Source organism: Lactuca sativa, chromosome 6, assembly GCF_002870075.4.
Source record: "Lactuca sativa cultivar Salinas chromosome 6, Lsat_Salinas_v11, whole genome shotgun sequence".
NCBI lineage: Eukaryota > Viridiplantae > Streptophyta > Magnoliopsida > Asterales > Asteraceae > Lactuca > Lactuca sativa.
The window spans coordinates 18,541,260-18,613,348 of record NC_056628.2 but is presented as its reverse complement, the minus strand read 5'-3'; the positions used below and the strand labels follow the sequence as shown (position 1 = coordinate 18,613,348).

Below are 72,089 nucleotides of genomic sequence, written 5' to 3'. Positions count from 1 at the left end.
ATATAGAAGGGTGCGAGACCTCCCGGGTAACTTTGAAAATTTGTCAATTTTAACCCCTAAACCCATATTTTCTTCATCTTAACATCCCGCAAAGCCCCGATATCGATTGTAAAGCCCGAAATACTCCAGGAAGTGCCCGAGAAGCCCGAAAAATTTATCTTTTCGATTTCGAATCCCGACTTTTACAAAGCCCGGTTTCTCAATAAAACTCCCGGTTTTATTAAAAACGATCGTTTTAGGAAACGAATAGCTGCCCGATTATCATCAAACCATGTGAGTGTATAGTCACTTTCATTTTACACATATATATGAAGTATTTACGTTATAATACGTGCTATGTGTAGATATATTAATTGTTTATTTGAGGTGACTGTTGAGTTAACGTTTTATACAAGTTTTAAACTGTATAAGTATTTTTATCTACAAATATGTTGGATAGAACATGAGTAGATAGTGATGTGTGATAAAAATAAAATTGAGGAGAGGCCTCGATGAGTTTTGAGATCCAGTCATCTAGCGGAGTTTGGATGACGACCACGGACTTTCTAGACAGTCTAGTGGGAAACATTAGCAGGTCCGCAACCTGTAGGTGTTAATGAACTGAGAGTGTTCATTCGCTGTACTCCATCCCCCTCATGGTTGCCTTTAGGACATGTATGGCTGGGGAAACCCCTTAGCAGTAGTGTCCATCCCGATGATATTCTTTAGGCTAGGTCCCTTGTGATAAGTGTTTAGGGACATAAAGTAAGGATAACGGGAACGGGTAATCAGGGTTATTATTGATTGATGGACTTAGTAAGTTTATTATTATTGTGGGTTAAAAACCCTATATGCTCACTAGGCTCCCAAGCCTGACCGACTCAGCTTTTTATGTTACAGGTAGTGGACCCGGAGCATAGTCGGAGGACAGTGAGGGATTTTTGGATTATAGGCCAGTAGTTGTAAATAACTGTTGAAAGGCTTATAATGTCTTGTTTATGCTTTTGATCTGTATCGGAACATGACATCCCGGGGTTTTGATGTGAAATGAAACTATTAAAGAAAGTTTTGATAAACTTTTATCATGTTTTGTTTTGGGAACAAATTCCGCAACATCTTTTAAAAAGGTTTCTCTGATTTTATTATAAAAAGCATAAATTAAATCGGTCTTTTCTGGCCGAGAAATTAGGGGATGTCACATAAAGCATGCACATCCCAATCCTGAAACTCTGTTAAGAGCTTATTCCGTTAAGTTTTTACATCCAAAACTCGTATCCAAGCCCAAAATGATGTTATAAGTCATAAAGTTTCCAACTTTATGACTTCGCATGGATATAAAGTGCTTAATATCCAAAACCCTAAGTTCTTAACCCAATAATACATCACAACTCTTGCATGAAAGGGATAGAAGGGCCAATATCACATTTTTATAATACATAATAGCTTTATAATAGATAAAGTTGCCAAATTTATCCATTAGAATGGTCCTAAGAAACAAGATTTAGTCTTTAAGTCTCAAAGGGATCCAAAAGTTCATCTTTTTTCAACTTAACCCATTAAGTACAAGTCTCCAACTTTCAGATCTGAATCAAAATGATGTTTAGATGGATAAAGTTTCCAACTTAATCCATAAAAAAGTCAAAAACTTTCAATATCTTAAATTTATGCACTAAAATTACCAAAAGCTCATAACATCCAAAATTATTTAGATTTAACAAATGCATCATCAAGATTCAAACTTTATACCTCTAGAAGATAGATCAAGGTGAACAAAGTCCAGATCTACAAGATCCGATGGAACCAACACTTCTCCAAGAAGTTCCTTCTTCTCCAAGGTGCACCATACATACTCCAAAGTACTCAAAAACACCTTCTTTTAGCACACAAGGCTCAACTAGGGTTTGGGTTGTTGGATTAGTGTCTAAGGCTGCAACTATATTAGGCAAGTATTTGACCCGGTTGTGTATGGTCCTTTTGGGTTGCCTTCACCATAGCAATTTGATAGGATGATTTATTAAGAGAGAGTAAATATTATTAATATATTATGAGAATAATATAAAGAATAATATATTGTTATTTGATTAATATAAGTCATAGAATTAATTAGAATTAATTTGGTGACTTAAAGAGGTTAATTAAATAAAGGGGTATAAACTGTCAATTGTTTGATAGTTAAGCTTTAGACTATAAATCCTTATAGATATATAGTGGACGGATTCTAGAAGCTAGGATAGCTTCAAAATTGTCCATGACTTATCTAAGGAAAGGATTTGGATAGCCTTAAGAGAAGATTATCCAATTAGGGTTTAGATTGTAACCCTTAAGGAGTCTACAAGTATAAATAGACCCCATGGCAAAGGGAAATCAGCACCTCTCCTAAAGTAAGAGAACCCTGGCCGATTTCCTCCCCTCTCCTCTCTCCTAAATCATATTCCTGGCTATTGGTGTTTGTAAGCCATTAGAGGAGTGACATTTGTGACTCTAGAAGCTCCAAGACCACAAGATCAACAAGGAACTCAAAGGTATGGTTCTAGATCTGTTTCAATGTTATTATTTAACCTAATTAGCCATTAGAAGTCTTGGATTCAAAGCATGTTTAATTAGAAAGCCTAGATCCGAGCATTTGGGTTTTGCATGCGCACATTGGAAAGTTCTTATGGCTAAAACCCATCAAGGGTTTCATGGAAGGTGTGTTGGAGGGTTGGAGGCTGAGAATTGAGTGGGTTTGGGGGAGTTAAGGAGCTTAAATAGGGCTCAAACCACGAAAATATGGTTTGGGCACTGATTGCGTATGCCCAACATATTTCTGGTATACCCAGCGTACTCAGGGTGCCTCTGTACGCCCAACGTACTCAGCATAACCCAAAACTGACTAAACTTCTAACGGGCGTAACTTCTTTGTTCTAACTCCGATTTTGACGTTCTTTATATCCACAGAAAGGTAACGAGAAGCTCTACACTTCTATCAAATCGTACTTGCCTTTAAACTTTCCGAACAAAAATCCAAAAATCATAAAATCCCGAATTGACACTTTATGGAAATACCCCTTGGTGCCAAAACACATACCAAACTCCCGAATCATCCAAATTACATTACCCACACCAAAATGGGTCTAAATATCTTTTATCAAGGGCCCTAAGCCTGCTGATACTCGGTCTTCGGGTCACAACCCCCAAATAAGAAACGATTCGGAACAGGGCGTTACAACTTTCCCCACTTAAATTAGAATCCGTCCTCGAGATCACTCCTTACCACCTTCCTGAGAACCAACGTTCCTAACAAAACCTTCTACTGCTGAACAAATCATTAAACCCATAATTTTCGATCCAATATGATACTTCTAGAATTCGGAAGACCCATAACTTGTCTGACCTCACATAGGTAGAAACATTCTGAAACACAATCACAAGGGTCTCCTCCTATCATCAGAATTGAAACATCCTTTTGACCCCGAACCTTCCAACTGATAACCTGACATACAAATTCCTAAATCCATAACTTGTTGGGATACATATTTTGCACTTATACACTAATGATTCACTATACGAATCTCAACCAAGAGCCAACTCAGTACATAACCCATAACCCGAGATCCAAGGATTTACACTTGTGTTTTACCCGAACTCTTTTGATTCACGGAAACCATTCCCTAAACCGAGATATAAAATCCCCAAACCACCGCTGAGACTCCCAATCTTGCACCTGGTCATGTCACCAGGTTCCTGAGAGTCCAACAGATAAGGCTATTCTAGCCTAGGGGTGTTCGTTTGGATTGATCGGTTTAATCCGATCCGATCAAGTGAATCCAAATTAATTTCGGTTTTCAAAACTTAGATCCAAATAGTACAAACTAAAATCAAATCGGATCCGATCCAACCAAATTATAATTCGGTTGGATCGGTTTTTTACAATTCGGTTTTCAAAAATCAAGACATTTCAACAAATATATAACTTTAATATTAACTTACTTTATAATATAAACTAAAAAAATATTGTTTCATTAGTTGTGAATTAAAACTTATAAATAACTATCAAGAAAAATATATTGTAGCGTACTACTTTATAGACAATATTTTTTTATAAGAAGCGCATATTAAAGTATTATAATAAATGAAAATTTTAATATACTAAAAGAATAATTTAGTAAATTTATAAATTATTAAAGATATATATTAGAAACAACAAAATAATAAATTGGAATTCGGTTTTTTGGACTATTCGGTTTTTATTTTATAAACCAAACCAATTCGAAATCCAAAATAATAATTCGGTTTTGCTAAAAACTAATCCAAAAATCCGAATATATGAACCGAATAATCCGATCCAAATTGTTCAATTGGACAATTTGGTTTTATTCAAATAATGAACAACCCTATTCTAGCCTATGCACCACTCTATGCCACTCCCTAGCCATATAATCATCCTACTAAAACCATAATCCAATTCCTTGACCTGACCGGTCTCTACCAGGTGTCACCTGTATTGCCATAGTCATATAGGCGTTGCCTACGGGTCTCACCCAACGAGAGATACACATGCCTAACCCGTCTTGGACCCCAATGGTCCTATTCCCATAACAGAGATATGATCTCCAACCCCACTGTTCGCCTTGCCCAAGGCACGAGCTGATCCTCCTTTATACTCACGAAAATCCTAACGATGGTATACCTCAATCTAGTGAGTGCTACGATCCTATCATAGACTTGCAACACTTCCATACTATCCGCTAATCCGGTGAGTGATATGACCACCCCACAGTCTTACGACACGTCTATCCCGCCATGGTCACTGCCCATGGTCTTACCACACAAAATCCTTTCACAAAAGACGCTGCTATCAATGCAAAATACGACGAAATCATGGCCACACACGACCCTATAATAGGATAAATGATCGTATTCTTGATCAATTTCAATGGCCATAACCCAAAAGAACCATGCATATAATTCGAACCAAGTGCTCCAATGCTATCTTGTCCAATCGCATACATCCCTCTCGACATCACATATAATGAATTACCCCAATGTACATCCATAGAGAACCTATAATATCATCCAAAAAAGGAGAGAAATACCAGAGTTCTATCGAACGGGAAACCTCAATCACTAACATAAGATATCCTCATAAATGATCGAAATAAGATCTCATACCTTGGTTGAGATTGAACAAATTCCACCAATATGCAACTCGATCATGAAGACTTCCAAGGTGATCCTGAATGTTACTAAAACCTGAGCCGACTATGAACCTAAATTCCATACCACCTTCATCGAGAGTAAACATACCCAGAGACCAAAGGAATATAGAACATAGTAAACTTGATGATAGGTTGACACATCCATTCAACTCCAACTGTCACCACTTGAAACTTTCGAAGAATCTCCGCTAAATGAAGAAAGAAACGATCAATGATTGAGAATGCATTGAAATTAGGACTAATGAACCAAAACCCGCACTAAGCTTAACATAACCAACTCGGAAACTGATTCCCTGATCGACCTCTGAACAAGCTAGACTCTAATTAGAAATCCATGCAACGAGCTGAAAAATTCCCTCTGCAACCAATACTCAACCTGAGTGGTCCCAACGACTCCTCATCCGTTCTTTGGCGCCCCACAAGCAACCAATAGCTGCAACGAGCTCCTTGACCAACCACTTCCTGATGAGGGACAACTCATGTATCTCCTGAACACATACTTCCGATCGCCAGCTACAATATACCCCTGCCTTTACCAAATCCTAAACCGGGATCCCATATACTCGCACCGTAGATCCCTAGGAACCATTCTCTTAATACTACGAACCTGAACAAATCGATGATCCTCCAAGCAGAATACCCAGTTCTCCCCCACTTAGGGTTCGAACTACCACCTACTGATGTTGACACCAAACCATAACTCAAATCGGCTTAACCACGTACAACCATCCATGACCTTGGAATGAATAACATACGCATGATGATCTTCCAAATAAGGATCAAACAAATTCCAAGAGAATTCCTGAATTTCAGCTGAAGATCTCTGAAATTTCCCCAATCATGGCTACTTTAACATTAAGGATTCCTTGTAAGAGCATAAGCCAAAACTAACTTACGATCTAAAAGATGCCCTCCTAGCCTACAATCCTAACCACCAATCCAGTACCTGTCCTGCATATAACCCAAGAAAACGGACCCTTTATCACATCACAAACATCCATAACACATCAATGCAGCCGCACACTCCTGTGTTTCCATACTGTCACCTAATACCGCAACCAACATATCGCATGCTGGGTTACATACTAACTATGAAAGTCGCAAGCTTGCTCACTCCTTCTCCGAACTCGGAGAACTGAAAGGGCATCACCCCTGCCACATATGGCGGCATTCCATGCCATCAGTCAACCACTCAACTTTCCGCTGTAATCACCCAGCCGATCATAACAATCGTTTCCTTCTTAAGTCTCATGACTCAATGCACAACCTCGAGCAACATCCTCAGGACCAACAAACTCATCCAGGTCTGTGCCATTCAACGCAAACCAATATCACCACTAGGGCCCAAAACAATTTCTAGACCCATCCTCATGTCTACGCAACCCTACCACAAGATCGATAGATACAGAAGTGCTGCAACGAATCATGGTATCAAACCATGCCATCTTCCCCAACCAGCCCTTAGGATCCCCGAAACTCTCCTTGATTTGAGTATAGATCTTGTGCTTCCAGTAGTATGGGCCCAATACTACCTTCCACACCTATCCATACTTTCCTCAAGAATCATCCCGGGTCCTCTAAGACCTACTCATAATAATACCCCCGATGCCTGCTCAACAATGAACAATCGTTCTAAGATACCTCCTAGGTTTCACTAGGATCGAGGAACCCCTATTAATGTCAGCTAACCACTTCATGTATACAATTACATGCAACAAAGCTTAATAATCTTCGACTAAAGGACTCAACCTTACAATGGTTGGACTCAGAGAAGAGCTGCACGATAGGTTCAAGTCCTTCATTCTAAGATTATTTAACCTTCATAGCATGTAATTTAATATATTCATTTAATGGTTAACTCACATCAATATGGGTCCCACATAGCACAAATCATGCAACATTTGAGCAGAGGAGCCGACTTGCACTAAGAAATAAAATCAGACAGATCCTCATACGAAATTCTCGATCTTTATCTCCCATCATCTCGGATACACCTTCGTCTTGTGCTCCCTCTCTCGAGAGTGGCTAATCATTCATCATGCTGACCCGCTATGAACCACACCTGCTCATGAAACTTCCACCAACCCTGTAGCCACACGTGCATGCTAATCATACATAACGCTGGATCCCATAAACAGTCGAATACTTGACTCTACTCTAAGCTGTAAATCAGAAAAGGACAAGAAGTAAAGATAAATCAAACATTCTCAGGCTATAGAATCTTTGTCATGTACAACTATGATGCACACACTAAGTGACCACAATAATGATGTCAATTTAATATAATAAAGAAACCTAGAGTATTAGGCATCATGTAATTAGGTAATTCTATCATGCAATTCCTAAAGATCCTTAGCCAATATCTAGCATATGGTTCTAAAATATCACAATATCAAATAACAGTATGGTAATCTTGATGGGTTTTAGCCATAAGAACTTTCCTATGTGCGCATGCAAAACCCCAATGCTTGGATCTAGGCTTTCTAATAAACATGCTTTGAATCCAAGTCTTCTAATGACTAATTAGGTTAAATAACAACATTGAAACAGATCTAGAATCATACCTTTGAGTTCCTTGTTGATCTTGAGGTCTTGGAGCTTTTAGAGTCATAAATGTCACTCCTCTAATGGCTTACAAACACCAATAGCAAGAAGAATGATTTAGGAGAGAGGAGAGGGAAGGAATTCAACCAGGGTTCTCTTACTTTAGGAGATGTATCGAATTCCCTATGCTATAGGGTCTATTTATACTTGTAGACTCCTTAAGGGTTACAACCCAAACCCAAATTAGATAACTTAGACTTTAAGTTAATCCATATCCTTTCCTTGATAACCCTTTGGACGATTTTGGCTTATCCAAGCCCTAGAAATCGTCCAATCCTATATCAATAAGGATTTACAGTCTAAAGTTTAACTATCAAACAATTGACAGTTTATACCCCTTTATTTAATTAATCTCTTTAACTCACCAAATTAATTCTAATTAATTCTATGACTTATATTAATCAAATAACAAATATATTATTCATTATATTATTCCCATAATATATAATATTTACTCTCTCTTAATAAATCATCCTATCAAGCTGCTATGGTGAAGGCAACCCAAAAGGACCATGCACAACCGGATCAAATACTTGCCTAATATTGTTGCAGCCTTAGACACTATTCCAACAGTCTCCCACTTGGATAAGTCTAGTAACTATATTTACAGGTACAATTCGGTTTGCAATCGTAGCTCTCAAAGACGCTGTCAACTCTGATCTAATCAATCTTGTCCTTTAGATAAGGGAACGTACAGTCCTCTGTTAGATATCATGCTGACAATCCTATGGAATGGTTAGTCAAGCATTTAGGTTTCTCGATCTCTGATTTATTTGAAATAGAACTTAACCGAACACATCAATTTAGTTCTGACCGGGCCCGACACATAAGTCAAATCAAATCATCGAGCGGCCGAGATATCGCTTTTACCTTCTTAGATAAAAGTTACAGATAAGCTTCGACTTATATGCATTTACTTATTCATTAACCAACTATACACAACAATACGTTTTATAACACCAAGTTATTGATGCGTTTTCGTATTATCAATGTACAATCAATTAACAAATAATAAACCGTATATCTAGGTTTTAAGACTATATGATATTATCGTCTTGTGATCACCTTTTATATCGTATTCCATAAGGTCATTCCAGCAAGCGCGGGTTTATTCCAATGCTCAAAACTAGTTCATAAGCACTCATGAACGTTGCAACAATCCTTTGCTATGTCTAACACCATTTAGACATTCTACACACCAATTCATGACAATCTTCATTCATATCTACTCCCAACATATGAACGATTGTGGACCATTTGAACAATTCGATTATTCCTAATAAACTCAATTATTCTGGAAGTCAAAACATGCAAAGTGAAACAATAGCTAAACAATTAACATAAGATAGTAACATTACACATAAATAAAACTCCTTTATTTAATCATCAAATGTCAATTACATTTATCTATTACACGTTTCTAATACTATCTAATCTATGCTAATATCATCCTTCAGCCCAATACTCCTAGCATGCTGCAAGTGCTTAACCCTACTCAGTCCCTTCGTAAGCGGATCTGCTGGGTTATCTTCTGATGATATCCTCTTTACTCCGAGTTGTCCTTCTTCTACACGATGTCTAATGAAGTGATACTTTCTGTCGATATGTCTTGATCTACCATGATCCCTCGGTTCCTTGGTCAAGGCAACCGCGCCTTCGTTATCACAGAAAATCTCCATTGGCTCATTTATGGCAGGTACAACTCCAAGATCACCGATGAAGTTCTTTAGCCATATTGCCTCCTTCGACGCTTCGCTCGCTGCAATGTACTCTGATTCGCACGTTGAATCAGCTACGGTTTCCTGCTTGGAACTCTTCCATGTCACTGCTCCTCCATTTAGGGTAAAGACCCAGCCCGACTGCGAACGGTAGTTGTCCCTGTCGGTCTGAAAACTGGCGTCACTATACCCTCGCACCTTCAAGTCATCACTCCCTCCGAGGACTAAGAACCATTCCTTCGTCCTCCGAAGGTACTTAAGGATATTCTTCACCGCAATCCAATGTGCTCTGCCAGGATTCCCTTGATATCTGCTAACCATGCTCAAAGCGATGGCTACATCAGGGTGAGTACAAGTCATAGCGTACATGATTGAGCCAACTGCGGAAGCGTATGGTACTCGGCTCATTTCTGCTATTTCAGCTTCGGTACTCGGACTTTGAGTCTTACTCAACTTGGCATTACTTTGTATTGGTAATTCTCCCTTCTTCGAGTTTTCCATACTAAAACGTTTTAGTACCTTCTCCAAGTAAGTATTCTGACTAAGTCCAATTAGTCTCTTACTTCTTTCTCTTACTATCCTTATTCCCAAATTGTAAGAAGCCTCTCCGAGGTCCTTCATAGCGAAGCACTTCCCGAGCCAGGACTTAACCTCCTGCAGAGTCGGGATGTCGTTTCCTATGAGTAATATGTCATCGACATATAGAACGAGGAAGCTTACTATACTCCCACTGGCTTTGACATATACACAAGATTCGTCTTCGCTTCGTACAAATCCAAACTCTTTGACTTTCTCATCGAAGCAAAGATTCCATCTGCGAGACGCTTGCTTAAGTCCATAAATGGACTTCTCAAGCTTACACACTCTATTCGGATGCTTCGGATCCACAAACCCCTCTGGCTGAGCCATGTAAAGATCCTCAGCCAACTTTCCGTTAAGGAAAGCGGTCTTGACATCCATTTGCCAAATCTCATAATCATGAAATGCGGCAATTGCTAGCATCACTCTAATAGATTTAATTTTCGCAACTGGTGAGAAGGTCTCATCATAGTCAACTCCGGGAGTTTGAGTAAAGCCCTTCGCGACCAATCGCGCTTTATATGTGTGTACGTTCCCATCCACGTCGGTCTTCTTCTTGAAGATCCATTTGCACCCAACGGTCTTACGTCCGGGCACGTAATCAACCAAATTCCAAACTTGGTTATCATACATGGATTGGATCTCGCTATCCATTGCCTCTTTCCATTTCACAGACTCCGGGCCTGCCATGGCTTCCTTATAGCTGTTAGGCTCATCAAGGTTTATTAGTGTACCGTCACTAATATACGTGTCCCCCTCGGTAGTAATATGAAAGCCATAAAACTGGGGATGAACTTTAACTCTATCGAAACGTCTAAGGGGTAAGGATTCGTCAATCGGTTCAACCGGAGTTTCCTCCTCGGGTTGAATGCCAGCGGTAGAGGTTCCTTCATCTATCGACTCTTGAATCTCTTCAAGTTCGATTTGCCTCCCACTGTCTCCTTGGCTTATGAGTTCTCATTCTCGGAAAACTCCTCTCCTTGCAACGAAGACAACATTGTCCTTCGGTCTATAGAAGAGATATCCAAAGGATGTCTGCGGGTAGCCGATGAAAATACATCGCTCACTTCGAGGTTCAAGCTTTTCGTGAGTATCTCGTCTTACGAAAGCCTCGCAACCCCAAACCTTGATATGTGCCAACGAGGGAGCTTTCCCTGTCCACATCTCGTGAGGTGTTTTGGCAACCTTCTTAGTAGGGACTCGGTTAAGGATATGGGCGACAGTCTCTAAGGCATACCACCAAAAAGAGATTGGTAGTGAAGGACGACTCATCATAGAGCGAACCATATCCAATAAGGTTCGATTACGCCTTTCTGCCACACCATTTAACTGCGGTGTCCTAGGAGGCGTCAATTGTGAAACTATTCCACACTCCTTGAGATAATCATGGAATTCAAGACTTAGGTACTCTCCTCCTCGATCGGATCGAAGCATCTTGATTTTCCTGCCCAATTGATTCTCCACTTCATTTTTGAACTCTTTGAACTTTTCAAAGGTGTCTGACTTTTGCTTGATTAAGTAGATATACCCATATCTACTATAGTCATCGGTAAAAGTCACATAGAAGCGGTTCCCATCCTTCGTGGTTGATCTAAACGGTCCACATACATCGGTATGTATTAGGTCCAATAGACCCTCACCCCTTTCACATGTACTCGTGAAGGGTGACTTAGTCATTTTTCCAAGCAAACAAGACTCGCATGTGTCATCTTCCCTAAGGTCAAATGACTCCAACACTCCATCCTTTTGGAGTTGGGCTATGCGTTTCTTGTTGACATGTCCAAGTCGACAATGCCACAAGGATGCTTTATCCATACTAGTGGAACAATCAATATTCAAAACATCATTTCCTAAGTTATCAACAATCATAACGGTTTCATATATTCCATTACATGGTATAGCTTCAAAGTAAAAGACACCATTTAGATAAGCCAAAATAGAACCATTCTCATTATTAAAAGAAAATCTAAATCCTTGTCTATATAAACCATGAAATGAAATGATGTTTCTAGCCATTTCTGGCGAATAGCAACAATTGTTCAAATCTAAAACCAAACTATTTCTAAGCACTAAAGAATACACTCCAATCTTGGTCACAGGCGACGATCTTCTGTTCCCCATGATTAGATTGATCCTTCCTTGCTCCACATCCCTACTTCTTCTTAGTCCCTGCACATTAGAACAAATGTGATAACCACAACCGGTATCAAGAACCCAAGAAATAGCATGATTAGAATCGTTAGATTTGATTGTGTATATACCTGCGAAAGATGGCTTGATCTTTCCCTCTTTGATTGCTTGCAGGTAATCTGGGCAGCTTCTCTTCCAATGTCCTATCTTGTGGCAGTGGTGGCACTCTGCCTCCTTTGGGTTAGAGCAGGGCTTAGCGGGATCAACTTTGGTCCCACTAGAAGAGGCACCATCTCGGGCTTTCACCTTGCGATAGTTCTTCGATGAAGCTTTCCTCTTCTTTCCCTTTCCTTGACCAATAGCCAAGACAGGAGCAGCGGACGGATTGGGAGTAGGTGCAACAGACTTGTCCTTGAAGTTGCTCTCAGCAACCCTCAAGAGACCTTGGAGCTTGCTTAGGGTGACCTCTTCTTTGTTCATGTGGTAGGTCATCCTAAATTGGTTGTACATCGGAGGCAAAGAGTGAAGCACCATGTCGATCGCCAAGTCTTCACCGAAGTCAACATTTAACTTGCGAAGGCGGTCGACAGACCTTTGCATCTTTTGCAGGTGCACGGTAAGAGATTCTCCATTACCCATCTTAGCGGAAATCATGTTGGTGAAAATCTCATAACGCTCTTGTCTCGCGTTTTGGTGGTATCTCTCCAATAAGTCTTGGTGCATCTCGTACGGGTACATGTCCTCGTAGGACTTTTGGAATTCGGAGTTCATGGTGGCGATCATGATGCAATGTACCTTCGTTGCATCTCGCTCATGAGTTTCAAAAGCAGTGATTTCGGCGGGAGTAGCAACTTCGGGGTTGATTTTCTCGAGCTTCTCATCGAGGACATACTCCTTATCCTCATAGTGAGCAATGGTGCGAATGTATCTTATCCATTCGCTAAAGTTCGTTCCATCGAAGGTGACCTTTTGGCAAAGGCTCATCAACATGAAAGAAGTAGCAGCAGCGTTGTTTGCGTTCGACATCTACGATTAGAAAAGGACAAAGATAGATTAGAATAAGAATCCCTAATTATCACCCAATAAGAAAAATTAGGGCTAGGATCCAACAATAACATTTACATACTAGAAAAGGGATGCCGTAATCTGACATGCAAATAAATTGAAGGTAAGTGAATGACGATTCACTAATTCTCCATCACAAAACTTAAACTATTAGTCCTAAGTGTTTTTGAGAATTCCTAGGTTCGGATGAGATTCATTGAAACTATTCAATGGCATGTTTAAATCTCGATATGCCCCTCTTGTTTGTAACTGGGATGCCGAGGATCACAAAGCGGGTGTGAATTACCATGCAAATTCACATGGCGCCTTCTTTGTAACGATCACCTATTCGATGTGCCGGTAAACCACACACGCTCCATCGAACTATGATAAACAATGAATCACCCTTTGCCACCTTCGCTTAGAACCAATTAGTGTGCCGGTAAGCCACACACGCTCCACTAACATCTTAGCAAGGTGCAAAGTGTAATTTCATGGGATTGCATCAATTCACTTTTCCTAAAGTAACTAGGATTGGGAAATTTTAAAAATATGTGTAGTTACTTTATATTTCTTATTATACTTTTAATGAGAGGATGAGGTTGCCCTATCCTACCCGTTCGGCTAAAGACCCTCCACCAATCAAGCAAGCGGTGGGTGTGAGTGTACACCCATTAAGCGCCATTTTATAGGCCGCAACCTTATACCCACCTTATAGATCGGCTTCGTGAATGAGGCCTACTAACGATAAGACTAGCATTTAGTTATACATATATATATATATATATATATATATATATATATATATATATATATATATATATATATATTATTCTAGTAATATCATATTAGTATAGGGTTGTATTTTAAAACTTTTAAAATCTAGGGTTTGAAATTTAAGTTGTCTAAATTAAAACTTTTAATCACAAATATAAATTTCAAAACTTGAGGGTAAGTTTTAAACATTTAAAACATGGAGGATCAAATAACAAATAATTCCAATTAACAATTAATATCCTAATTATCTATATTTGATTTTATTCAAGATTTCTTTGAAAGATAATTACCAAAATAATTAAAATAATTAATTAATTATCATATAAGGAAATTAATTATTTTATTAGTTGATAAATACCTTTAACTAGATCAAGATAATAGTCATATATATCAAAAAATCGGATTTAGATTGATCTATTATGATTAAGGTAAGTTTCCATAAGATAATTATGAAAAAATCCCGAATCTGGCCATTCCTGACACCTGGACTCGCCGAGTGCACAAAGGGACTCGCCGAGTCAGGCCTACTCGCCGAGTCCACCTTGGAACTCGTCGAGTCCATGACTCAGAAACCTAAAAAACGAATTTTGCAGGTTCGTTTCAGTTAATCAAGCAACAATTTAAAGAAAACCAAACCTGGCTTTGATACCACTGATGGGTTTTAGCCATAAGAACTTTCCTATGTGCGCATGCAAAACCCTAATGCTTGGATCTAGGCTTTCTAATAAGCATGCTTTGAATCCAAGTCTTCTAATGACTAATTAGGTTAAATAACAACATTGAAACAGATCTAGAATCATACCTTTGAGTTCTTTGTTGATCTTGAGGTCTTGGAGCTTTTAGAGTCACAAATGTCACTCCTCTAATGGCTTACAAACACCAATAGCAAGAAGAATGATTTAGGAGAGAGGAGAGGGAAGGAATTCGGCCAGGGTTCTCTTACTTTAGGAGATGTATCGAATTCCCTATGCTATAGGGTCTATTTATACTTGTAGACTCCTTAAGGGTTACAACCCAAACCCAAATTAGATAACTTAGTCTTTAAGTTAATCCATATCCTTTCCTTGATAACCCTTTGGACGATTTTGGCTTATCCTAGCCCTAGAAATCGTCCAATCCTATATCAATAAGGATTTACAGTCTAAAGTTTAACTATCAAACAGTTGACAGTTTATACCCCTTTATTTAATTAATCTCTTTAAGTCACCAAATTAATTCTAATTAATTCTATGACTTATATTAATCAAATAACAAATATATTATTCATTATATTATTCCCATAATATATAATATTTACTCTCTCTTAATAAATCATCCTATCAAGTTGCTATGGTGAAGGCAACCCAAAAGGACCATGCACAACCGGATCAAATACTTGCCTAATATAGTTGCAGCCTTAGACACTATCCCAACAAATCTGGGGTCTACTTACTGGCTCCGACTGATCGTACACATCGCATCCTTTACTGATTATTTTGAAAAAAATTTTGAAAATCATATTTTTAAAACTTTTTTATTTCCTTAGTTTGAGACTAGATTCACACGGGTGTTCCTCCAATTCACTCAAACCAAGGCTCTGATACCAACTTGTAATAGCCCAAAAATTTCAACAAATTTAAACCTTTCAAAAGTGACCCATTTATTAATAAAAGTGTTTACAAACTATTATTTACAAAACGTTATTTAAAATCAGAGTCTCCCAAGATCCAATCAGTTATAAAACCAAGGATGTGTACAGTCACGCCTTTGCCCTTCCACCGTCCACTAAGGTACCTATATCATAAACCAAATTGTAAGCACGAAGCTTAGTGTGTTCCCTCAAAATACCACCACACAAACAGATAACCTAGAAAACAATAACATGCATAAAGAGCCTTCAACCTGAATGGAACGCCCCATCGGCCTACATGTCCATATGGTACGATCACAGAGCCTTCAGCCTGACTGGAACTCCCCACCGGCCTACAGTCTATTTGGTACGCTCACAGAACCTTCAGCTTGACTGGTACGCCTCATCGGTCCTTTAGCTTATCTGGAACGTTCTTCGGGCCTTCCCCCTGACTGTTACACCCTTCAGGCCTGTAGTTTATCCGGGATGCCTTGGGTCTCTTGGCCTTCAGCACATAGCAGGACCGCCTCAACCTAACCACACACAACATGTCATCATATACATATACAAAAAACATATACGCTTAGTAAACCATAACAACATATTGATATAAACATTAACGGGTTTGTTGACCGACATCACAAAGCAATATAGTCTTAACCCACCCACACCACAACGACATATACACAACTAAACATTTAACCAGTCAATAGACAATCAAGCAGATTTTACAGATCACTAAGCATAGCATCATCCTAATACAAGGATATAGATCTAACAAATCACTACAACATACCAACATGAGAAAAACCATGATATAATCCAATAGACCGACCTTGGAGCCTTCGACCCAAAAGTACAGTGAGGAAGACTCACCTCGAAAACTGAGCAAAAGCGGATGAGGTCCCGACTCCGAATCCCAACACTCAAACCAACACTTACTCCAACCAAAAGACCAAACACAATCAAACTCTCCAAAATACCCTCAAGATCCAAGTTGGTCTAAGTCAAAGTCAATTGGTCAAGGTACGAAATGCAATATCTCTTCCCAGCGGAGTACACCCTGCGTACCAAGAGAGTACGCCCAACGTACTCTGATGTTGACCAAAAGCATGATGCTGACCGTGTGCGTGCAACGTACCACCAGGTACACCCAACACACGCAACCCAGTCCCAAAACTCCATTAAGAGCTTATTCCATTAAGTTCTTAGATCCAAAACTCATATCCACCCCAAAATGATGTCCTAAGTCATAAAGTTTCCAACTTTATGTCTTCGCATGGCTATAAAGTGCTTAATGTCCAAAACCCTAAGTTCTTAATCGGAGAAAACATCACAACTCTTGCATGAAAGGGATAGAAGAGCCAAGATCACATTTTTATAGTTCATAAAAGCTTTATAATGGATAAACTTTCCAAATCTATCCATTAGAATGGTCCCAACAAACAAGATCTTGTCTTTAAGTCTCAAAGGGACCCAAAAGCTCATCCTTTTCAACTTAATCCATTAAGTACAAGTCTCCAACTTTCATATCTGAATCAAAATGATGTTTAGATGGATAAAGTTTCCAACTTATCCATAACAAGGTCACAAACTTTCAAGATCTAAACTTTATGCACTAAAAGGACCAAAAGCTCATAACATCTAAAACTAGTTAGATCTAATAAATGCATTATCAAGATTCAAACTTTATACCTTTAGAAGATAGATCAAGGTGAACAAAGTCCATATCTACAAGCTCCAATGCAACCAACACTTCTCCAAGAAGTTCCTTCTTCTCCAAGATGCACCATGCATACTCCAAATCACTCAAAAACACCTTATTTTAGCACACAAGGCTCAACTAGGGTTAGGGTTTCGTGGAAGGGGTGTTGAAGGGGTGGAGGCTGAGAATGGAGTGGGTTTGGGGGAGTTGCGGAGCTTAAATAGGTCTCAAACCACGAAAATAGGGTTTCGGCATAGATTGCGTATGCCTAACATATTTTTGGTACGTGCATCGTACTCAGGGTGCCTCAGTATGCCCATGGTACACCCCTCTATAAGCCTAACGTACTCAACATAGCATAAAACTGAAAAAACTTCAAACGGACATAACTTCTTCGTTCTAACTCTGATTTTGATGTTCTTTATATCCATGGAAAGGTAACGAGAAGCTCTAAAATTCTATCAACTCATCCTTGCCTTAAAACTTTCTGAACAAAAATCCAAAATTCATAAAATCCCAAACTGACACTTTACCGAAATACCTCTTGGCGCCAAAACACAGACCGAACTCCCAGATCATCCAAATTACATTACCCACACCTAAATGGGTCTAAATTACTTTTCTAAAATGTAACACCCAAATTTTGGAAAGCCAAGAAAAGAAAGAAAACCCCAATTTTAAGGGGAGACTCGGCGAGTCCAAGGAGGGACTCGGCGAGTCCGAGCGGGATCCGGGTTGAGGTGTAAGCGACCAACTCGGCGAGTCGGCCAAGGTGACTCGGTGAGTCTGGTCTGAGCAAGGAAAACCCTAAATCCGGGACTTGGAGCTTATTTAAACGTCTCATTCTCTCCCCTAGGGTTCCTTTACTGCCTCTCTACCACATAACACTAAACCCTAGCCGCCATAATCATTTTGGAGCAAGATCTACCCTTAGTGAAGCTTTTGAAGCTTGGAGAAGGAAGGAAGGCCTTGGAGGTGCAAGAAGGGACTGTAGATCCGGGATTGAGCAGACATTTCAGACCAATTGTAGGTAATAAGCTGTTGCTTGGACTCCCTTTGCACCTAGATCTATTCTTATGTGTGAGTTTTGGACAGTTTTGGTATGATATGTAACCATTTCGAGTTAGAGGTCCATATTTGAGGTTGCTACCTCAGATCCATGCTTGTTTTGGTCTAGAATCCCCTAAAGTATCAGCCCTTGGTATGTTGAAGATGTATGTTTTCCATAAACCCTAGTTTAATGTGTTTTGAGCCTAGATCTCTTAATCTACACGTAAAGTTTGCCACTTTACGTAGGGGATAGGCCTTAGAAGTATGGATCTATAAGCTGGAAGCCCTGTTTGGCTCGAAAAGTCACTGCATGGATTAAGGACTGAATAGACTCGGTGAGTCCTTCGAGTGGACTCGGCGAGTAGCTTGAAGATGAGGAGGAACTTGACGAGTGGGATGAACAGCTCGTCGAGTCGGATGAAGTTAGGCATGAACTCGGTGAGTCGGAAGAACAACTCGATGAGTTGGTTGAAGATTGTCTTGGAATCGGCGAGTCTATTCTTGGACTCGGCAAGTCAGGTCGCGAAACCCCAAACCCTTCGAGTTGAAACTCGAATCAATGAGTCGGGTGGAGACTCAGCGAGTTAGACAGGCCAGGACTCGGGAATAGTTGACTCGGCGAGTCGACTCGCGAATAGAAAGATCCTGAGCATATGAACTCGGCGACTTATTAGGTGGACTCGGCGAGTAGGGTTGACCTGGAAGGTTGACTTTGACCAGGATTTAGACCTTGACCAGAGTTGACCTAGTTGACCTTTGGAGGTCAGTTAGACTAAGTGTGATATTGACATTGGTAGCTCGAGGAGCTAGTGGAGCAGCAGTTCGGAGTCAGAGGTCAGGTAGCAGTCAAAAGGATTAGCAGCACCAGTTCAACAGTCTCAGGTGAGTTTCCTTCCAGTAGGAACGGGTCTAAGGCCACAATGCCGGCCCGTTTAGCTAATAGTAGTTTCCAGATTTTGATCTGATGCAGTAGTTAGTATGTTTGATGCCTTCGTGGCTCAGATAGGATTTATGTGTTATGTGTTCCGGGCTACGGCCCGATGTAGTATGCAGTATATGTGTGTTCATATGTTTATGCTATGTTCTGTTTAGTTAGCCCGGACATCGGTCCGATGCAGGGGGCAAGGCCCCAGTTAGTCCGGACTTCGGTCCGATGCAGCGGACAAGGTCCCAGTCAGTTAGTCCGGACTTCGGTCCGATGCAGGGGACAAGGTCCCAGTCAGTTAGCCCGGACTTCGGTCCGATGCAGGGGGCAAGGCCCCAGTTAGCCCGGACTTCGGTCCGATGCAGGGGACAAGGTCCCAGTCAGTTAGCCCGGACTTCGGTCCGATGCAGGGGGCAAGGCCCCAGTTAGTCCGGACTTCGGTTCGATGCAGGGGACAAGGTCCCAGTCAGTTTCCGGACTTCGGTCCGATGCAGGGGGCAGGACCCCAGTTAGTCCGGACCTCGGTCCGATGCAGTGGGCAAGGCCCATTATGTGCTTTATATGTTATTGCATGGTATGTGGTAGATTGGGGGAGCTCACTAAGCTTCGTGCTTACGGTTTTCAGTTTTGGTTTCAGGTACTCAGTTTTTCAAAGGAGGAGCTCGGGAAGATTGCAGTGCACACACCATAGTCAGTTAACCTGGGGATGTTTGACTCTGATAATGATAATATGTTTTGAATTAATACTCGAAAATTATGTTATAACTTATGATACAGTTTTTATAAATATGATTTAGTAATGTTTTAACGAAATTTTTAGTCGTGATTTTTTGGGTCGTTACAAGTTGGTATCAGAGCCTTGGTTTGAGGGATTCAGATATACTTGAGAGTGTGTCTGGACTCAAACTAAGGAAGTGGTATAGAGTTTTCAAAAGAAAAACCATGGTTACAAAAGGATTTTGAGAAAAGAAAACGATTTTGTAAGAGTATAAAGAAAAGAGTTTTAGAAAAAGCAAAAAGAGTTTTGAAAAGAGAAAAGGGTGTGGTGCATGCAATCAGCCGAGCTCAAGTAAGTACTCCCAAATTACCCATACAAGTTATGTTATGATTATCAGTTTCAGTTTCAGCTTCAGTAGAACAGCATGCTAGAATAGGACTAAGGATCTAGGATGATGCCTTATGTGCCTGCTTTATGTGTTTCATCTTGATAAGAATTTCATGCTAGTAATGAGTAGACAGTAGTAGGATAGCCTGTGTAGGTTATACCTGATAGTATGAGCTTAGCATTGTATGCTAGTACAGTTTCTTGTTATGAGAATAGTTTTGCCTGAGTATGTTTCCTTTATTCAAATGCTGCTTGCTTTGTGCTTTGTGGGACTCTGAGTGATGGGAGTTAGCCATTAGGTGAATACGTTACATCACATGTGATCAGGGTTGAATAATCTCAGAGTGCTGGATTTGGCCCTATTGTGCAGCTCTCGTCTGAGTCCAACCGTTGTAGGGACGAGACTTTTACTCGAAGGATTATCCGATCCTCATTGCATGTGATGGTATTCAGGTGGTGGCTAATTGGCATTACAAGGAGGCCTTCAGCAGCTGAGGACTGTTTTGAGTGGAGTCAGAGATTTCCCTAGGGCAAGCCTAGGATAAGAGTAGCAGAGACCAGTGGCAGTAGAGTGACTTGGTGGAGTTGAGGTAACTCTTGAGGAAAGTACGGATAGATGTGGAAGGTAGTATGGGCCCGTACTATTGAAAGCATAGGATCCGTACTCGATTCAAGAGGGGCCAAGGCAAAAACCAGGGAACTAGTAGAGTGTGTGAGAGATCCCTCAGCAGTAGTGTATAAATTGATCAGGAATTGTTATATTTTCAGCATGGTCATATTGCGCGAGCTACCAGTTAGTAGTTCAGGCATCGAGGAGGGATCTGGCTCGGGCTTTGGAGCCGGGCAGCTTGATGATCAGATGTGGGATTTTATTTCCGCAGAGATCATGTGCAACATCATTGATCAGACTCTAGTGATTTTCGGTTCGGTTAGAGAGGCCATTGCGGAGCTCATGGACAGTCATCTTGAGGCCTTTAAGGCCGGGATAGTTTCAGGACGGATTGTGGCTCGTCTAGATCTTGATTCTTGTAAAGTTCGGGGATCCATCAGGGAAGGAGATCCCATTTCTAGTTTTTACCATCAGGGGACAGGAGTGAGTGGGGAACCCTGTCTCCAAGAGAGACCTTTGCATGATTGGATAGTTGAGGAGGTTACGCGAGCCATTCGTGAGGATCTGTCCGACATGGTTGTGAGGATCACTGATAGATTGATCGCGAGGCTCCAGGATCAGACAACTGTTGTTCAGTCAACGGGCATTGCCGATGGGGTAACGCAGGAGCGAGAGTCGGGCAGGGAGTCGGAACGGAAGAGGAAAATGGATGAGGCTCAGGTAGCCACAGGTTCGGGTAAGAGGCCCAAGGGTTCGGATTTGAGGATGAGGAACTATCAGAGCCGCAGTCAATGCGAGAAGTGCGAAAGGACACACATGGGTGTGTGCAGGCGTAGAAGTGGTGGCGATACTGGATGTTTCAAGTGCGGCCAGATCGGTCATTTTAGCAGAGACTGTGTTCTTACCATCGCCCAGGCCACAATGCCGGCCCGTTTAGCTAATAGTAGTTTCCGGATTTTGATCTGATGCACTAGTTAGTATGTTTGATGCCTTCGTGGCTCAGATAGGATTTATGTGTTATGTGTTCCGGGCTACGGCCCGATGTAGTATGCAGTATATGTGTGTTCATATGTTTATGCTATGTTCTGTTTAGTTAGCCCGGACTTCGGTCCGATGCAGGGGGCAAGGCCCCAGTTAGTCCGGACTTCGGTCCGATGCAGGGGACAAGGTCCCAGTCAGTTAGTCCGGACTTCGGTCCGATGCAGGGGACAAGGTCCCGGTCAGTTAGCCCGAACTTCGGTCCGATGCAGGGGGCAAGGCCCCAGTTAGTCCGGACTTCGGTCCGATGCAGGGGACAAGGTCCCAGTCAGTTAGCCCGGACTTCGGTCCGATGCAGGGGGCAAGGCCCCAGTTAGTCCAGACTTCGGTTCGATGCAGGGGACAAGGTCCCAGTCAGTTTCCGGACTTCGGTCCGATGCAGGGGGCAGGGCCCCAGTTAGTCCGGACCTCGGTCCGATGCAGTGGGCAAGGCCCATTATGTGCTTTATATGTTATTGCATGGTATGTGGTAGATTGGGGGAGCTCACTAAGCTTCGTGCTTACGGTTTTCAGTTTTGGTTTCAGGTACTCAGTTTTTCAAAGGAGGAGCTCGGGAAGATTGTAGTGCACACACCATAGTCAGTTAACTTGGGGATGTTTGACTCTGATAATGATAATATGTTTTGAATTAATACTCGAAAATTATGTTATAACTTATGATACAATTTTTATAAATATGATTTAGTAATGTTTTAACAAAATTTTTAGTCGTGATTTTTGGGTCGTTACATAAAAGGCCCCAAGAATGATGATACTCGATCTTAGGGTCACCATCCATACATAAGAAACCATTCAGTACGGGGAGTTACATGATGAGATACCGTTCATAATCCAATTAGAAAGTTGAAAGTGTATTCATCGATTACTGCTCATTCATTTAAGCCCAAATCTAGTTCCTGACTGATATATCTGATGTGTTGAATTTATTTCTTCCTGAAATTCTTGTTGTACACTATGAATCTTGCAATCGTATCTCAAAAAGCAAGTGATACTGCAATCAATTTCTTATTAATTTCATCTGTTAGTTTGGTCTATTCTTCAATTCTAGTGTTGAAATTTTACATCAACGATCAAGCATTTTTAAATCCACATCTATGATTCAAGTTTTCATCTGATTAGTCATCAATTTATTCAATTGTTCATCGTCATTTAGAGTTCAAACTCTTTCCTATTAAATCAATAACTGATTCGATCTCAAGCTATTTGTTCTTGATTTGATAATGAGACTTGTTACTCAAATCACCGACTCAATCATTATGTGCATGGTGCAAAATTGATTCGGTTTGAGGAATGGAAGAACATAAAATACTAATATTTGAGTTTTGTTCTTTGAGAAACTCAAGAGTAAATTAAGAACTGATAAAAATGGTGAAAGGATTTGAAATTTCGTGTTTGGTCTAAAAATTGAATTGAGAAAATCGATTTTAGTGTTTGTCGACAATTGCAATTGAAAGTCAAAGCTAAAAGTCAAAATAAGATTTTCGACTATGGTTTAGTGAATTGAGACTCAATTTTTTTTATTAGAGGTATAGTCGAAATCGAATCTGTGATTGAAATTGATTTTGGAGTTGAGTTGGTTGAAGTAATCAAAGCAAGAAGTTGCGATTGAAAATGGATTTTGAATGGTTCAATCTTTAAGAAGAAATGTCAAAATCGCTACCTGTGAATCGAAACTTGGAATCAAATGGTTGAATGATTGAAGTGATTGAATTTGGTAATCAAAGGACAAGATCGTATTTGGGTTCGAAATTTTAGAGTTACAAATTTGATGGTTGAAGAACGAAAGTTTGATAATGATTGGTATTATGAATCAAAAGTGATATGGGTTTGAGTCGAATGGCTAGATATTGTATGATGTCAAAAGTTTTGACTATGAAGGGTCGAATTGATTTTATAATCGAAAGTGAGGTTTCGACTGTGAATTGTTGAAATTGAGTTTGATAGTCGGAAGTGATGTCTCGACTGTGATTGGCTTAATATTGAGATTAACAGTTGAAAATTGGAGTATGCGAAAGGTGTGGTTAAAGGATTGGTATCGAAAGTTCAAAGGATTAGAGTCGAAACTTGGATTTATTTTCGAGTCGAAAGTGAGGTTTCGCCTTTTGGTGTTGCGTTTATTTGTTCTTGCTATTTGGAACTAAATTAGGGGAGAAGATAACATAATGTTTCACATTTAGTACCTGAATCTTCAGAAAAATTACATTTTTTACCTATAAACTAAAATGGTTCCATATTTTGGAGATTTTTTGCTAGATTTCAAGAGTGTTATTTTTGCAAAATGTTTTTCAGCAACATGAACAAATTTTGATCATTTTTTGGTCCAAGGCAATCCAAGAAGATCAATTTTCAACTAGAAGTGAAAATTTTGTCGATTTTTTGGATTTGAAGTGAAACATTTATGCCATGTGTCAAAGGGGAGGATTGTATTGCATATTCCACATTAGGCCCTTTCTCATTCCTATTTGGGTTTTATAATCATATTTCGATTATAAAAATGGGAGAGATTTTAATATGGTAATTCGAAGTCGAAAGTTTTGGATTTTCCAGATTAGGCAAATTTGAAGACCGATGTGACCTTGAAGGGGAGTAGATCATGAAGTGATTCGAATTGGAAATTCTGAAGTGATTTGGGTTTTTCCCGGTTTCTTGAAGGGGTTAGACATAATGAAGATTTTTGGGGTGTGTTTCTATGCTCAAAGTTGGGTAATTGATTCGTGGAGTTTTGGATTCTCCAAATTACCTTTTGATGCTTTGGATTGTAATGTCTCACATTCTAGAATCTGGATTAGAAATCATTGAAGACTTGAAGATTTGATGGTCATTTCTACATTTGTCATGCTTGAGGTTTCATTCGAAAAGTTGTTCTTTTTGGAGATTGAAGCCGAGTCATCCATTCCTACATTTGAGGGGGAGAATGTTGGGTACAAAGTTCTCCATCAGATGACTTATGAAGGCTTGGCTTCAGAAGACCCACTTGCATATGTGGCTACTAAAGCCAAAGAGATAGATATATAGATAGATAGATACATACATACATACATATATATACATATATATATATATATATATATATATATATATATATATATATATATATATATATATATAGAGAGAGAGAGAGAAAGACTAGTTGTAGCACCTTTATAAATAGTGGTTTACATATCACTATTAGAGTATGCTTGAGAGATGTAACATTGAAAGTGTGAGTGTGTGTTAATTATGTAGATTTAGATCAGATCCTTTTTTGTAACACCTTTCATAATCAAATACATCTCTTAAACACCCAAATCATTATGTTCATTGTGTTCTTTATAATTCTGCATGTCAAATCAAATGCTAATAACACTACATTTCCAAAACCCTAAAGTATATCGGGCTGCCAACTTGTATTACTGCAGGTGGATTAAGTATATTGTTTATGGTATGCATACAAATAAGCCTACCCTCTTCTTATATTATCATGTCATGTAAAATAATACAAAGAATCAACACCGTCATCAATTTTGCCCTATCCCATGTCCATAATCACGTACCAAAAAATCGTTTGCTGCGATATGATCTCGGTTGATCAACTTTCTATGCTTCTTCTCGACATTTGAAGTTTTGCCTCTCTAACGTAACATGTCTTGTGCTGCGGACAACAATATGTGCAAAATCAACTCGTCATCAAAATCATCATCATCAGACGAAGAAGAAATTGAACCTAAAAAGTTATCTATTTTATTGAAAGTATGTGTTCGCTAGATGTAAAAATTTGTGTAAAGTGTACGTATATATAAAGAGATTTTAATTTTAATTTGAATGATATTTTATTCCTTGCAAACGGCTATATTAACGGTTAAAAATGAAACTTGATTGCTATTGGTTGTCTTGGCCCATCTTCGCAGCTCCATCAGACACTGGGATGATGTTCATGCATGACTTAACTGTCCACGTAGACTCTCACACGTGAGTTTGGTTCCCATTCTGAAGTTTTGGCAACCTAAGAGTAGTGGGGCAACCCATTTTATTTGATAATACTATACCTTTTGATTTAATGATTAAAAATGTAAAAAGATAAAGTTAAAGTAGTTTTTTTATTTAATAGAGACCAAATTCATAATAAAACTATGCCAAAAGGACTGAATCAACTGTTTTTTAAAAGTTAGGACGTTAACTACATAAAATTACAAACTAGGTGAACCATTTTTGCAAATTTGTAAAGTATTAAAAAAACGAGAATAAGTGAATGTAGACGTTTGCTTTTGGAATTTAAAAAGATGCACCGTCATATATGAGAAGGACCCCACGAAATCTAGAAAGAAAAATTATACTAAGTTTCGCTTTGACTACATATAATAATAACATCTTTAAAATTTATTTTTAAAAACCCCAACGCTTTGCAGGTAGGTATTAAGTATTAACAATCATTGGCATACCAATAACATACTTACCAGGAACGCATGTATAAGCCCATCCATAATACCCCTAATAATCATTCTAATAATCATTATAATGATGTGTGACATATCATCATTATATCAGTATGAAAAATCTGTTCGCTCCATATTAATTTTTAATTCAAAAATACAATAGAAATAAAACATACATAATAGATTTTTTTTAAACTAGTTTTTCAATCAATAAAAAAAACAACACATTAAATTAAAAAACTACACCACTTAAAAGAAAAGCTAGAATTATAAAAACCAACAAATATAAAAATTCAAAACATAAAAAAACTAATATTCGCTCATGTTTCATTGGTACAAATGCTCCGCGACATCTTCTTGAAGATTGAAATATGTTTCACTGTTATGAATGTTAACGTGTGCTAAAAATTCAATCATTCCATATACAAACTCTTCAATTGAGATAACTATGTCGTCTGGATCATACGTGCATATCACTCTACCTTCATTTTCAATACGCATATTATGCATTATAATACATGCATTTACCATTTGTTTAATTCTATCATTATCCCAGAGTCGTATAACGTATTTGATTACATGCCATGTCTGGTTGATGACTCCAAATGCCCTCTCGATATTCTTCCTAGTTGATTCCTGCTTTTTTGTGAACAACTTTGCCTTTTTACTTTGCGGAACCGACTATGCCTTCATGAATGTAGAATGTATATCCCATCACAAAGCTAGTAACCATATTTGTACGAATCCCTTCACCATGAACGACATATCAGGTGCTTTGCCGGTCTAAATATCGTTGAAAGTAGGGGACTAGCCATGAACATTAATGTCGTTGTTAGACCCCACAACTCCAAAGAACGAATGCCATATCCACAAAGCCTGAGATGCAACAACTTCTAGTATTATACTTGGCTCACATATATCACTTCGAGTAAATTAACCCCGCCACGCATCTAGACTTTTTTCCCGCACGACATGTGTACAATCAAGGCTACCAATCATTCCCGGAAATCCATGCCTCTCTTCATGAGCCAAATATAATCTCTGAATATCATTTACATTAGGCTTACACAAATATTCTTGGTGAAAAACCTCATACATGCATGCGTAAAACCAATCTACATAATCAATTGCGTTCCTCTTGGATACCTTCAAATACTCGTCGAATGCATCAAGGCTATACCGTATCCCAAATATCTATGTGCATCAACATATTTATGTATACTACTAAAACCCATTCTTCTTCTAGCATCGAGTTTTTGTTTAAAATAATCATAACGGGACTCTAAAAGCATTACTAATACGAAAATACAACCTTATTTAGACAAAGACGACGCTTGAATGAGTCATCATTATAAAGACAATTATCGGCAAAGTAATCACGTACCAATAAGTCATGTGCGGCTTGACGATCTCGATTGACAACCGCTCTTGAATGCGAAACATCAAAACTTTCTTCATCATGTATGTGTTGCACAACATTGAATAACGTTGAGTTGAATTCTACGTCGTCATCCGAATCAAAATTCTTAAATAAATCCATAAGTATTTTTTTTAAGAGAGTGTAAAAGAGATGAACGGCTTGGGCGTAAAGGTTTATGCAAATTGTTGTGTTTATATAGGTAATGTTTATATATTAAAAAAAATTAATAATTTTAAAATTTTTGACCGTTGAACGACTACAAATGAAGAATGAAGCTCGTTGGTCGTCCTCACTCATTCTAGCCAACACGAACCACTACAACCACGAGCCACGAAGAGGCACCGGGCTGGTGTGCACGATCGTGGTTCGTGGCTAGCTAGACCACAGATGCCTTCGTCGCTGGTATTCCCGTCCTTAGCTAATTAGAAGTAAATTTTTTGTCAATATAGACTAAATGAAAAATATAAATAAATCATAATGTTCTAAAAGAAGAAAAAAATCATCACTTTATTTGGACTACATTTCATTTGGTAAGAACAATTTTAGATCATGTAAATTCATCATTGAGATCACTAAAAAAACATGAAGGTCATGATTACAAGCAACAAAAGATCACCTTCAAAGTTGGGGAATGGATGGTTTGAACCACACATGGACACAAAATTAATGCAAGAAAACTACGAAAATGATACTGGAAAACTCCATGCTAATGTTCAAAACCTAATCTGAAGAAAAGAGTGTTGGTGATTTTAGTGTTATCAACATATTTTGGTGTAATTATTATTAACAATGAGATAGGCCAAACTTCATTTACTAACCAAGCTTGGAGGTGCGAGGGCTTACACTTGGTGTGATAATTATGAACTCGGGAATACGGGGGTCCGGGTGCAGCGCCCCTGGGTGCAGGGTTCCAAGGCATGTAGCCCCTTGGCGAGGTCTAAGGGCAGCGTCCCTAGCGGGGGTCCAAGGGGCAACGCCTCTGACGATGGTTCCGCTGATCGGTCAATGGAAGAGGTTCCAAGGGGTAGCGCCCCGAAACCTAAACATATTTTACATTGGATCGATGCAATTTTCTGCCAAAACTCTCATGATGACATCTTGATGATGTAAGCATTAGTTATGTCTAATAACTACTGGTTTTGGTCCCAAATCTGGAGGTAACCATCATAACTTCTTTTCCCTCTAGTATAAGAACCTTTCTCTGGTTCCAAAAAAAGGGTTGGAACTTATATACATGAAAAGTATATTTTGTGTTTTAATTTTGGAAGTGGCTTGATTTTCAAAATTGCATTTCTTGGATTATCCCAAATCGGATTTCGTGATACCCCAAGCATTAGGGTCGAAATTACAGATTTTGGAAAGTGATTACAATCACAATCCTAGAAATTATCCAAGTTAATTGATATTCTAAGACCCCAAAATCTTACATTCAAAATATGTGATTTTGTGAAGAATATCAATGGCAGAATTTGTTAAAGACATGACTTCCAAATTTGGGAAGTCGGACAAGTTTGAAGGCACTAATTTTTGTCCTTGGCAGAAAAAGATGCATTTCCTTCTTACTACCTCAAAATTTGTTCACGTTTTGAGCACTCCTGCACCAGAACCAATGGAGGATGAAACCCTTGAACATACTAGAAGAAGATGCAAATGGGAAAATGATGATTACATCTGTCGTGGTCACATCTTAAATGGTACATCTGACTCTCTCTTCGACATCTATCAAAATCAAGAATCTATAAAAGATATGTGGGATGCCCTTGAATCCAAATACATGGAAGAGAATGCCTCAAGCAAGAAATTTATTGTTAGTAGTTTTAACAATTACAAGATAGTGGATTCAAGGTCTGTCATGCAATAGTACAATGAACTCATGAGGATCCTAGGACAATTTGAACAACACAAAATGCAAATGGATGAATCCATTTATGTCTAAAGTGTTATTAATAAATTGCTCCCCTCCTGGAAAGACTTTAAACACACACTAAAACACCATAAAGAGGAGTTGTCTCTAGTACAACTTGGCAGTCACTTGGGAATTGAAAAGGGTCTCCGGGATCAAGAAAGTGGCAAAGGAAAAGAAAAGGAAGTTCCTGGATCTTCAGTGAATTGGGTGGAAGATGACAAACATCAGAAAAATAACAAAGGAAAAAATGAAGAAGAAAGATGACCATCACAAGTGTTCAAACAAGAAAGAAAAACTCGTGTGTTGGAATTGCAACAATCCCGGTCATATGAAGCGAGATTGTCATTTGAAGAAGAACAAAAATGGTGCAAGCACTTCTGGACAAGGATATAATGATCAAGGTCCAAAACCATAAGGTCAGAATTTTATTTTTGAAATTAAACTATTGCTATTATATATCATGTAACACTTATTCCTGAATCATTCTATGTTCAGGATGATGATCATGCATGGTGGATAGACTCAGGAGTGACGAGTTATGTGTGTAAGGATTGCTCTTGGTTAAAGGATTATGAAGTAGTTAATGATGGATCAGTGCTGTACATGGGAGACCATAATAAAGCACCTATTGTTGGTCGTGGCTGTGTTTCTTTATGTTTTAGTTCTGGAAAAAATCGTCTTCTTAAGAATGTTCTTCATGTTCCTAAGATTAGGAACAACTTAGTTCTGGTGGTGTAATTAATCGATGTGGATATAAACAAGTCTATGCATATGATAAATATGTATTAACTAATTGTGGTACATTTGAAACATCCCAAAAATATGGCCCAAAATTTTTGTTTTAAATCATTATCAAAAACCATAAATCATCCATCATCATAAAGAAAATCAAGAACCATGTATCTCAAAACATCATGTCAAATACTATATCGAAATCATATGAGAAAATATCAGAGTCTAAAACAATCCCATGCTAAAATTGTGGTGTGTGCCATGCGATCATCCCGAGCCCTTCCCTTTGCTAGTGGAAGTACCTGAAACCAAAACTGAAAACTGTAAGCACGAAGCTTAGTGAGTCTCCCCAAACTACCACAACCCATACACATATAACATGCAACTAGGAGATACGGGCCCTGCCCTCACTCCGCTAACTGGGAGATACGGGCCCCACCCACACTCAGCTGCTTCAAGATACGGGCCTCGCCCATACTCGACTGCTATGAGATACGGGCTACGCCCACACTCAACGACTAAACAAAACATACAAGTATCACACAGACAACAATTATAACTAAATCTATCAATCATGCATATATCCATAATCAAACTAAGCTACGAGATATGGGCCCCACCCACACTCGGCTACTATGAGATACGGCCCCCCCACACTTGGCTACTATGAGATACATGCCTCGCCCACACTCAGCTACTAACATATCATATTACGGGCCGACCTTGGTGCCTTAGACCCGTTCTTACTGAAGGGAACTCACCTAGAAAGACTGACTGCTGAAAACTCGAGTGAAAAATCCCTATCTGCTGCTCCGACGACTCTTCGACTATCAATTCCATAATCACACTTAATCGAAATCTGATAATACTTCTTAGGGTAAAATGACCATTTTACCCCTGGTGAAAGTCAACGTCCTGGTCAAAGTCAAAGTCAAGGTCAACTCCCAGTCAACCCAACTCGTCGAGTTATCTCCCAACTCGGCGAGTCCCTATAATGCTTAGACTCGTGGTCAACTGAGTCAACTCGTTGAGTCCCTTCACAGACTCGTCGAGTTCTTCCTGTTCTAATGATTGAGACAGCCCGCTTCAACTCGTCGAGTCCTTCTCTGGAATCGCCGAGTTTGCCTGTATGATTGAGCCATCCCAATGGATTAAGCTCCTACCTTTCAGATCTATACTCCAAACTTCATCTACATCCTGGAAATCCACTCTTAAGGGTAAAGTTTCCAACTTTACCCGTCCTTAGTCCCTCTTGATGGGTTTAACCCAAACCCTAACTTCTCTAAAGCATAAATCTTGGTCCACAAGCCATAACACCCTAAACCAAGGCACAATATAGTAGATCTAGGCTTTTAACATCTGTTGGACACATAAAGTCCCGAGGTTTCCTTCCATGCATGATATTTTAGGGCTAAAAAGGCCATGAACTTGCTTATAAGTTTGCATGGGGCTTCCATGGTCATGAAGTTTGCACCTTTATGTCATGGAACCCTTGATCCTAGATGTGAGATATAAGTCACTTGGGACGTCCCAATCCCAAGGACCAAGGTTCTTGAACCAAAACCTTCATAACATGGAAACAAATAGATCTAAGAGAAGAATGATCAAGTTAGAGACTTGATTACCAGAAAATGTAGCAAATGGAGTGCAGTTCCTGGATCTACTTCTTCCTCCTTGTGCCTTCTATATTATACTTCTTCCACAAGCAGGAAACCGAGTGTTACAATTCTCCCCCACTTGTCTTAAACTTTGTCCTCGAAGTCTGATGTGTCTGAAAACAACTCGGGTAGTGCTCCCCCATCTACTTCTCGACCTCCCTAGTCCACTACGAACCCTTACGGTGCTGCTATTGCACCTTTACTAACTCAACCCTCTTGTTCCTCAGCTCCTTCATCGTGCGATCTGGAATCGTCACTGGTCTCTCAATGTAGTTAAGACTGTCATCAACCTAAATATCCTCAAGGGGTACCACTGCTGAATTATCCACTAAGCACTTCCGCAACTAAGAAACATGGAAAGTGATGTGAATCAGGCTGAGCTCAGCGGGAAGATCCAATTGATACGCTACCCTGTCCACCCGAGAAATGACTCTGAAAGGGCCAATAAACCTAGGGCGCAGCTTGCCCCGCTTCCGAAATTTGATAACACCCTTCCAGGGTGACACCTTTAGGAGGACCATATCGCCCACCTGAAATTCTAAGTCTGAACGCCACTTGTCGGCGTAACTCTTCTTCTGACTTTGAGCAGTCTGGAGCCTGCTCCGGACCTGCTGGAACCGCTCTGTGGTCTTGAGTACTACCTCCATACTCCCTACGACCCTATGACCGACCTCAGCCCAATAGATTGGGGTCATACACTTCCTACCGTAGAGCATCTCGAAGGGAGGCCGGTCTATACTGGCGTGGTAGCTGTTATACGAAAATTCCACTAACGAAAGATACGTATCCCAGCTACCACTGAAATCCAAATCACATGATCGAAGCATGTCCTCGAGAGTCTATATCGTCATCTCACTTTGTCCGTCTGTCTGAGGGTGGAAAGCGGTGTTGAAGTGGAGATGAGTACCCATCTCCTCGTGAATCTGCTTCCAGAATCTAGAAGTGAAACGGACATCTCTGTTTGACATCACCGAGACAGGCACTCCATGTCGCGCCACTACCTATCACACATAAATCTTGACTAACTTCTCCGCCGATATGCTCTTCTGGATTGGGATAAATTGATTGCTCTTGGTCAATCGATCCACGATGACCCATATCGAATCAACCCCATGTGCGGTCCTAGGAAGCTTAGTGATGAAATCCATAGTAATGTCCTCCCACTTCCACACGGGGATGTCTAACGGCTACATCTTGCCGTGAGGCCTCTGGTGCTTGGCTTTGACCTTCCTGCAGGTCAAGTACCTCTCCACATACCACGCTACGTCCCGCTTCATGCAGGGCCACCGATAACCGGTTCGAAGATCTCTGTACATCTTCGTCACCTTGGGATGGATGGAGAACCTCGACTTATGGGCCTCATCCATCAGAACCTGCCATACTCCACCCAATACGGAACCCAAACCCTCCCATGCAGGGTCATCAACCCTCGACTCTCATAATCAAATGAGGCCACTTGATCCACAATCCTCTCACACTTCTGGCGCTCTTCCTCCAGGCCCTCAACCTGTGCCTGTCTAATCTGCTCCAACAGTGGAGTGATCACCGTCATCCTCAAACATAAATCTCTAATCGGAGCCGCTACCGCCTTGCGGCTTAGAGCGTTGGCCACCACATTGGCCTTGCACGGGTGGTAAAGGATCTCACAATCATAATCCTTTACCACATCTAACCACCAACACTGCCTCATGTTCAAATTCGGCTGATCCATGAGGTACCTCAAACTCTTGTGGTCTGTGTAAATGGTACAACGGACCCCATATAGGTAGTGTCACCAAATCTTGAGGGTGAACTGTTGGGTTTTGAGCAATCTAACACTTCCTAAGTGTGCATGCAACCCTAATAAACCTTGGATCTATGTTTGTCTAAATACATGCAAAATAATAATTTTTCCAAGGTTCATAACCTATCTAACATGTCATGGGGTACTTTTAAACATAAAAGAATTAGATGAGATTACATACCTTTTGATGATGAGTTTGAATCCTAAGGAGTTTGAGGGCCAAGCACCAATAGTGTGAATGCCTCAAACGGAATCACAAATCACCACAAACTCTTGGAAAACTTTGAGAGAGTGTATACACACTTATAAAATCGGCCACACACCAAGTCTCACACAACTAGTGCCACTAGTGGCTATTTCATGCAACATAAGCATGCTTATATAGTGTACATGATTAGGGTAAAACCCTAATAACCCATGACCTTTCCTTTTCCAAGGATCCATGGATCATCCATGGACTTCCATACAAGCCTAGCCCATTAACAAATGAGTGTTAGCCCACACTATATAAAACCAATAGCCCACAATCTAATTAGTATTCCTTTTAATCTCTAAATTAATTCATAATTAATTTAAGACTAAGACTAATTAAATAACATGACTTCATATTAATATATTATAACTTACAATATATTAATAAACATATGTGTATAACTCTCATAAAATTATCCATAAATAGTTTGGATGAAATGCAACCCAAATGGACCATGCCGGGTCGGGTCAAGTATATACCAAATAAGTTATGGACTTAGACACCTTATCCAACATGAACACCACAGCCCCCAACTCTAAATCGTGCGTCGGATAGTTAGCCTTGTGAGGCTTCAGCTGTCTCGAGGCATAAGCTATTACAACTTAATACTTGAATTAAAACAATAGTTGTCCCATGCTCCAAGCATGCACACTATGTTTATCTATGATCCTTACTTTGTGAAATAGATCAATTGACGGCATTTCAATGATGCTCATTTCACAATTCCAAATCCTTACCGTAAATGTAAGAATATCAAATTCTTGCCATTTACTATAATCTGTTAGATTCTAAACTTATATGCAATGATCATTTTGTAATGACTATGCACAAAAGTCATAGAGACTTGGCAACAAACATTACAAAGTATTCCAATGGAGAGCAATTCCATGGAAATGAAGTCTCAAGTTCAAAGTACATTCCATTGAACATCCTTCTTGCATTAAGTTTCCTAATCTTACAGAGATGTAAATAATAACTTCCACTTATGGAAACATTTTCATGTTCCCATTTTGACTATCAATTCTGAACAAGAGTTACATATTCTCAAAGTGTGTCAATATGGTCCATCCATTTTTATACTTCCAACTACAAGCGACCATTCCTTGACAAACCTTAGATTGTCCTTAACAATTGTGAACCACTTTAGTCATATCCGGTTCTAGTCCCATTTCCCTCTTAATGCCCTAGGCATTTGGAAAATTTAGAACAGATGAATATTATACCACATGTAATCGATCCTATACCCGAAGCATATTGGACACGACTCATAAAGACATGATACTTGACCAATATTTTGCTATAATATTTCTATTTGCCATGTTCTCACAATTCGAACTATGAAAAGGGATTCCATAATCATAATCGAATTTGAGAACGCAATAATCATTTCCATATATATAGAATTTCCTTATGTTGAACCATTCCAACATGTTCATATATATCCTTGACTAAATTTGATTAAAAATCTCAATCTAAGCTTTTAGATTTGAAATGAAGTATAATTTCATCTCCCTTAATTATATCAAAACAACTTTTCAAACCCTGCAACTTTGCGATTTGAAACTTTTGTTTTCTATAACTAACATTGCTAACTCGCGACACTTAACGTAATAATTGTGCTCCCACTAGCATAATAATTACATTTTTATTAGCATACTGCTTATGCTCCCACTAGCTTTGACATGTACCCAGAAGTCAGCTGGACTTCTAGAAATCAATATTTATTGACTTTCATTACCAAAGTTCAGATTTCTGATACGAGATGCTTCGATAAGACTTTATCTAGGCTTCTCAAAATCATACATCTTTCCTTAGATAACTCATATGCCTGTCTAAACAATTTTAGAACTTACAACAATAAGTCTAAAATGTTTAGACCTTTCGCCATTTCTCACAATTCGAACTATGAAGAGGGATGCCGTAATCACAATCGAATTTGAGAATGCAAATATCAAAATAGCTAACTATTAAAATCTACTTAGTGAAAGCGTTTCCTCACAATCATTTTCATGAATTGGAGAGAAACCTTATGACACTTAGATTTTATGGTGTATGTGTTCCTATCCATGTGAATTTGTCAAACCATAATCATAAGACAAGGTTAGTGACAAATCCAAACTCACATGGACTGGACTTGTTCATCTTAATTTCTTGACACCTGGTAGCACAAGGGCCTACCATGTGTTCAGAGTTGTTAAGCAGCTCACCCATACTGATCAATGAAACTTTCATTGATCCAAGTGCTATGCTTTATACAAACAACTGAGAACTCATAGAACTCACATGCATAGTCAACTTTTAACTGGAATAAACACAAAAATAAGAATATGTCGTCACGATAGGTTACAATCTCAATTCGTGTGCTAGTGATTAACAATAGGTTTATTCTTGATTAGTTCTTGAAACTTGTCAAGATCTTTAAGACTCCCACTGACCTCTTGACATATAAGATTCTCTTGTCATGAACCATTCATTGACAAACAAATATTCAAGAGTTAGTGCAGATTCTTATCAAGATAAAAAATTCACACAATTGGTCTTAGTTGGCCCTTGTCCTTACCAAGATATCACAACTTACCAATTTCAAATGTATAAAAGTAAGAAACATTTTACTCCACATTTAACAAGTGTTATAAACCTTTCTTAAGATTATGTCACTCAAGGTTACAATCTTGGAGTATGACTTTAAGACTTGTTTTGGAACGAAGTATGACTCATCTTCATGATTTAATCATTTCAACAATTCACGATTCCTCTTCTTATCCATACAAATGCACTAAGATGTCCTTGGAGGATCAATTGTGATATGGTTTCTCATAATCATTAAGATGATCATAAAACACGATACTAAAGTACTCTCCCATCTTTTCAGATTGGAGAACCTTTTATATTTTTGCCTAATTTGATTCTTCTTATTCGTTCTGCTACACATTGAAATCTTTTTAATGATTCAGAATTATACTTAATCTTGTAAGTATAACCAAGTGTACCCGATCCGATTCCGTTATCTAGAATCAAAAATCATTTTTTGAAGAATCATATTCAAAAAATCTCATCTAACTAAGTCATAAGCTTTTTCGAAATCTACTTTGAAGATCAAAGCCCTTTCTCGATGCTTTTTTACACCAATGCAATACCTCATTTAGGATCATAGAACCATCTATAATCTGTCCGCCACAAATAAAATCCGATTGTTGCCAATTGACAACGCCATCAATGGCCTCAGTAAGATAATTGACTAAAAGTTTGCTAATAATCTTGTACTGGCAACCGATTAGACTAACAGGGCCAAAATCTAAAACAAATTTTGCATCAAAAACCCTAGGGATAAAAGTTATGAAAGGTAGATTTCAACCCCGATGAAAGAAAACTGATGTAATATAATAACTAGGTATATAAAAAATGATGATACTTTAACATTCAAACTTAGAAACATCAGACATTTCGAACTCCAAAACCTGTAGAACATTCCCGACTTGGAAAATAACATTTATCAAAACCTAAAATTTTAACTAAAGATGAAGTACATTACAATATAAGAGTATAAAATGGTGTCATTTCGGTAAAAACCTGTTCAATCTAAACATCTCCATGGTAGGGTTGTGAGGGATTTTTTAAGAGGGGAATATGGAAATGGAAAGAATACTAACTCTATGGTGTCGGAAATCCAAAATACCTTTGTTTCAGGCTAAAAGGTCATTTCATACAAGAGTCAAAATACACGTTCAATCCCTATTTTCAAAAATTAACTCGAACCGTCCCTTGTATTGTAAAAAGTTTCACGCTTCATCCTTGTTAGTTTAAATTTACACGTTTCATCCCTTGAGAGACATGAAATGACTATAATGCCCTTTTAAATTTCTTTTTCATTTATTATTATTATTATTATATTTTTATCAAGAAATTTTTCTTTCTTTCTTTCTCTCTCTCTCTCTCACTCTCTCTCTCTCACACACACACACACATGTTGAAGAACACTTAATCACCACCACCACACAGGAAATCTACACCGCCACCAGAAATATGCAAAACCACCACCTACAATCTAGCACCAGTCGACATTTTTGTCTACCTCTAGCAACCACCGTCACTAACCATCGACAAACCACCACCACTAACCAGTGATATCAAATCCAAATGAAATTAAAATCTCAAATAAATCAAAAGATAAAGAAAACCTAGAAATCAAACCTTAAACTTAAATTCGAAAATCAAACCAGAAACAAAACATTCAAATCTATTGAAATCATCACTCTTAACCACCACCATAACCGGTCATCTGCACCACTACTGGAAACGGAGCACCACCGCCACCCCTCGCCCTCTACCCTCACCTTACCAGTTGTACTGTGTTCATTGACATCCCCATCAAAGTCGACACGATCAAACCTTACACCAACTGTCACAACCTTTCGACAGTCTGCACCCTCCTTTATTTATCAGAGCTAATTCAAACACTAATATCCAGTTAATGCAACGGTCATAAGAGAACATATTCCTCCAATATAAATCATCAAGTTTTGAAACCGTATTAAATAATCAACTTCTGGAAATCCGATTGAAGCATCGAAAACGAAATAAGGGATGTCGATTTGGGATTTTTATAAAACCAAAACCTTCAAATCTATTGAAACCATCATTTTCGGTATGAAATCGAGAAGGAGATGGGCAACGATGATGCACCAGGAACATGCAAATCTCGTTCCGGAATGAGTATCTTAGATAAATTTGGTTTTAGGAGATGAAGGTTTCCAGATTAGAATCTGGAATCGGATGGTGGTCGGAGATAGAAGTAGAACCTTCGGTTTCATGATCTCACCGGAGTGGCTTCAGGGTTGCCGATGAACATATTAGGCGGTGGTGGTGAAAGGTTCAGGGTCATCGGAGGGGGAGGTTTTTTGATCGATGGAGATGAAGATGAATGGGTATGAATGAGAGGGATACGAATCTGGGGAAAGGGAGGGATGGGTGGGTTTGTGTCAATATATTTTTTTTTTATTTTCTTTTTAATTTAAAAATGATAAATAAATAAATATATTGAAAAAGAAATTATTAAGGGAAAAATAGTAATTTTATGTCTGTAGGGACGGTCAGATTGAAAAAAAGAATTATTCATGGATGATCCGAATTAATTTTTGAAAATAAGGACTGAACGTGCATTTTAACACTTGTATGAGGGACGATTCATGTAATTTACTCTTATATCTATTTATTCTAAAACTAGTTTATAACTCGTAGAAATACGGTTACAAAATTAATTAAAATTTCATTGTAAAAAATCATAATTATTAATCAATTATTTTAAAGAAATCATTTTAAATAAATTACTAATTAAGAGATATACCAAAATTTTAAAGTTAATATAACTTCAAATTTACCATATAGTTAAATAAATAAATAAATAAATATATTTGAATTTTGAAGTGATTTGCCTAATATATTTTCCTGACACGTGAAATAATATTAATGAAGAGTTGTATTAGAATGATACATGACAAAAGAAGATTAAAACTATTATTTTATTCCTATAGTGAGATACAACATTTTTTGTGAATATTTCTTTTAATTACCCAAGATCGATAAATTATTAGAAACAAATAAAAATAAATATTGAAGCTAGATTCTCATAGCGAGGCGCTTCGAGTTAGCGAAGCGCTGTAGTAGGGCCGAAGCCTTACTAAGAAGGGCTATAATGCTGAGCCAAGGTGTTCTGGGAGGAATAGCCTCTCATCATATTGCGGCAGGGACTTTGGGCATATTAGCAGGCCTATTCCATCTTAGTGTCCGTCCGCCCCAACGTCTATACAAAGGATTGCGTATGGACAATATTGAAACTGTCCTTTCCAGTAGTATCGCTGCTGTCTATGCGGATCCTGCACCCATGTCCTTTCTATACTAGCAAAGACGCGATTCAAGAACTACATTATTCATTTTACCAAACTTGATCACCTATACGTCATTTTAATTAATTCAATTATACGAAGCAAAAAACCATAATTATGTTATTTAAATATGTAATTAAAGAATGTGATGTTTTGGTTTAAAACATATAAATAAGTACGTAGTGGAAATGAGTGTGGGAGCTTATCAACATCCAGCTGTTATCTACAACCATGGAGAAATAAATTGTATTCATTTCAAAACTTCGATCATATCTCCCATTCACATGACCAAATCAAACTTTGACTTTGGTTACATGGTCAAAACATGATGTCAATATGAAGTCATGTCATTGCAGTTTTTATGCTTCCATGGCTACTTTCAACCAAGACTAATGTGTTATTATACCTTAAACCCAGTCCGATTAACTCGACATATCCCCAGGAAACACGATACATCAAACACAAAATACTATACGGAGAAGGAATCATAAAATTGGTTAAGAAAGGAATATTCATGGAATACCTAGAAAAAGAAGGTGTTTAGTCCTAGACAAAAAGATTAAGTGGACCCAGGAGAACAAGGACATGACACCTGCAAGGAAACCGCGTTATAAACAGGAAAACATATCTCTGTCTTCCAAATTCACAAATTGGTCAATAGCCAACATTATAATTTAAAAAGAACTAAGTGAAGACACATGTCAAGCCTATCAATGGTTGCCGAAAAGATTATTGTCTCGATGCAAAGATCATAAAGATAAATATCTATTGATGATCGTTTCTTGAAGTACATTGAAACTACTTCGAAGCTGCCATTATTAAATTAACAACATATATATAATATATATATATCAATGACTTGTATTGTGTATATCCACATCTATAAATGCATGTCTAGATTGCATTACCTTAAACAAGAAGCTGATTTTAGCCAATTAAACAATTTAAGTACTATGAATGAGAACTCATACCCTCATAACAGCGGAGGTGGTACTTCTTCGGTTTACAGGGGTGTCCGGAAGAGGAAATGGGGCAAATGGGTATCTGAAATACGTGAGCCAGGAAAGAATTCTCGAATCTGGTTAGGGAGTTTTGAGACACCTGAAATGGCGGCAGCAGCATATGATGCAGCTGCATTTTACCTCAGAGGTGATGTTTCTAGGCTTAACTTCCCAGAAAGAGCAACTGCTCTCCCTAGGCCACTTAGCTCCACTGCAGAATGCATACGCATGGCTGCTCATGAGGCTGCCTCGCTGTTTGGACCAGCTAATTCCATGCCGGAGCAGGGTGGCTCCAGCTCAGGTCATACAGTGCCGGTGAATGTCGGACTTTCTCCTAGCCAAATTCAGGCAATAAATGATTCACCACTTGATTCTCCCAAATTATGGATGGAATTGGGTGATGCTCTTATAGCTGAACAGAAAATGTATTTTTCTAACACTACTACTAACTTTGATCATATTCATATGGCCGGTGATTGGGACGAGATTCCCGACTATCCCCTCTGGGAATAATTCATAGGTAACAATCCATTAGGAGAAGATGCATGGGCACGTGCATAACCTTAATTATAGTATCTTACTTATCTATATATACATATAATAATACGTAATAGCTCTGCATGGGGGTTAATTGTCAAACATTGTTTTTTAAAAGCTAAAAATGGTAAGAGTTGCTAGATCAAATTCAGAACCAAGTCTTTTCGCCACTGAGTTTTTGCGTAGGGAAAAGATCTTTTTAGGTTTCATATATAGTTATCTATTGCAAGTATTTTTTGGGTGTTTCTAGTGAAACCTTTTTCCTGTACTCTCCATCATTTTAAGCCTATGAGAGAACGGAAGAAGGAATGCTATACGAATAAAGCTATAAGGTGCAAATTAACCCTACGTACTACGTTTGACATTCAGGGTGGCCCAACAATAAAGGATCAGCAAGATAATCTTTAACAGCATGCGGGATTTACAGTTAACATATTGATCATCTATTGTGAATTCCATCAGGAGCTGATTTTTTAGAAGCTCATTTGAGATTACTGCGTAGTGCTAGCAAGGGCCAGTTGCTAATTAGCAGACTCAATTCTTTACTGTGTTGTGTTTATTGTTTTCTTTTTCATCCTGATGTAAACAGGAATGATTCCTGCAAGGTTATGATATACAAATTATATTGATTTCTATTATATATCTGTGTAGTTCCTACTGGTAGATGCTACAACCTACAGGTCTATATATGGTTACCAGGCACCTTACCATGAACATGCAAATTAAATGACTCGTTTCAAAATACATAGATGATCTGCAGAAACATCACTTAAGTCTAGTGTACATATATAGCAAGGTTTTCTTGAAATGAAAAGAAAGGGTACATTTTTATATATTGAGTCATGACCAACGTACTTCTACATCCAACAAGTTCCTCAATGTACAACACACCTGCAAACTCACTCCACTTTCAGATTTTGCCATGCCATGCAAATCAAGCAATGAATTTTAGTTGGAAAGAAACCATTCGAAAGCAAAATATAAAATATGGATGCATGGATAATATTTTGTGAAGCTCTAATATAATAAAGGGTCATACACACTAGCTAAATAAATGGTGTGACAAACTTATGCTTAATTGTTCGTGAATGATGCCTTCTGACTTAGGAAGCATGGTGAAGTTAATCCAAGAATAAAGTATATATTAGTTAGTGTTGGGAAGAAAGAGAAGATTGAATAGAAGAACAAAGAGAACAAATAGGCAATATCACAAACACAATTGTTTCTGATTTTAGTGTTACCAGTATTTTAGTGTAGCTAGGATTATATTTGAAACAAAACGAGTATCTTCTAGTTATATACCGGGACTGTAACACCTTGTTCCGGGTCATTCTGTGATTCAGGCCGTGGGCTGGAAGTCGACTGTGTAAAGGCTCTGGGTCTTAAGGAGGCGATGTTTAGACCTTTTGGACGAAGGCAATGAAAGTTATGAGACCTAAATCCTTTGGATTGTGCTTTGAGCCGAAGGGTAGAGTGGGAAATGTCATAGGTCGGTTTCTTGCATAAAAATGGATTTTTGTTCGAGGAGTTCTTAGTCCAAGATATCTAGATATTATTGTAGGGCTTTTCAATACCTTTCCGTGGATATAAAAACATCGAAATCGGAGTTAGAATGAAGAAGTTATGGTCATTCGAAGTCCTGAATTTTCGAGTTGCAGTAGGACCTGTTTTATCGGGTGGCTGGTAAGCACTTCGATTTTGTGTGCCTAAAAGTAGCGTCGTAAGAGCCTGCCCATGTACACTATTGCAAGTACTAGTTTTTCTAGGATGGGGTAATTGGTTGCGGGACCTTGCAGTGCCCTGCTCATGAAATATATCGACAAATGCTTCTTGTTTCTCTCTGCTGCCAGAATTGACGAGATGGCTTCGTCAGTAACCGCGAGGTATACTTGTAGGGTTTCGCCTGGGAGGGGCTTGCCATTGTTGGCAACTAACGTAGGCCCCTTTAAGCATTGGAGGGTTACGTCGGCCTCCTTCGTCCATTTGAAGTGGTTCTTTTCGACACATCCTTTTAGAGTTTGGAAGAGCGGTAAGGCTTTTTCTGCTGACGTGGAGACGAACCTGCCTAGCGCAGTTAGCTTCCCGTTGATGTCTTGGACTCCTTTTATGCTGTGTGGGATTTGGCTTGATTCCCTCTTTGGTTATCTGGTATCCTAGGAATTGTCCCTCTTCTACTCCAAAAGTGCAATTTATCGGGTTGCGCTTCATCTGGGCTTGTGCTAGTGTCTGGAGGGTCTCTTCCACGTCGCAGAGCAATGTTGCTTCACTGCGACTTTTAATGACCATGTCATCAACATAGACCTCTACATTCTTGCCGATCTGCTCTGCGAAGACTTTATCCATTAGGCACTGATATGTTGCCTTGGCGTTCTTAAGGCCAAATGACATCTTCTGGTAGCAGAATGTGCCTCGATCGATGTGGAAAGTTGTCTTTTCCTCGTCTTCCAGCCGCATCTAAACATGGTGCTAGCCTTTCTAGGCCTCAAGAAAAGCATTTTAGTTGGAAACCTTCTATGGATTCGACCTTTTGGTCGATTTTGAGGTAGGGGTAATAGTCTTTTGGGCATGCGTTGCTCAAGTCGGAGTATTCGATGCACATCCACCATGAGCCATCATGCTTCTTTACCATTACCGGGTTTGTTATCCATGTGGGGAACATTGCTTCCTAGAGAATGCCCACAACAACGAGTTTCAAAATTTCTTCATTAATCGCTTTGTTTCTATCACTCGCCTGCCCCCTCCTTTTTTGTATAATCGGAGCGCTGCCCGGTAAGATGTTAAGGTTGTGTTCGGTGATCCTTCGGTCTACACCTGTCATATATGCGGGTTTCCATGCGAAGACCCCAGCAAACCATGTTAGTAACGCGATTAGTTGGGCTTTGTTTTCTGCCGATAGGTTAGCTCCGATCTTTATTGCTTGTTCGGGGTGTTTATTGTGTATGACGTGCTTTTCTAGCGGGTGGTCTTCTTTGCATTTCTTGGGGGCGCTGACCAGGTTCGTCGTCGCCATGATCTGGTGACATGTCCGACTGTACGGGGCATCAACGACGATGGTTGCTGATCTGGTCCTAGTGTCGAATTTGACTGTACCGTGAATTGTTGACAGTACGGCTTGTAGCTCGTAGAGTGTTAGACGCCCTAACAGTATATTTTGCCCCGTTGGGTGACAGATTCCATAGAATTCGATTGTTCATGTTTTGTTCTCTCTCACGTCGTGGCTGACTAGCGTCAGTGGGAGTATATTGTGCCGAGAGGCCGTAGATTGTGCCCTGTGAAGCCGACCAGGGGTCCACCTACTGGGGGCTTCAACACTTTCTTCCATGACTCTGGTAATTTCCGGAAGCATTGTTCGTATAAGATGTCTGTGCTACTGCAATTATCTATGTAGACTCGGTGGATTTGTTTGTGTCTTATACGTGCGGTTATGAGGATTGGGTCTCTGGGATCCCACCCTGGCGGTCTCAGTTCGTCTGGTGAAAATTTAATATTGTTGACCCGTCGGTTAAGCACTTGCATGTCATGGTTTGCACGTATGGTGTCAGTGCTTCGTTTACTAAGGAAGTAATCGATTGGCACCTGGTGGTCGTCGTACTGCGTGTGACAACGCCGTATGGCCCGATGTTGTCGTGTTGCGTTAGCGTAGTGCGTGTGATCACCATTGTAGGCATGTGTTATTGTTTATTGGGTTGTGCCGCGCTGGGTGCATGTCCGGATGATACCAACTGTTGTTGATATGTCACCGGCTTAAGTCTGTCTCTCTACGGGTGGAAGTGAAGAGCATGTGGATCACAACAAATAAGATAAGACTGTCATTCGTCGTCCAGGAGGTGGTCTCGGAACAAGGCTCCTACGATCAAGTCAATGAGGGTATGAGAGAGAGATGGTTAAAAGCGTAAAGAGAGTGTTAAAGGATGGAAGATCTTGGCCTTTTCTCCTGGGGGAGAAGGGTGCCTTTTATACCTGTGGCAAAGAGGGGACAGATTCCCAACAATACTTTATGCTTTTTCAGGTCCTGCCAGAACCAAGTGAACTCTGATTGGTGAACCGTGTTCGCTAGCTGTTACCTGCCATTGGCATAGGTTTGCTAGGTGTGATGTTCTACGGAACACACCTGTCGGCTTGTGAGTGGGTTGGTACGGTTTTGTTTCGACTCGGGCCTTGATGTTTGGGCGCTAAGGAATAAGCACGGGAGCGCGAGGGTAGGAGCGAGCACGAGGACCCGACGTTAGATGCTCGTCGTTCGGATTCGTTTGTTAGACTGATGGCTCTGTTGTATTTGATGGATTTCCGATGAGGTATGTCAACACTTCCAAACCCTAATATCAAGTGTATCCCTTGTGAGTGAAGATAGTGAAGCTTGGCTGTAACTTTGGTGGCTTTTTGTTGAAGAAGAAGACTAGTGAAGAAGGAGGTGTTGTTTGCAAGCTTTTGGATCCGAAAAATAATCGATTTGGTGCATCTTCTAAAGGTATAAAGTTTATACCTTGATGAGTTTCCTTCTAGATCTCCATAGATGGGGTTTTCATGAATTTTTGTCCTAAAGTTTGGATCTTTGTGAGTATGTAGTACTCCAGAGCTTATTAGCCGTCCTTTCATGCATTTTAGGTCTTGTAGATTCATAAAAATTGTTAATTGATTGTCTGTTTCTTGCCATGCAAGATCTTAGTAGTGTTGAGTGTGGATTAAGTTAGAGTTTCAAGGTTTAAACTCTTTCCAGCCTTGCAAAGGCTTAATGTTTTTGACTTTATGGGTTAAGACATTATTTGGGATCAGATATGAGAAGTGGACTTAGTGGCTTAACCATTTAAGCCCTTTATGACGAGTTTGGGCTGTTGTGGAGTATGTTGGGCATACCCTTCTTGTACGCAACGCGTACTAGCCAAATGTGGTGTACGTTGGGCATAGATCGAGTACGTAAGGCGTACTCATATTGTTGATCGTCGTTGACTTGCTAACTTTAGGGAAACTGTGGTTTGGCTTGGGACTTATCTGGGGCAAAATGGTCTTTTCCCCATTCTTGGAATAATTGGATCATTCGCGGAGTAATATCTTAATTATGGATTGGGGTTGTATTTATTATTAGAGATGCGAGATTATTTGGTTCAACGACCGAGTAGTTATTTGGTTATCAGTGGATTGAGATGAGTCTTCTCCCGTTACTCGTCGAAGGCACCAATGCCAGCTCACTAAATTATGTATATAGGATGTTAATTGTCTTTGTGACTCTCGCATGTTTCTATGAGCCTATGTGCTAGAATAGTTGTATCTGTGACGACCAGCTAGGTCTAGCTGTTATTATTGTGTTATGTAGTTTATATGTGACTGAGACTGCTGATAGTCTCTAGGGTTGTTGATAACCCACCAGGCATGCTGTTAGCCCACTGGGACTGCTGATAGTCCCCAGGTTTGCTGATAACCCATACTTGTTTATTAATGTTTTGTCGTGTGTGGTATTTTGGGGAACTTACTAAGCTTTGTGCATAAGATTTGCGGTTTAAATGTTTCAAGTTTTTCTTATATTAAAGGAGGGGCATGGCTCGATTGCATCACATCAATGGGGGACGTGTGTACATGTTAACTTTTAATGATACTCTTATAAATGTTTTAAGATTTGTATTTGTGATTTGAATAAACACTTAAAGTTTTAATTAAAAATTTTGGGTTGTTACAGGGACACTCAGATAACTTAAGAGAACTCAAGAACGCGGAGGTAGCACCTTTGGCAGGGTCAAGGTCCCGCCCTTTTGGTATACTAGACAACGCCCCGCCCCGAAAAATAATTCATATAGAGACGATGGGCCATAAAAATTCATGCCAAAAACCAATAGTTGTGTCCAATTAAAGAGGCTTCGTTTCACCCTAAAAACGTCATCTTCTACATATAAAATAAAAGACTTGTAAGTTGCAGGTGATATATATATATATGGGCTTAGGGAATATGTAGCTGTTATGTACCTAATATTAGGTATAGAACCATTAAAACCACATAGTTTTAACAAAATACGATCAAATCTCTCTACCATCTTTCTTGTATTCTCTATTATACTAGATGATAGGCTTTGTACATACTTCTATGGAGTTTTAAATTTTTAATTTTGCAACACAAACCATGTATAAGAATACATTATCAACTACCTATAAATCTTCATATTCAAATTTAAAATAGAAAACTATAGTGAACGATTGAAATTATTCATTAAAAACACAATAAACTTCTTCCAATAACACATCAAAAAGAACCATGCAAGTATACATATGGTTGGTGTCAAAGAAAGTTATGAAATCTACTAGATGTCTAATATAAAAAACACATTCGAAATACATAGATGTTGGAGATAAATTATGAAATCAGAAATAATATGATCTCAAAAGCAATAGGAATAAACTAACAATGTAAAAAATTGTGTTTATTTAATCAAAATGAAGTCAATTTTGATGGTTCTATACCTAATATTACATACATGACAGCCACATATTCACTTTTCCTTATATATATATATATATATATATATATATATATATATATATATATATATATATATATAACTGCTTTTTTTTCTCTACATTATGTCTCTGAAGAATGAAATACCAAGGTATTCTGTGTTTGAATCTCGGATTTAGCATGTAATCTAGATTTATTCTTTCTTTAATTATCCCAAATCAGATTTTGTGATGACCTAAGGAATATGGACGAAATCACAAATTTTGGAAAGTGTTTTACATACACGATCTTTGAATTATCCAAGTATATTGATTGGTATTCGAAACCCAAACTCTAACAATAATCTTGTTATGCGATATAAGTTCTATACAAAAGTTAAGGATTTATAAGATATGAGAGATATGATATTTATAAACAATACATGAACTATTTCACCATATCTGAAGCATTGCGACCCTTATGAACACATGGTCACTTAAATAACTTCTAACCATTAACCACCAAGTCAAGCTTATTTCAAATACTTCCCCTTAAGCTATATACGATCCAATCCCATATTATCTTTTAAAAGAGTAAACTCTTTAACTTCAAGAGGTTTAGTAAAGATGTCTTCCATTTATTCCTTGTTTTTGTAATAATGATCAATATTGACTTGATGATGAAACGTCCCAAAAATTCTAGGTAAAAATCTCATTTTTCAACCATTAAATCATTTGTTCAAACGACAATCAGAGTATAATGTATTCTCAAACATCAGAGTCAAAATCATAAATCAATAATGTGGAAATAAAACTCTAGGGGATGCAGTGTGATCAAGTCCCTTCCCTTTGAAACCAAAAGTATCTTAAATATTTAAACATAAAACCTTAAGTACAAAGCTTAGTGAGTTACCCAAAATACCACATAACCGTACGGGCCCCACCCATAACATAACGGGCCCCACCCAATTAGCATAACGGGCCCCACCTAGCTCCATATCGGGCCCCGCCCAACATACATAACACCCATTTCACATATGTGCCCCGCCCCATTTTGCATAACGGGCCCCACCCAATATAAATACAAGAGTTACAAAGACAACTATCATCCAACATAGCATAGTGAGGAGACTCACCTCACACTCGATGTTGAACTGACTATAAATCATATAGTCGGAAGGTTGGCACTACACAACACCTAAAGAACCAAATAATTTCAACCCCTTAGTCTATTTTCCAAATTACCAATTTGGCGAAAAGTCAACGGTCCACGGTTACCATGTCGTGGCCAACCCCTGGCCACGTCGTGGCAGCTAAACAATGAAACAATCAAGGAAAAAAACATCACCACGTCTTGGATAGCCTTGTACCATGTCGTGGGCACATCCTAACAAAACAAACATGTCTTGCCTAACCACCATGTCGTGGCAATAATGCCACCACATTGTGGCAACTGCATAGAATCAGCTTATTAGATTAATCCCTCAATCCAGTTAGTTCCAAACCATGCTTATTAGAGAGCTACCTAACACTCTTAAGCACCATAAAAATCCTTGATTTGTGGACATGCATGTCAAATACATTTTATTCATTCATCAAGGTCAAAATGGAAGAAATGAGGTCACAGTCCCAAAGATGGACTCAAATAATTATAACACTTTAGATCTAGAACATATAACCATATTTGGGACCCTAAGGACCATAAAAATACAACCTTTATGGTTATGCATGTCCTCCACTCAAACTAGGTCAAAAGGGAAGAAAATGACCTAAGTCACATGCATAGAATTCAAAACACCAACAACTCTTAGATCCATAATATATAACAAAGGACCTTGATAAACCATAAAGTTGCTAACTTTATCTCACCTAATCATCCAAACTTCAAACATGGACCAAAATAAGCTACATAAATTAGATCTACAAGGAAGGAATAAAAAAGATGGAACCTTAAGGACTTACAAAGAGTCCAGATGATGCACAAAGAATGGAGATGAGTTGATTGTTGGCTTCTTTCATTAGAAACTTATTCCTTTTCCTTCCAATATCACAAAGACACCAAATATGAGCTTAAAAGCTTGCAAGGAGGCTAGGGTTTTATCAAGAGCCCTATTGACGTAATAGAGGCCGAGGTTATGCATAAAAATACAACCTTTATGGTTATGCATGTCCTCCACTCAAACTTGGTCAAAAGGGAAGAAAATGACCTAAATCCCATGCATAGCATTCAAAACACCAACAACTCTTAGATCCATAAGATCTAACAAGGGACCTTGATAAACCATAAAGTTGCTAACTTTATCTCACCCAATCATCCAGACTTCAAACATGGACCAAAATAAGCTACATAACTTAGATCTACAGGGAAGGAATCAAAAATATGGAACCTTAAGGACTTACAAAGAGTCTATATGATGCACAAAGAATGGAGATGAGTTGATTGTTGGATTCTTTCACTAGAAACTTCTTCATTTTCCTTCCAATATCACAAAGACACCAAAAATGAGCTCAAAAGCTTGCAAGGAGGCTAAGGTTTTATCAAGAGCCCTTTTAAGGTAACAGAGGCTGAGGGTGGAGGAACCCTATTCATCACTTCCTTTAAATAGGACTCAAGGTCCGAAAATCTAGGGTTTCACATTCAACCATCACCACGTCGTGGCAAGTATGCCACTACGTCGTGTGACTAAAAAGATTTGTGATCACAAAATGGTTGTCATTCCATGGTGATCCTCATCACCACGTCGTGACCACCCAGAAAATCGCAAAAAAAAAGAGTTTAACATTAATACTTTAGAAACCGAGTGTTACATATGATCTTTAACTGATTCTCATATAAAGTGATACTTGATTATGATGTGCTTACTCTTTCCATGATATATGGGACTTTTAGACACAACAATGGATGATTTTTTATCATATAAAATCTCAGTTTCATCCTTTTGAGGATGGAATAACTCCCTTAAAATGACCCATAACCATAAGGCTAGGCAACCTGCATTGAAAGAGACATATATTCTTTCTCAATTGGTGATAAAGCTCCAAAACCTTATTTCTTAGAATATTGAAAGATACGACTCCTGACCCAGGAATGAAAACATATCACAATGTACTCTTGTTATCATCAATGTTCCCTTTATAATCACTATCACGAATCCAATGAGTTGTGCTTTGGTAATTTTCTTGTAGATTATTTTATGACCAATAGTCTTGATGAAACATCCCTCATGTGGCTTATTAATTAAATCCTTTTTAAAATAATTTACTACATTTAAGATCATTGTTTACGAAAGATACGAGCTGAAAGTTTTAGTTTATAAAAGAATTACAGTTTAAAAGGTTTAATGTATGAGGGTCTTCAACATAATATCACAAAATTAGTTTCAAGAGTAACTACAACATCTACTGTGGCCTTCTAAATGTCCAATTTTTCCTCTAATGTCATCTTCCTCCACTTCTATTTTGAATACATATCAAAATACATAGTTTAGGCATTGAGAGTGTCTAGTTAGCAATATTGGGACTCACCATCTTTATTTTACAAGGAATTTGCACATTGCTAAAAGCAATGAGAACCCCAAAATCATTTTTGAATTCTTTTCCTAATCTAAAAATATTACTTATTAGGAATAAGATACAATCACAAGCCTGTTGCAAAACTCTGACTCTTTAGTCATTAATCATCATATAACATAAAACATAATAATACCATTGAATAATAAAAGGACATGAATAGATGCAATGCAATATGATTATACTCCCTTCCCCAAATCATTTCATATTAATTTCTCACTAGTCACTATTCCAAAGGTATATCATTGAAGCCTATGTAATAGTTAGCACAAAGCCAACTATACATGTCTCTTCATTTAGTCATTTAATAGGGTACAAGTTTTCTATCATCACATGCAACATACACGATGTAGCTAGCCTACATGTATAGTTAAGGTCTATTTACAACACCATTACTAAGCCCTTGATATTTCGTTATCACATATTCATATTACTCGAGATTTCAACAGACACTTAAGTATTTCCCAACCTAAGTGAAACCACAACTTTAAAAGGAATCCTATTCCAAAAATAATAGTCATTTAGTCTTAATCAAAATACTTTTCAAAATATTATTTTCATGAATGCACATAGGTTTACATATAGTATTTCACATTTCACAAAGGTTATGCAAACATCATGGATATAATTCAAATCATAAAAACTATCTTTTTTCGTATAAAGGACATGTATTCCATAGTTACTCACATTAGTGCTTACTAACGCTTCACTTCACTCCAACTAATTGAGTATTCACCTGATAATCACATATAATAAACAATTATACCATACATTAACACTTAAAATCATCCTAAAATAATTCTTCTAGCCTTATTTATCCTATTCTTATCATTCCTACAATTTAAGAAGTACTAGAGAAGAAAAGCAAATTAATTATTCATCAATGTCCTTCATAGCGTCCTAAGACTCTCATAAGTATTCCACATAGCGTCCTAGGACTCTAACCTTTCTATTGGATTCCCCTATAGAATAAAAATGGTTGGAAGCTTAGCCTCGTAGGACTCTTGATAAACGTCTTTGACTCTGGTACATGCAATTTTTTGTTTTTAGGCCACTAAACCTTTCTATATTCAAGTTGAAACATTCCCAAATAGTTTACCATTGATTATATATTGTATAATAAGTCTTGACCACTTATCTTACTCAAATAAATCTTATTTCATTCATGTGTTAATGATCAAAGGTCTTAATGTCTTATGGATTCAAGGATGCACTCATGAGAACATCAATCATCCACTTTAAGACTTAAGTACTTAATAACTTCATACATAACTCTACATTATCTTCTTATGAATTAATGATAAATAATTATCTTCTCAAACATTAAAAAAACATAATTATATCCTTAAACCATGAAACATCTCTATTTTGGTTTTAGTTTTAAAAACCATTTAAATCACTTTTAAAAATGAATAGACGTCTTTTGAGGAAATCCTATCCCAACATCTTAGTTTCAAAACAGTTTAAGTTTAAAAACAATAATAGAGGATGGTTACAATAATAATATCATAACATAGTTACCACTACATAAAAGTGGCCTTCAAAATATCTCATGCTCCTACAAGTCTCAATCACTACTTGAACCTTAATACATGTCAAAAATAGTAGGTTAGGCAATATGAATGCCTATTATGCAATATCGGGATGTTATCATGTTTGTAGTGAAGGAATCAATCATTACTTGACTTATTATGCATCTTCAAAATCTGATATACCTGGACTACCCCTTGGACGGTTTGGGTAGATTTATCAAAGGGCATGGAGTAAGCTTCAAGTTTAAGCTAAGTTTAATTCGGAAAGTTTAATTTTGGGTAGATTTATCAAATGGCATGGAATCAACCATGTGAAGTTACAATGAGATTTAGCTCAAGTAACACTTGAGAATCGCGATCAACATATACATTTCTGTGACTATACTCTTCTCTTGACGAGCCGGTAAGCCACACACGCTTACATCAAAAAGAATATACCACAAGGCGTAATTTACATGGGAATCATAAGATTTACATTATTATTATAAAATGGGATTTTGTTTCACTGCTTATTAATTTAAATACTTTTAACTTTGCATAATTGTCCTAACAAACCCTTCCGGTAACTCTACTTCAAAACGCAACGCAGTGGGGTTGGCGAGCAATAGATGCCACTTAAACACCAACCTCATTAGGAATCGAAGAAATCTCCTAGAACCTTCCTTAAAGAAATCAAAGTAGGTAACCATAGTCGTGGTAAGATTAACAATGCACATTTAGGATACATGCGAGGGCACAATGTTTGTTTTAGTGTTATACGTATAAATAGGATTTTACTATATATATATATATATATATATATATATATATATATATATATGTGTGTGTGTGTGTGTGTGTGTGTGTCCTTTAACTCTATTGAATAAAACGTCAACAATTAAATTTTAAGAGTCCTACTCTTTTCTCTTAATTAATCTTATAGTTAAATCAATACTTTATCTTTTAGTATAAAGACGAGTTTGAATGTGTTTAAAATCGAAAAAGATGAGCAACCAAAATAAGGAACGATTTTAGAAATTTTTGGAACTTCAGGTTCCACAACGTGGGAAATGAATAGCTACATCATGGCACACAAAAAACACGCGAAATTATTTGAGGGTTCTCAGCAGCAAACCATGATATGACCAAGAGAAGACCACGACCTGGCGATGAAAACAACCACGATCCAAGTTCAACATCGATTGAGCCCACGACATGGTGGAGGACCAGCCAAGACATAGCGAAGACGCAAAACGATTCAATCGTCATTTTTTAAGCATAAACAGATTCGATTTTAATCATGTAAAATTTCTATGCAATTTAAACCAATTTAAATAAGAAATCCAACACATATAAACCCTAACATACTATCCAAGACAAAGTCTAAGTGCAATAGAGTTAACCTACGGTTTGATACCACTAATGGGTTTCGAGCCTAGTCAAGACCAAAATAATGGGCAGCGGAAACACAATTTGGATCTAATAGACTCGAAACAACATATCAAAATCAATAATATATGCAACTTATAGGACATAATAGATAGAATCATACCTTTGCTTTCTTAGTGGGTTTCTACTTTTGACGAGCCAATGGATTGGACTACAGAACCCAACAGAGAGTTCCTCATCCGTAATCGCACCCAAGAAACAAAGTAGAAGCATATCTAAGCAATCATCGAACTGTGAGCTGCAAACTGAATCGAAAATTCGACTATGCGACAGATCATGACGTGGTGGTCAAGGTGTCACGTCGTAGGAACTGCATTTCAGATTCTTTAGGGTTTTTGGGTACTGAACTTTGATAATTGAAAGGTATTTTTCACAAGTGTCAAAACTAGATTTGGAGCCCTCTATATAGGGTGATGATTTGAAACCCTAAAGATAATTAAAAAAATATAATGATAATTATCTGTGGAATTCAAATTATTTTGAAATATTTCATATTCTTTTATTTTCTAATTAATTAATTCAACTATTGATTAATTAACAAAACAAGTCCCTCATATAAATATATTTTTAGTTCTGTTTTATTTTGTTCTTGTGCGTAACACAAAAGGACATTGGTAGTTTAATTACTATTAACGATCTTTGTTATGGCTATGGCCAAGTAATTTTCATCACCAGCATCGGAAGACCCATTGCCACCCGAACGATTTTTCACAGGAAATCGCTAATACCAATTTCATAATATTATTAACAACAAACAAGTGTACTGTGGTAAGAGACATACTACTAATAAAACTAATATATATATATATATATATATATATATATATATATATATATATATATATATATATATATATATATATATATATATATCTGACATCACTATCGTCAAGAATTCACATAACTATATTTGATCTACGATATTGAAAAGATAGACGTATCCGATTAGTGTGTAATCTGAACTTGAAAGCAACCAATGTGATTAACCCAACGAAGTTGACATGATTGTTTATATCTACACTAAAGCATGTGTAGTGTGGTGCAATATATTGCATAGATTTCTTGATTCAATGTCATTGTTCTCCACTAAAAATTGACACTCGATAAAATTCCTTATAAGAATTCATTTTTTTACCACTACAGAATTATACTCCTTATCTTAAATCTAAAAATCACAATACATAACCGAAGAACCTTTAAATAACCCAATTTTAACTCTCTGGAATGACCGTGCATTCTGGAATACAGTCTGGAATATACGGGTGTTAAATTTCGAACTCGGAATCTACCAACCACCACCAATTTTGAAATAGTTATAAATACTCTAGAATGCCACATACTTGACTACTCGACTAAGTGGTTATTTTACAAATTTTATAAAATGTTTGTTATTTTTTCCAAAGAGAGATATTTGATAAGGCAAAGATAGTCTTTTGTTAACGTTTGGGGACTAAACCCAAAATATAATCATATTGTCGGTTTTTCATCCAAAAATAGTTTTATAGACGATATTCGTAGCTTTCGTGGCACCACAAGGACAGAGAATGTGATTTTGTGTTTATTTTATCTGATGATTCTAATGTAATTTTTTAATGAAATGAATCAATATCATTACCAAGTCACCTAACATATATTATGAATAACAATTAGAATAAACTCTTTTGATTAGATTATTCATCAAACCAAAGCTGACCACCTATGGCAATCGTGCCAGTTGATCCAATTAAATTGAGCAAAAATAACATAATTATTTTGTTTAGACACGTTATTAAAATAACAGTGACGTTTTAATATATGAGTTATAAAGAATTAGTGAAAAAGACCTAGTGTGTGGGAGCTTAGTAACATCCAGCTGTTCTCTACAACCATGAATGAAAATGGACTGACTATATTCGTTTCAAAGCTCCATCATTTTTTCCATTCCCACGATTCAAACTTTAAGCTTACGGACGGGGTAAAACCATGACGTCAGCATGAAGTAATTAACCTTCCAGTTTTCATGCTTCCATGGCTACTTTAACACCCCGCTCCCGAGTTATAGCAAAGAAAAGAAGAGAAAAGAAAAGAAAGTAAGGAGAGAAAAGAAGAGAAAAGAAAGGAAAAAGAAATTGTCATTTGTGCTCCCAAGTTGGAGAGAAATGGAAGGAAAGTTAAACATTTTGTTCTTTCTTTTCAAATCCTCCCAAATCGGGAGGAAAGGTAGGAGGGAAAGTTTTCCTTCCATTTCCTTCCACTTCCTTCCTTTAATGCAACTCGGAAGCACCATTCTCTCTTGCTTTCCTCTCATTTCCTCCCATTTCCTTTCTTTTCTCTCTTTAAGTTGAACTCGGGAGCGGGGTGTAACAAATCACACCAACACTAATGCCATTATAATACCTCAACTCCCAAGTCCCATCCAGCTATATATCCCAACACACCCACATAAAAATATAATTACATCTCACATTCTAACGACTATAGCAAAATATAATACCAACATAAAAATAAAATATAATTTGTATGGAAAGGGGAATATTCATTGAATGGCTAGAAAGAGAAGATTTTGGTCCTAGGTAATTAGATAAAGTGGGCCCAGAAAAACATGGACAAACCGCGTTCCACACATGAAAACAAATCCCTGTCTCCCATATTAACAAAAAAAAATTTCAATACTCAACACTACATACTATACTACATGAACAAGTGCATTTTATAATTTTTTTAGAGAAGGGACACATGTCATGCCTGTGAATGGTCCAAACAAAGTCATGTCTTGATGCAAAGATTATAAAGATATAATAAATCTATTAAAGATTTGCTGAAGTAGACTGAAATTGCTTGGAACCCGCCTTTACGAAACATATAATATATTAAATACAAATCCCTTCCATTATATCCACATCTATAAATAGTTAAGTTAAATACATATCTGCGATTGCAAATTGAAAATATTGCCTTAAATATATGAAAGAAACCATGCACAAGGGTGGTACTTCTTCGGTCTACCGGGGTGTCAGAAAAAGGAAGTGGGGAAAATGGGTGTCCGAAATACGTGAGCCCGGTAAGGATTCGCGTATCTGGTTAGGGAGTTTTGAGACGCCGGAGATGGCAGCAGCCGCCTATGACACGGCGGCATTTTACCTCCGTGGTGGTGATGTTTCCAAACTTAATTTCCCGGAAAGAGTAAATGAACTCCCGAGACCCATCTGCTCAACTGCAGAATGCATACGCATGGCGGCCCAAGAGGCCGCCACGCGGTTCAGACCCTTGGTCATGCCAGAATATGGTCATGACCAGAATGGGTCTGGGTCTGTGTCGGGTCATATGGTCCCGGTCAATATCGGACTTTCGCCTAGTCAAATTCAGGCGATAAATGATTCGCCGCTTGATTCCCCGAAATTTTGGATGGAATTGAGTGATGTTTTTATTGCGGAACAAAAATTGTATTTTTGTAATGCTGCTGCTAACTTTGATCATACGGGTGATTGGGGAGAGATACCGGAGTATCCTCTCTGGGATTCTTATTAAGAAAACTTTTTTTTAAAAAAAAAAAAAAAAAAAATGGTGAGTTACTTATGGTTAACATATTTATCTATCATAAGTGGAATAAAACCTATATAATGTTTGACCTTGGGTATGGCCCTCAAATTTCATCGAAGAGCTGATTTTTTTAAAGGCTCATTTAACAATACTGCTAGCAAGGGTCAGTAGGTTAGGAGAATGAATTCTTTTGTGTGTGTTTATTTATTTTTTTCTTTTTCTTGCGATGTAAACAACCTCCTGTAATATGTAATATGTTTGATTTCTATCAGATTATATATAGTTTTGTTAAAATGAGTTTGATTCAGCATAGTATATAAACAAAGCAAACTTGACACATTGTTTAAGTGTAGTAGAGTACATAGCAAGGTTTGGTTGAGTGAAACAGAAAGGGTACATTTGTAATTTTATAAAAGTTAAAGGTGGAGTTTACTAACAATTTTATATAGTGAGTGCAAACTAACTCACTCCACATGTGACATGCCTCCTCCAGTTTCAGATTTTGTCCTGAAAATCAACAAACGAATTTAAAGTTTGAAAGAAAAATAAGACTAAAGATTGAGAAAGGAACATAATATAGACATGTGGCACTTACTTGTGATCAGAAGGATTTGGCATAAGCTCATAAACAATAGTTGCAACAACATCTCTCTTCAACTATACAAATCATAAAATCAAAATTACATACAAACACAAAAGAACAAAGAAAAAGAGAAAAATTAAAATCAAATTACCTGAGTGGCTTCACCTTTTAGCCCAATGTATTGTATTCTAGATGTATCCCCACCATGATTATCAGGAAAATGCAGTGTCAAATTTCCAATACCTTGAAACCTAGAATATCTGGTATTGAAGAAAGTATAAGTATTATATATTTTTGGCTATTATATGTACAAGAAACACACTATTCACCTTGTCTGGTATTCCAAGACTCCTTGTAAATTTTCTGCCAAATCCCACTCCTAAAGAAAACACAAAATTCATATACATAAGTGAAAAAAGAGTTAGAAATGATTGATCTTGTGATGTGTTTAGTCTGCATACCTGAATAGCTTGCATACTCTGAGCATCTGAGAAGTCGATTCCTTCTCGATTGATAAACCTACAAATTTCCATAAGTGGAAAAGCAGACAAAGGTAAAACTTTAGGGTTTGTTTTGTAACATTTTAACAATAATAACTTTTTAACAAAGTTATATAACTTACGCCCTCATCTTTGAAGGACTTGTTCCATCAGCACCACCAACAATTGAAATGCTCTTTATCTTAACATCAGATGTAAATCTGTCACAATCAAAGCATAAAACAGTCAACTTACAAGAACTGTAGATAAACATGATGCAGCATTACAACATACGGGATAAATACGATTAATTCAGGATCTCCCTCATTGCTTTCCAAGAAACCCTGTACAAAAAAGAAAATTTCTAATCAGATATACATGCAAATGCTAGACAAATGACTCTGTTAAGGATCATAGAATGCAGAGTTAGCAATGACTTCACCACATTGAAATTTCTCCATTTTGATTCATGTTAAAAAGAGCAAATTTATGTTAAATGTGGCATTCATAAAAGACTGAAGTGACATGCTACTAAACACTAGGACAGTAGGGCTCCTACTAGATTTAAGTTTATTGGAAAGAAACAAAAAGATAATATCCCCCTGTGTCTATTTCTTTGACCTTAATCCTTCCATTGCCAGTTTCTAGGGTTTATAATTCTAATCAATCCCCAAGCTTTATGAAACAGCAGACAATACAAAAGAAAGATTGAAAGTCTTTCAAGAACAATTACCTCTGAAGAATTCAGGCGCTGCTCCCAAGCTTTGAAAACTGATTTAACACTTCCGGGAACAGCCTCATTCAGTGCAGATACCTTTAGAATGCAATTAAAAGTTCAAACAAAATAAGTTCCAATTCTTTCTCAGATTCTACCAAAAGATCATCCATAAGTTTCTACTTATGCCCAAAAAAACGGCCTAATTACTATAACCTAAATCAGCCTTTACGTTTTTTTTTGTTTTAGTTTCGCCTGAATAACATATCCAAGCACCGTAGTTCAAAAACGCTGAAGATATTCGCCAAAACAATCGGTAACACCAAAGAATGGCTGAGTAAATGTCGAAGCGTGATCATCTCAAACGACGACAATGATGCCAGAATTATCGGCATAGTTACCTAAGATGAAAGGGGGGGAAAGACGCGAGCGAACCTTGGGGATGTCTATGTGTTTGTAGAGAGACCAATCGGATGAACAATCGTGATCTTCGCAGCTGTGATCATGCAAGCACGCCATATCTTTCGCTTAAATTTTATGTAAAGGGAGGGAGGCAGGCAATCAGAATCTGAACGGCGATGGATGATCTCCAATAATCTCTACTCGACAGTTCGACACCGAATAAATTCGGAGTTCGGAAAAGGAAAAAGCAAAAACCGTCACGTATAATTGTGTCGAATGTTTTATCGACTATGTTGAAAAAATAGAACTCCTAACAAAAAAAATGATATATCATTAATTGTAAAGATATTTTATATAATATCTTAGTATTTTGGGCTATGTTTTGATATATTTTGATATATTTCTGTCAAGAAAAAGGTATCTCTATTTCTGACTGAGACATTAGAAGGAAAATCAACATTTAGTCAAGCTGATGATTTAGTATTTAGATGAGCCGGAGGAAAGCATGCATGTCTGGATCTAACAGGGTTTCCCCTCTTGTGGGCTTGGGGAGTAGGGCTTTCACTGTGGGTCAAACTGCTTTAAAAACTACATCATGTAAAGTGTCAAAACATGAGAAAACTTGCATGGAAAATCAACACACATTTATACATTTTGCATTTGATACTTCCGGTTTCTTTATGTCAGAAGTTGTGGAACTACTCAGTAGAGTCTAACGGGTCATGTATAGTAATGTTATGACCCCAAGATCTGTAGATATTGTTTTAAAAAAAAAAATTAGTTTTGTCATCCAAAAAATGGTTACGACATAACTTGTTGCTTTACGTCTATGTAAAACTTTCTTCTTCGATATAATCAAATCATCGAATGTTCTATAACAATGTAAATTCATATTTTGCAGATAAATTTATAGCTGAACACGAAAGGAAGTTAAAGGAAACGGATAAAGAGCTAAGAGAATATATATGAATAAAAGACGAAGAACACTCCTTGTCCACACAATACAAGCGCGAATGCTTGACATTAACAAACATGTCCAACAAGTTTATGTGTCAAGTTTGTGGTCAGTTTAGAAAGTCTATATAAGACATTATCTTTTAGACATAAATAATACCTCAAAAGATTGAATGTCTTTTGACAACCACAAAACCTTTTTTGAGCATCTATAAAGTTGTAGATCACAAATAGAGCTAGGTTTCGAAGATCCATGAGTGAAATCATTAGAAACATCAATCGGTTTGCTTTTCTTAAGATGTTTAGCAACTTCATTATGTTTTCTATCTATGATGGACTAATCTCATATACTTTTGCTTAGGTAAAGAGGAATCTTTTATTTCATGGTTTGATTTCAAAGATTTGGATTTATTAGTTGTTTAATTAATTATGTTTTTTGTTCGTTGATCCTTATGTATTATAGTTTATAGTTTTATTACCTATTGTTAAGTTTATATTGTGTTGATCCTTATGTATTATAGTTTATAGTTTTATTACCTATTGTTAAGTTTATATTGTCTAGATGACCATTTTGATTATGTTTCTTGAATCATAATTATTTTATGACTATTAAACTCTTATGACTAGTGATTGACCATAATTTAAGGTTAGTTGATTAATTAATGAATATTAATGTGTAGGATTCCGTTAAATGACCATTTTGTGCTTTAAGTAATTATCATGACCATTATATACATATATTAATTTTCGTCATAGTTAGGAACAACAACCTTTCGTCATTTCAAAATTTTACCACAAAAGTTGTAGAGATTGGCAAGTTTCGTCCTTAATCTTCCTCCAGACAATCAATCTCTACAACTACCCCAATTTCTTTCAATCCCTCCTCCGATTTCTTAATCTCGTGCCTCACTGTTTCGCCACTGGAGATAGAAACATAGAGGATGGATGAGGGAAAAGAGGTGTTGTTATTTGGAGCATCTGTTGAATAAGTTTTCTGATTTATACCTTATTGAACATGGTGATTCTATCATCAACGACTATGTTGCTTCCTCTGGTTTCTCTTTCGATTCTAGTAATGTTTACCTTCGGTTTCTCTTTCTATATAATTCTTTTTCGACCCGTCGCCGCTGGTGTGGAATCTATCAGAAGAACTGATGCGCTATCTTAAGTATATTGATAGGTCTATTTGTGTTTTTTTTATTCGATTGATTTTGATTTCTCCCTCTTTCAATCACTTTCAGGCCTTCGACAAGAGCAAATGGTGTCTCTACTAGTGGAATTATGGGAATCATGAAGAGATGGTGTCGGAGTTTTGAACGTGTCTTAGTTCCCGTGGATGGAAACTCTCACGGAGGCTTCCGTCCAGGAGATGATTGATGTAAGAGTATCCTCTTTTAAAATTTCACTTTTTTATTTATTTATGCCAACATATTTATTCTTATCTAGAGTTTTTTTGGGTTGTTTGTATCTCAGACTGTAAATGATTTCACTTGAAGTTCACAAAGCTTAGGATTAGACTTTGTTGATGGGGCGATCTAGGTATTGTAATTTTGATTAGATGTTGAAACATATGCCCACCAGGTGTTTGTTAAAAGTTTTTAGTGAACTTTTATAGGTTTTATGTTATATCATTTTTACTAGGAGTTAATAACAATATGCATATCATGATCCGTCATGGAGGAAGTAAGATATTGTTGGGTTGAATTGTTCAATTGTCCTATTTTCCTTAGTTTTATCCAGTTCACTATACTTTTGAGGAGATTGAAGGCTGCGAAATTTTGTGTGGTTTGGCATTGCTTGGACTTTGACTACAATATACCCTACATTGGTTTCATGTTCTGCATCTAGACTTATCCTTATACCCTACTGGCTACTTTGGTGTTTAGCTTGTCTTTTTTTTTATATATTGTAATACCTTTATAAACTTTGTATTTGTCAAGTCCTTGCTCTAGTTAAGATTAATTACTAGATCAAAGTCTTGCATAATACCAATTAAATACTATTTATTTAGATAGTTAATTACATGATCATTGTGTTAGTTGTCCTTATAATTATTAAGGTTAGTTGTAGACAACAAATTAAATTCATCGAACTTTTAAGAAATTAGTCATAATTAAGGTGAGATCGAATGTAAGTGAAAGTCTTTTAAATATATTGTTTTTAATACAATCTCTACTTTCGTTTGTTTGGTTTTAGTTTTGTTTAATTAAGTTTAAACAAAATTTTCGTTTTACTTTTCTACTTTTAGTTTAACTAGTATTTAAATATTCTAAATTAAATCATATATGTTCTATTGAGTTCGACAACTCAGTCTTATCATAGCTATACTGCTATACAATTAGGTATATTTATCCAGTTATGTGACAATCTAGTTCTAATTAAACATATATAAATTTAAGACTAATTATGAAATACACATCAAAAAACTTATATAATTTTTTTTTTTAAAACTTTAATTTAGTTTTTAGTTTTAAATTACAAAAGGGTAAATTACACGAATGGTACCTATGGTTTGGGGTAGTATGTATGGTTGGTCCCTACAAAGAATTTTTAACTCCAACCATCCCTAATGTGTGTGTTTGTTTCGATTTTGGTCCCTGGTAAACATGAAATGACCAATACATCTCCGTATTCCACCACCGTATTCCTCCCTTTCCCAGTAGTCCGGTTGTACGTCAAACCTAGATACAAACAATGGAAATCAGATCATTCAACGGAACCTACAAACTCAAAAACAAAAATATACGGAGAATCGTCACTCCATCTCTCCATCTAGCCTCAATTTTTGGCATCACCAACCCTGCTCTAGATTGTTCAAAATCGAATTTGGGCGTTGTGGCTTTTGTTGTATTTGATACATCTCAGAGATTAAAGGAGTTCGACTTCTAGTCTAATTTCACTAACGGAGGAGAAACTCAAACCAGGAACCATACATGGATTTCTGAAATTCGTATTTTGGGTTTAAGTTCTTTGAAATCACTGGAGAAAAGGAAAGACTTTGGGAGAGTAGTGGAGTAGAGAGAATCTAGCATATGTTCTTCTATAGTGGTGTCTTCGATCGTCCAACTGTTTCTAGAGAGAGTAGAGCAATAGAGCAGAGAGAATCGAAGTGTCTGTGGCAATGGCTTCCAAAACTTTTTCTTTTCTGAACTCGATGGTTTCAAAAGTTGTTTCTTCTGAAGTTAACTATGTTTTTTCTTTTGTAGGTATATGGCAAGGAAGGGGCAGATGATTCAGTTTTCTGGTGAAAAGAAAGGATGTGAGAGGAAAAGGGAGTGAGTGGCGATGGTGGGGGTGAGAGTTGCAGAAGTAGAATTGAATCTGTAACACCCGGTTCTTGGTACGTATTTAAATTCAAGTAATTTCATATTTTTCCCTGGGACTCGGTGAGTTAGAGGCCCAACTCGTCGAGTAAACTTGATTGACCGGGAGGTTTAGTGACCTACTCGACGAGTCGTGGGACCGACTCGACGAGTAAAAGCTGTTTGGATGAAACCCTAATATTTTGGGTTTTCACCCTATTTAAACAACTTATCTTGTCCCAAACCAGCCTCCATCGTCCCTCTCACTTCCAAAAGACCCTAAACCGAAACCCTAGCCTTGTTTGAGTGTTCTTAAGCCATGTTTGTGCATTTTTGGTGGTTGTGAAGCTTGAGAAGGAGGAACCAGCTTGAGAGTTCAAGTTGAAGCTAGTAGATACAGAGGTTGTGTTCTATTTCTAGCTCATTTGAGGTAAAAAAAGCTTCAACCTTGCCTTTCCATTTGTTAGATCCTCTTTAGGGCTTGAATCTTGTCATTTTTGGGGCATTTCTAAGTCATCTTCGGGTTTGGGGGATTATATAGAGGAATAACTTCAGATCTGGAACATAGGAGGGTTCTTATGGCATAAAGGTGCCAACTTTAGTGCCATAAGAACCCCATGCACCTTGAAGACTCCATTTTAGGGCCTTTTGAGCTAAATGGCCCATGCATGAACGTAAAGTTTGTAACTTTACGTACAATATGGACCCTAGGAGGTCAGATCTATGATTTAGATGCTTTGAGACCCACTGAAATCGACTGTATAGTTTTGGACAAAGAGGGGCTCGGCGAGTTGTTCATGGGACTCGACGAGTCGGGTCGTATTTCCCCATCAAATCCTTCTGTTGATGGACCAGATGCGAAGATAGAAGAACACTTAACTTTTTAGGACTCATTAGGGGACCTGGAAATCATGGAACTCAGCGAGTATATGTGCGGACTCAACAAATTCAAGGCAATGTCCTAACCATTTGAAGACGGACTCGATGAGCTCAAGGAGAAATCGACGAGTCATAGACTAACCACCTTCATACGGATGAGGATGAACATGACGAGTTCAAGGATGAACTCGGCTAGTCCGTTGAAGAAGGTTTCGATGATATGTTGAAGGTAAACTCGTTGAGCTCTTACTAGAATCGACGAGTAGGGACGAGGTTGTAACATTTTCTGGACGTGGGGACTCGACAAGTTGGTGAACCAACTCGGCGAGTCTAGTCAACCAAAGTTGACATTGACCAGGGTTTTGACTTTGACTTTGACTTGGAATTTAGTGACCCTTGTAAGGGTTATGAGTATGAAATGGTAATGTATAAAAGATGTTGTGTAGGGATTGAGGAGTCGAGAAGAGTCGATTTTCATACCAAGGACAGCGCAGTCAGTGCATGACATTGAGGTGAGTTACCTTCTTGTAGAAGTGGGTCTAAGGCACCAAGGTCGGCCCACTAGTAGTTGATTATAGTTGAAATGATTGTCTTTTTGATAATCGTCTACTTTGCTACTACCTGGTATGTTTATGTGTTAGCATGATATGTTATATGTGATAGTGGTAGTAATAAGGGGAATAGTCCCCGATTACCGGTCGATAAGACCAAGGGGTAGTTTAGTACCAACTATGCTAGACAATATGATTATGTTGTGTTAGTATGCGATAGTAGTAGGTGTGAAATAGTCCCTGTAACCGGTTGAGATAAACCGGAGGAGTAGGTCAGACACCCCGGTAGGGATGAAAGTGGGTCCAAACCCGGACCGGATGGACCCGGACCCGGAAAACCCGGAACCGGTTAATGGGATTTTATAGAACCGGAAACCGGACCGATATATAGGAACCGGTTCCGGTTCGGTTCTGGGTATGGTTCCGGGTAAAGTGGGTCTAGAACCGGAAAACCCGGAAACATCAAAGTGGGTAGGTTGGAACCGGATAAAGTGGGTTTAGACCCGGAAAACCCGAAAAAACCGGATTTTTTTGGTAATTACTTACTACTTAGTGGGTTGAACTTTGAAAATTTTCATATTGATATCCCGACTTTGGGGGGCTGTAACTTATTGAATACAAAACCACAATTAACAAAATTAGAGTCTAAAATCATGTACAAACTCTAAAATACACTCTGGAAAAACCCGCATGTCAATCCGAATTTAAACGAATGAGATATACTTGTGTTAATATTTTCACATAATACAAAGTACAAAAACAAATAGCTGAAAAGTTGAAAATTTTCAGTTTTGATATCCCGACTTCGGAGGACTGTAAATCATTGAATGTTAAACCAAAAATGACAAAATTATAGTCTAAACTCATGTACAAACTGTAAACTAGAAGTTGGAAAAAACCACATGTCAATCCAACTTCAAACGAATTAGATATGCATATTTTAAAACTTTCACCGAATACAAAAAAACTAAAAACTTTCAGCTTTGGTATCTCAACTTTTGAGGACTGTAAGTCAATGAATATAAAACTAAAAATGACAAATTTATAGTCTAGAATCATGTACAAACTCTAAACTACATGTTGGAAAAAACCGTATGTCAATTGGAGTTGAAACGAATAAGATATGCATCTTGTAAACGTTTCACAAAAAGTGGTTTCGGCCCTAAAAGTGGTTCCGGTTCCAAAAACCGGTTCCGGATTTTAGACCCGGTTTACCCGGACCCAATGGACCCAAACCCGGATTACCCGGAACCCGGATAAAGCCAATTTTTAAACCCGGAACCGGACCTGGTTCTATATATTCTTGTTCTAACGGGTCCGGTTCCGGTTCGGTTCCGGTTCCGGTCCGATTTTCTGGTTCTAAATCTCATCCCTACACCCCGGTATGTCTAACAGGGGTAGGTTAGGCACCCTGGTATGCCTAGCAGGGTAGGTGGGGCACCCATATGTGCATGACAATATGTTTATAATAGGATATGTGGTATGGTGGGGGAAATCACTAAGCTTCGTGCTTATAGTTTTCAGTTTTGTTTCAGGTAACTCCTTCGTCGAAGGGGAAGGAGTCGGCGCGGTAGCAACGCATCACATACACACACTAGGTTCCGCATTTTGAGATCTATGGGATTGTACTCTGATTTTATTATTGTTCGATGTTATTATTTTGAGACATGTTTATGATGGTTTTATGGATTGTTATGATATCGACAATGTTTTCAGTAAATGGTTTTATAAGTTAATCGATTAAAAATAAAATTTTTGGACTCGAAATTTGGGATGTTACAAGTTGGTGTCAGAGTCTTGGTTTGAGGGATTCACACACACCTTTGGGGTGTCTGGACTCAAATCGAGGGTTTGAAAGATTTTTTTTCCACAAAAAATGGTTTTCTAAAAGTTAAATCGAAAAGGTGTTGAGAAAGAACAAGGTGTGTGATACGTGCGACCGGCCGAGCTCAAGTAAGTTTTCGCTAAGATACCGATACATGTTATGTTATGTTATGAGAGGATTGTGAGAAATGCATGCTAGAATAGGGCTAAGGATCTAGGAAGATGCTTGTTATGCCTTTTGTATATGCTTATTGAGTTGTATGATGTCCTGAATAGGATATGCTTGGTATGGTTACTCAATGCTTGAATACTGCTTGCTTTGTGCTTTTAGGAGTTCTAGTTATCTTTAGCTAATTAGTAAATGAATACATTAATTTACATATTGCGAGGACTAAATAATTTCACAAGGTTAGGTCTAGCCCTATTGCGCAGCTCTTGTCTGAGTCCAACCGTTGTAGGGTAGGGCCTCTCATTTGAAGAATTATCTGGTCTTAGCAATATGTAATGGTATTTTCAAACTAGTTAAGTAAATGAACCAGGAATTCCTTATGCAGTTGATGGCGGTGAGTAGGTCGGAGAGTTACCCTAGGATAAGCCTAGGATGAGATCAGTGCAGAGAGTAGTAGCACTAGAGGGAGTTGGTAAAGTCGAGGCAGTCCTTGAGGAAATTACAGATAGATGTGGAAGGTAGTATAGGCCTGTACTACTGAAAGCATAGGATCCATATTAGAGTCAAGGGGGGAGAGATGGAACCAAGGAACTTATAGAGAGTGTAAGACCTCTCGAGATTATGTATGACCCTGACATTTTTGTATTTTGTTTCAAAATGGTGATGATTACGCGTCACGGAGCAGGAGGATCGGGATAAGGGTCAAGACCAGGATCGGGTTCGGGTTCGGGTTCCAAGCCAGTGGATGAGAGACTATGCGAGTTCATAGCATCAGAGATCATGAGAGGTATCCTTGAGGCGACCCTAGTTATCTTTGAGTCGATCAAAGAAGGGATCATAGAGCTGATGGAGGATTGCCTCAGGGCATTCAGGAGCGACATGGCGTCTAGCCAGTCAGGGTCATGCACATTGTCCTTCTTGGACTTCAGGGGGAGTGGTGCGCCAAATTTTCGTGGGGCGAAGGACCCCATCGTGGCCAGGAGATGGATTGCAAACATAGAGTCTGCCCAGTTGACTAGCTTCTGCCCTGAGGGGTCGAAGGTTCAGTTTGCTGTTGGATATTTGAGAGACGGGGCTAGAGATTGGTGGGATTTAGTTGGTGACTCTTTGGGAGCCTTAGATATCGAGGTTATGACTTGGTCGGACTTTGTGACCATGTTCAGGGTGGAGTTTGTGCCGGCTCTGGAGCTTCAACAGTTGGCTAGGGAGTTTCTTGATATGAGGCAGACTACTGAGACGGTGGCGGAGATTACCATAAAGTTTCGGGAGAGGGCCTTGTTGGTACCTCGGTGTCACACCCCAAAACCGAGAACGACGAAAACGTTATGGGGCGGAGGACGTCATGTAATGTATCACAACAATGCAAAGTAGTAAACAAGCACCAACATCATCCATTGAATTAATAGTATAATTTTAAGTACATGTGAGTTCTTTCATAGTATAGATCTACATAATGAATATTCAAAATAAAAGATGAGTCTTGACTGCTCCGTCTTCACAAAACCTGGTCGTCGTACCTGTCTATTTGTGACCTGAGAATACAAGTTATTTTGAAAGCGAGTATCAGCAATAAAGCTGATGAGTTCATAAGTATTTATATGACTTTGATTTGTAAAACTGTAAAGAAAGACCTGTAAATGTTTGAAGGAAAGTTTGTATCAATGAACATGGTTGTAAGTAGTTGTAAACGTTTGAAAACCTAGAAAATCCCATATTTCCTACTAGTATAAAAAGTAGCCTTCTACCAAGACCCGACTGCTTTGAACGTTTGCTTTTAGAAATCCAATATTTGTCCATAAGTGGGTGGTAGTTTAAAAGTCCCTAAAACTGAAATGCAATAGTATTTTTCATGCCTAAAATAGTAGATTTATGTATGTATAAAAATCACTAAGGCATTTGATAACCCCATAAATCAACGTGTTTTTAATACTCCGTGTGAGTTTTATAACCATACTAATGACCCAGACTTCCTGTAACAACGTTCTTCAGGCGTTGGAATGTTATGACGTTTGTCACCCTAGACCTGCCGGTCTAACTGTAGCTAACAGTTTAGGTACGGGATTGTCAATCCCGTATAGATCTATACACAAGTATCACGCTCTCCCTACAAGAGATTATGGTATATAATACAAGACTTTAACTGCATACTCGAAAGTACGTGAAGCTGAATGTCTCACAAATCTTAGTATTAAATAGATTTACGTATGAAAGTCCATTTGTTTTTGTATATGAAAGTATTTCCTTGACATAGTACTTGTAGTATGTAAAATTTCATGAATATCTAGTAAACTATCTATGTATTTGTATCTTTTGTAATGTGTTCGTATTTCATATAGTCTGTAATGTATTAGTATAGACTCATGAATGAACTGGCTCTTGTATGATTCCTTGTACTTGGAATAGTAAGTAGTATCTCCTAACTATACCTATTATAGTTACTAGTATTGTATGTGTATAACCGAAGTATGCCTTTGCTACTCAAAGGTACTGAACCAACTGATGGAACTTTTATGTCTATATATGTATACATGATGTATATAACTAATATTTAGACGACATTCGGATGAATAACCGATGCCCGAAGGCCACATCCCAACGAGGAAAAGGAAATAAAGCGAGCTAGCCATCCTAAGTCCTTTAAACATTACTTATATAACTATACATATATAGGCATGCATTTGACAATATAAAAGTATAAAAGAAGTCTTGTAACACCTTTGAAAAGTTGAAAAACTAAGAAATAATGACTTGATGTCAGTTTGTAAAACGATTTGAAAGCAGTTTGTTTGATAAGAACAGTTTTAAGTATAAGAAAACATTTATTTGAAACACAATTCTAACAACGTTTGAAAGGAAACATAAAGTGTGTAAGACAGTCTGATAAAGAGTTTTAACATGTAAAAACGTTTGAGAAAGTCCTTTGAAGTAATATGTTTGGTGAAACAGATAAACGTGTAGTAAATCCATTTGTATACTAGTCATAAATCGCATAAGATTGATTAAATAATAATATCGAATACATAGCAAATGATAGATATTTTCACACGATAATAACCGGGTGTTTACTTGTATTCCCCCCTTAAAAGTATTTAAAAAGCATTTAAAATGTATTTAAAGTGTGTTCGTAGGGGTATGAACTCACTTGATAGATTGAAGAAAGCGAGACGAAAACCGAGCAGAACTTCTACTCGAGAAAGCGAATTTCTAGGGTTTTCAGGAATCTCGGGAGCGTAAAAATTCCTTCTGAACTTGGATATGAAAACCGGGACTTTGGCATGGCTCCGAGGGTTTAAACGCAGAGCTTCGGCGCGAGAAAGGGAGGAAATGAGCAAAAATGGCCGGCACCCTTGCATCCTATTTATAGGGTGCTGAAAGAGGGATTATGTTGGGCGTAAATTCGGAGTACGCTGGGCGTACTCGTTATGCTGGGCGTACTTCGGTTACGCTGGGCGTTCCCATGCGTCACGGCTTACCGCATCCTCGGACAGAGAATTGGAGTGACGTGGACGAACCGAGGCCTAGCACTCGAGTACGTTGGGCGTACGAGGGTACGCTGGGCGTAAATCGTCTTCGTGTGTGTGCCTCGAACTTGTAAAATCCGTAACTTTTGCATACGTGCTCCGTTTTTGACGTTCTTTATATACACGCGTAGGTGTACTCTACAACTCTCATTTAGACTTCGTTGGCAAATTTTGATTTTTTTTAATTATATATTTTAAATAGGCCGGGACACGAAAAGTTTGTTTAAAATCCATAATTTCTTCATTCGATGTCCATTTCCGTCAGACTTTTTACCGTTGTGCTACTATTGATGAGATCTTCGATTCTTGTTTAGGTTGTGTCGGCCACAAATCACTCGATCACTGTTTCGAGTTTTTAGCTGTCTACTGCCACTTCGGAACTTAGAAAAATCATAACTTCCTCATACAAAGTCAGATTTGGGCGTTCTTTTTATGCATGCTCACGGTTTAACGTAATCTACGACTTTCGTTTAGACACCTAAGGCTAATAATTATTGTATTGAAACTTTGCGTTTTACATTTACAAGTTTTGTCGGTTTTTACACGAATCTTCGGTTGGTCATAACTTTTTCATCATAACTCGGAG

The 72,089-nt window shown here is 38.0% G+C and overlaps 3 protein-coding genes across 3 annotated transcripts; 2 read left to right on the top strand and 1 right to left on the bottom strand.

The window, feature by feature from the left end:
* Window positions 1-41,027: 41,027 nt before the first annotated feature.
* Window positions 41,028-42,293, top strand: LOC111906111 (ethylene-responsive transcription factor ERF021). The gene is made up of 2 exons (XM_042896025.2): window positions 41,028-41,638; window positions 42,025-42,293. The coding sequence occupies exon 1, from the start codon at window positions 41,071-41,073 to the stop codon at window positions 41,629-41,631; it is 561 nt and encodes a 186-aa protein (XP_042751959.1). The 5' UTR covers window positions 41,028-41,070; the 3' UTR covers window positions 41,632-41,638; window positions 42,025-42,293.
* A 15,213-nt stretch (window positions 42,294-57,506) lies between these two features.
* On the top strand, window positions 57,507-58,431 carry LOC111906076 (ethylene-responsive transcription factor ERF022). Its single transcript, XM_023901813.3, has one exon. It carries the CDS (start codon window positions 57,549-57,551, stop codon window positions 58,110-58,112), a length of 564 nt encoding a protein of 187 aa, XP_023757581.1. The 5' UTR covers window positions 57,507-57,548; the 3' UTR covers window positions 58,113-58,431.
* LOC111906074 (uncharacterized) lies at window positions 58,408-60,582 on the bottom strand. Its single transcript, XM_023901812.3, has 9 exons — window positions 60,337-60,582; window positions 59,920-60,000; window positions 59,481-59,530; window positions 59,330-59,407; window positions 59,169-59,226; window positions 59,037-59,086; window positions 58,859-58,967; window positions 58,720-58,781; window positions 58,408-58,631 (listed from the first exon to the last, which is right to left on the bottom strand). Exons 1-9 carry the CDS (start codon window positions 60,418-60,420, stop codon window positions 58,589-58,591), a joined length of 615 nt encoding a protein of 204 aa, XP_023757580.1. The 5' UTR covers window positions 60,421-60,582; the 3' UTR covers window positions 58,408-58,588.
* Window positions 60,583-72,089: the final 11,507 nt, after the last annotated feature.

What these genes read in the sequence shown, in the direction of transcription:
- LOC111906111 (XM_042896025.2), top strand. Translation starts at nt 41,071, where the DNA reads ATGAATGAGAACTCATACCCTCATAACAGCGGAGGTGGTACTTCTTCG.
- LOC111906074 (XM_023901812.3), bottom strand. Translation starts at nt 60,420, where the DNA reads ATGGCGTGCTTGCATGATCACAGCTGCGAAGATCACGATTGTTCATCC. An exon ending in AGCGCCTGAATTCTTCAGAG is followed by an intron (nt 59,531 to 59,919) that starts GTAATTGTTCTT and finishes TTTTTTGTACAG; the next exon opens with GGTTTCTTGGAAAGCAATGA. An exon ending in CCAAATCCTTCTGATCACAA is followed by an intron (nt 58,632 to 58,719) that starts GTAAGTGCCACA and finishes GTTGATTTTCAG; the next exon opens with GACAAAATCTGAAACTGGAG.
- LOC111906076 (XM_023901813.3), top strand. Translation starts at nt 57,549, where the DNA reads ATGAAAGAAACCATGCACAAGGGTGGTACTTCTTCGGTCTACCGGGGT.